This window comes from Pyrus communis, chromosome 5 (genome assembly GCF_963583255.1).
Source record: "Pyrus communis chromosome 5, drPyrComm1.1, whole genome shotgun sequence".
NCBI lineage: Eukaryota > Viridiplantae > Streptophyta > Magnoliopsida > Rosales > Rosaceae > Pyrus > Pyrus communis.
Genome location: NC_084807.1, coordinates 1,293,180 through 1,365,268, shown reverse-complemented (window position 1 = coordinate 1,365,268; position 72,089 = coordinate 1,293,180). Strand labels below are relative to the sequence as shown.

Here is a 72,089-nt window from a genome sequence, read left to right as displayed (position 1 = left end):
AATTACCACTCGTAGTGAAACCGTTGCGACGATATCAGACACAGCTAAACCATACACCTTAAGGGGTTTGAATGAAGAGCATAGTTTGTCTTTATTTAAGAAAATGGCTTTTAAAGATGGAAAAGAGCCAGAGAATTCAACAATTAAGGCAATTGGGATGGAGGTTGCAAGAAAATGTCAGGGAGTTCCACTCGCTATAAGAACGATGGGTGGGATGTTGCGCACCAAAGATCACGAAACAGATTGGTTGAATTTCAGAGAAAAGAAACTTTCAAAAATAAGCCAGAAAGAAAATGAAATTTTACCAACACTTAAACTAAGTTATGATGTGCTCCCATCACAGTTGAAGCATTGTTTTGCTTATTGTAGCATGTTCCCACCTGATTATGAGATCTCTGTACAAAGATTGATTAAACTTTGGGTGGCGCAAGGGTTCATTAAGTCATCCAACAAAAACGAGTGCTTAGAGGATGTTGCGTATGAATATTTCAGGGAGTTGTTTTGGAGATCATTTTTTCAAGAAGAAACATATGAGTTTGGTATGATAAAAAGTTGTAAAATGCACGATCTCATGAATGAACTTGCAAACTTTGTGTCGGGAGACAGAAGTGCCCTAGTTGAACTGAACCAAAAGAATTTTCATGAAAAGCTTCATCACGTATCTTTCAATTTTAATATTGATTTGTTGAAATGGGAAGTACCAACTTCCTTGCTAAAAGCAAATAAGATACGAACTTTTCTTTTTCCTCGCCAAGTGTCTCACAGATATAGAGATTCGTCATTATGTGATTCATTTTGTGCTACAATTGTTTCAAATTTTAAGTCATTGCGTATGTTGAGTCTTAATGAATTGGGAATTACAACATTACCTAATTGTCTTAGAAAAATGAAACATTTGAGATATCTTGATCTTAGTTGTAATCGTTACATGAAGAGACTTCCAGATTGGATAGTTGGACTTTCGAATTTGGAAACACTAGATCTCTCTGATTGTCGGGAGCTTGTGGAATTGCCTAGAGACATTAAAAAAATGATCAACTTAAGGCATCTCATCTTGGAAGGCTGTACGGGGTTGAGTGGAATGCCGCGTGGAATTGGTGAATTGAATGGTGTTCGTACATTGAATAGATTTGTTTTGAACGAAAGCAATTGTTTGGGGAAGGGCGGTAGTGCTGGTCTTGCTGAGCTGGGGACCCTTAACGAATTAAGTGGACACTTATATATTTATTATTTGAGGCATGTGGTGTCAGAATCAAATGTTGGTACACCTCTCAAGGACAAACAGCATCTTTGTTCGTTGCATTTAACCTGGATACTTCGAGAAGATAAAAGCGTGGTTGATGAGGAGGATATTATAAAGTCAATGGAAGTATTGCAACCCCATTCTAATCTAAAGCAGTTGGAAGTGTATGGCTATAGAGGTGTGAGGTTTGCGAGTTGGTTTTCTTCTCTCACAAATATTGTTAATCTCACATTTCGTGATTGTAACACATGCCAACGTCTTCCGCCCTTGGATCATTTGCCTTCCCTTAAGTCTCTTACATTGGCTGCGTTTGAGAAGTTGGAGTACATATCAGAGAATGAGAGCAGTAATAGTATGAGTGATGAGATGATGAGGATCTCATTCTTTCCCTCCCTGAAGGAGCTCTGGATACTTCATTGCCCTGTTCTGAAGGGATGGTGGAGGGCCCACATTCACAACAGTGCTTCTTCATCAACGGAAAATCTGTCGTTGCCTTCTTTTCCTCGTCTTTCTACATTGAGGATCAAGGATTGTCCTAATCTAACTTCCATGCCTCTGTATCCAAATGTGGAGAGAATACATCTTGAGAAGAGCAGCTGGAAGGTTGTTGATTCCTTGTTTGTTAGAGTAGCATCTGATATTACACATGATGTTGGTGTTGATGTTGATGTTTCTGCCTCTTCTTCTTCCCCTCCTCTCTCCAAATTAACACATTTGTCACTCCATGGAATTGAGGATTTGGAATTTATACCGTCGGAAGGGATGGGCAATCTCACGTCACTTCAGGGGCTTGCAATTAACCATTGCCCAAATTTGACAGCACTACCAGAAGGGATCGCCAACCTCACATCACTCCAATCGCTTTCCATTGGAAATTTTCCAAATTTGGCAGCACTACCAGAATGGATCGCCAACCTCACATCACTCCAATCGCTTTCCATTGGAAATTTCCCAAATGTGGCAGCACTACCAGAAGAAATAAGCAATCTCACATCATTGCGGCATCTTCGAATTACTCATTGCTCTAATTTGGCGTCACTGCCAGAAGGGATTCGTGGATTCCCCTGTTTAAATGCATTGTACATTTCTGATTGCCCCATGTTACTCCAAAGATACAAGAAAGAAACTGGTGAGGACTGGCATAAGATTGCTCGTATCCCATACGTTAGTATTGATTCAGGTGCATTTTCTAACTGTGAAATATTGAAATGCGAATCTTGTTTCTTAATTTTATTCTTCATTCATCACTACCAACATTTTATTTTCGTTTTCAGATGACATACCATATGGATCAAAGATTTCGTCCACACTTCTGCTTTCTCAATGAGCAACACCAGTTCCACAGCAAAGCGGTATGCATTCCTTATCCACTAACTTCCAATTTTTTCCCCAATTTTGACCCCATAAGAAAATGAATCATAATTTTGACCCAATAATATGCTCTTCATCGGCATCTTTTTATCTATTTTCTGTTTCATCACATCTAAATTAATAATTTTGGTCCAAAAAAGGAATCTAAATTAATCAACTTATGTGGATGATTTGATGAAATTGGTTGTTCTTTTATGGTGGTATAAATAGGGTGTTCATCTAGCACTTTTTGTGATAGTGTTGTGAAGATTGTGACGGAGCAAATACTGTCATGGCCCAGGGCAGGTAAATGGACCTCAGAACAGTCTTCAACAGTTCTCTTTATTTTTACGTTTTTTTTTCTTTCACTGTTTTCTAAATACCCATCTAACTTTCTCTAATTGTCTTTTTCAGGTGCTAAACTTGATACTTGTGGATAGTGGCCCGAATACAATGAATTTGGGTATGGAAATTTGATATATATTGGATATTGAAAATACAGTGAATATTATTCGGTTATGGTTTTGAATATCGTTATAAGGATTTCTGATTTGTATCCGTCCCCGAATTCAACCTGAGTAATATATATACATTATTCGCCAAATCCATTACCTTGAGAATACAAAAGTTGCGTTGTGTGAGTTGCATTTTGTGAGAATGTTCAAAAGTTTTGAATCAATATCAATGAGAATTCAATGGTACTAAACCAACATCATCAATATTTTGAGTTCAACACTTTAGCTTTTATATTCCATAAGATCTGTTCATTGAATCATTTCAAAATTTGAATGTATAGCTCACTATTTGGTGCTCTCTGATCTGAAGTTTTCAGGTTCTGTTGAAATTTCCTCTCTTGAAACTAACTATTGGGTAAAGTGATGAACATCCATGGGATACATTTTAAATTACGCTCTAATGTTCTTCAAACTCAATTGAACTTGGTTACCGGCTTTTCTTGATCTTAACCAGGTGATGCATGGTTCTTAAATTCTCCAGAAGAATCGCTGGGATTTGTCCTTGCAGATGAAGGTTTCAATGTATTGTTAGGGAATGCGCATGGAACACGTTGGAGTCATGAACACACATCTTCATCAGAAGAGAATAATGTTTATGCTTTATTGTAGGATTTTTAGGATTGGAGTTGGCAGGAATTGGCTCCATTTCATCTATCAGAAATGGTGCGCTGCATATATTTGACTTGACAACAAGCTCCAAAGTCTTTGTTGTTGGACGTTCACAGGTCTTGCACCTCTTCATCTACTTCACATCTCCTTCCCTAGCTGCTACTTTTGGTGTTTACTCAATTTATTCATGTTGTTAGGGAACAATCATGTCTTTAACTGCTCTCACCCAGCCAGATATAGCAGAACTAGTTGAAGTTGCCGCTCTTTTCTATCCAATATCGTACTTGGAGCATCACTTCTAAATTTGCACCTAGAATAGTCAACATATATATGTTGATCAGGTATTTTTTATCTTCTTCAAAGTATACAGCATGAATAGCTTCTGTAATAAAATTGATGTATATGTTCATCTTTTCAGATGATTCTGTTTACTCAATGTTATTAGATTCTATTAGTAGTAATCTTGTTATCTTCTGTACATTATATGCAGTGAATGGGGCATCAACCTTTTGGATTCAATATGTGATGGTCATGTTGACTGCTTGGTGTGGTTGTATATGATTTTGCTTTTGATTGTCGGGGTTTAGGTACTATGTCCCCCCCGTTGTATGTTTTTTATTCAAGTAATATAATATGGGCGTGAGGGCCTAGCCCCCCAGCTTCGACTGGGTTCCAGCCCTCGTTAAATATTTTTTTTTATTATATGTTAATGTATTGAAAAAAGCACATTTTAAGCGTTCGGCCCGAGCACCAGAAAACTCAAGGCCGGCCCTCATTTAAAGGGCGGGGAAGCATCCACCCACGCAACCTTTTTGTTTTGCAGAATATAGCTTTAGCAATTTCAGTCAATAAGGGTGTAAAATGTTAAAGATAGAACCCCACGGGAAGTGTAAAAGTGTGCAAGGTGCATAACCTTGTACGCTAACTTGCTCTTTCAATTTTGAAAGCTGAGAAACTGTGTTAAAAAAACAATGGGGCAGAAACAATTGAAGAATATGCTTCTACCGTGGCCACTTCTTTTCTATTGAATCAACTGAACGGTTCATATTACCAAAGGGTCTTAGATCTTAAAGCTTTCCCGATCATTGAATTGCTGCTTCCGAAAGACATAAGGAAAAACTTCGTACATCAGAAACAGAGCTTGCAAGTTAAACTCTAAACCATTCCCCTCGACTGACCGAATGTGGTGATCATAGAAATGAATGCTTGGAGTTGAAGCAACTGCCTCGTGGAGTCGAACATTTTACATGTCTTCGAGAATTGCACTTACTAATTTCTCATAAGCGGATTGAATGAAATTATACGTGCACGGAAAAGGATGCTTGGATCGTTCCAAGGTTATATGGTTTTTACTGTGTCATAATACTTGCACAAGGAAAGTATTTCTTGTAGAATGTAGTTGCAGGATTGTGTTGGAGATCAAGTGAATTGAAAACACCACCCCAAAGTAAAGCGAAGCAAAGGCCAACAGAGATCAAACAGCATAGTAAAGCAAAGCATCGATCCAAATAGGCACCGCGCATCCAAGACGGGGATTTCTCTAGTGAACAATGAAACAAAAACAGTTAGATCAATTGGTCCATAATAGTTGTGTCATCCAAAACCAGGACAAGCAAAGGGTTTTTCCATTCAGAAATAACAACATTAGAATATTCCAAGTCTATAAAGAAACACAACTACCATTAGAATGACAGCGGACCGAACGTGCGTGTTCAAAGACATCCATGACATACGTACATACAGACCGACTACAGAGTGCTAAAACCCAAAGAATATAAAGAGGACAGCAACATTCCAAGTCAAGACTAGATATAAACCATCCAACAGCAGCAGGGTCCCAATCCTCAGTATCAGCAAGATCCTGTGGTCAGCGGACGTGCAGGAGGGCGAGCGGCTTTCAGAATAGAGTTCATTATTGCAGTCATCTCGCTCTTATTCGGGCAGTCCTTGATCTTGTGGTCTCGGAGCATTTTACAACAACCACAAAACATGATCCTAACAGCACGCTAACTATTTCATAGCCCTTGGGAGCCTCAGTTATGTTGTCTGGGAGGCCTACTTTGATGTAGGGGCATCTATCATTATAGTGGCCAACCACTCCGCAAACTTCACAAGGGACTGTGAATTTGAAAGGTCTAGCAAACTTTACAAGGGGTTGTGATTTTGGAGTAGTAGTATTCTCCTCGTCAAGTTGGAGTCGAGCCATAGCCTCTTCGACCACCTTTTCTTTTTTGAGTTGAGTCCGAGTCTTTAACACCCGTTTTCTTCATATCTCTCTGTGTGTGTATGTATGTGTAGATGGAGATACATATACATATAAACATACATACATATATATATATATATATATATATATCTGTGTGTGTGTGTGTGTGTGTGTGTGTGTAAGCTAAGTAAGCCATTTGGATTCAGGCCGGGCACTATATTACTCTGTATTCTCCATCTCATCAAATCGTTCAAATACTTACTACCAAATGCTTCATGCTAATTTACGTTATACTGTGTCTGGGCCGGCTAATTTATTAGGATAACCTAAATATGTATCAATAGCTACTTTCCTACGTAAACTAGGAAATTTGTTGAGAATTATTTCTACACAAGTAAAGTAACCGGGCATATCAAACAGAATAGTGAATATACTTAATTGATTCTGAAATCAAAATCTTGCTTAGCTACAAAATTTGGTTTAAAATTCTACTCGGTAAACAGGCAAATTAAACAAACTTGCGATAACTAATTGATTGTGATATGAATCCCTAGAGCTATTAATAATTAAATGAAACAAAACAATAATTCATGCGAAATAATAATGAACACAAAAAAATAGGCATCTAGTTAATCAAATTCAAGCACCGTAACCCTAAAAACATATGGATCGAGTTAATTGAGCTGCAAATTTCGAAATTTCAGATAATCTTCTTCGTCCTCACAAACCCTAAAAACAAAAACAAACAAAATTGAAAAGCATACCAAGAGAAAAGGGAGCGGTCCGGATCTCACCTCGGAGCTTCTTCGGTCCGGCAAGGGACTTGAAATTGGACCTGTGGTGTCTTCGAGTCGGCGGTCCTCCATGGTTTGTTTGAGAGAGAGAGAGAGAGAGAGAGAGAATTTGGGGCTTCTGGGCAGGATGGCGCTAATTAACCGTTCACATTTAACCGATTGGATTTTACTTTAGCTCCTCCGGAAGGAGTACTTGCTAAAAGGAGAACTCTGGAACTTTCTGCACGCACAAAAATTATAATCGGTTTATTTTATTTACCATCATCATCTTCTAAATATCTGCACGCACAAAAATTATAATCGAAACCGTTTATTTTATTTACATCCATCATCATCATCTAAACATCCACGTTATAAAAATAAATTTTAATCAAAGAAGCAACACTCAGTCATAGAAAATGTATTTACTCTAGTTGGGAAATTATGTTCTTAATAGAGATGGCTAGTGAAGAGAGAAGATGGTTCTTTTTGTTCCTTTTTACTATTTATCTTAAATTGGAAAGTTTGAATTATTACCAATTATAAATTTTTAATGGATGAATTTATTCTAAAAAATAGAAACAAGACAATGTAAAGTGAATTTTGAGTTTCAAAGAGTAAAGTGGCGATTTTTTAGTTTCGGTGAGCAATGTGGGATCAAAATCGAGTTTTAGGGAGTAAAGTTATGACTTTAAGAACATAAGAAATGACAAAATCAATAGAACTAACGTAAGGCGGCGGGAGGTGGAGAGAGAAGGAATGAATGTAATACAATGTTGTTAGATATGTTAGCTTTATACATGTATCACGTCAATCATAAGTGTGCCCTAATTATGCCACAAAGTAAACGTAATATTTATTTAACGAAATACATAGAAACAAGCCAAAGTGGAGTAAATATTGAGTTTTAGGAAGTAAAGTGACGACTTTTGAGCTTCAAGTGGCAAAATAGGATAGAAATCGAGTTTCAGGGAGCAAAGTGGTGGACTTTTGAGTTTCAGAGGGCAAAGTAGGGTCAAAATCGAGTTCCAGATAACAAAGTGGCGACTTTTTAGTTGTTTTGCATTTTAGTTGAGATTCTTTGGGACAGTGTTGTGGTTGCTTATCTTATGGCTTGATTTGCCAAGGAAATATGCATAAAGTTCCTGCTCTATTAGAAAAGTATGTGATTGCTATGAGAACGGAGTATTTTAATTTGAGAAATGAATACATCATAAGAAGACCATTTCTTTTTTTGACAAGTTGGCACTCTAATCTATAACTCCGCATGTGTAAGTTTATCTTACGATGTCGGTTTCAGATTCGGATAAAGGATGGGGAGTGCGTCAGGTATTGTAAAACCTAGTGATATAAGGCTTGGTTTTTGTTACTAGTATTCTAAACTACGTAGCAAAGCTCACTTCTTGTTCTTGATGCCATGCAAAATGTTGTTAAGAGAGAACGCCACGGAAGGGTAAAAGTGTGCAAGATGCATGACCTTGTACGCGAACGAGTTGGAAGGCTGAGAAATTGTGTTAAAAAAAACAATGGGGCAGAAGCAATTAAACAATATGCTTCTACCATGGCCACTCCTTTTTCAATGAATCAAGTGCCATAGGGTTCGTAATACTAAAGGGTCTTAGATCTTGAAGCTTTCCCGATCGTTGAATTGCCAAATAAAATAGTCGAGCTTTATCATTTGAAGTATTTGCATTGAAAAGAACAAAAGTGAAAAGTTGCTTCCGAAAGACATTGTTGATTAGAAACAGAGCTCGCAAGTTAAACTCTAAACCATTCCGCTAGACTGACCGAATGTGGTGATCATAGAGACGAATGCTCGGAGTCAAAGCAACTGCCTCGTGGAGTCGAACATCTTACGTGTCTTCGAGAATTGCACTTATTATGTGGTTCTGATAAGCAGATTATGTGGTGCATGAATTAAAAACACGCCGAAACGAACACCGTACCAGCAAAGCAAAGGCCAACAGAACAGAGAGATGAAACAGCGATATCGATTAGGCAGGCAAAGCTAAGGAACAGCTGCAAACCACAGCATCAATCCAGCGAATCCAAGACGGGGCCCTTCTCTAGAGCACAAGGAATTGAATTTGCAGAACGGAAGAAAAACAGTTGGTTCATTAATGTTTCATTAATGTCCAAGTTAATGTCCAATTTGCAGAACGGAACAAAAACAGGATCCATCCCTTCTTGTTTCATTAATGTCCAAGTTAGTTGTGTGCCATCCAAAACCAGGACAAGCATGGGGTTTTTCCACTCAGAAATAACAAGATTAGAATATTCCAAGCATATAGTGAATAAAACTAACATTAGAATGACGGCAGACGGAACGTGCTTGTTCAAAGACATACATGACATACGTACATACAGACCGACTACAGAGTGCTCAAACCCAACAAAAATACGGAGGACAACAACATTCCAAAACAAGACTAGATATAATCATCCAACAGCAGCAGCATCCCAATCCTGAGCATCAGCAAGATCAGGAGGTGAGAGGACCTGCAGGAGGGGCCTTCCGAAGGGAGTTTCTTCGTGCAATGATTTTGCTCTTATGCGGGCAGTCATTGTTCTGATGGTCAGCACCGGTATGACAATAACCACATAGCATACTTTCAGCATGCCTCTTACCACGGAAGGTAACTATTTCATAGCCCTTGCCAACCTCAGTTACATTGTTTGGAACACGTATCATGTAGGGGCAATCATCATTAAAGTGGCCAACCACTCCGCAAACTTTACAAGGGATTGTGAATTTGAAAGGTCTAGTAAATACGACTGCGCTGTGCATTTTCCTCTCTTCTGGTTTTGGTGTAGTAGTATTCTCCTCGTTAAGTTGGAGTTGAGCCATACCCTCTTGAACAACATTTTCATTTTTGAGTTGAGTTGGAGAGTCTTTAACAGCCGTTTTCTTCATATCTGTGTGTTTGAGGAAATGTAGATAGAGATACATTTTTCAGAAGATGTAGATAGAGATATTAATACATATATACAAGTATTGTGTGTGAATCAGCTAAGTAAGCCATCTGTACTCAGGCCGGGCACTATACTGCTCTGTATTCTCCATCTCATTAGATCATCAAATACGTACTACTAATGCTTCATGCTAAATTACGTTCTACTGTATCTGGGCCGTATAATTTGTTAGGATAACCTAAAAATATGTGTATATATATATAGCTACTTGAAAGTCCTACGTAAAGTAGGATAACCTTAATTCTACACAGGTAAAGTAACGGGGCAAATCAAACAGAATTGCGAATGTACTTAATTGATTGTGAAACCAAAATCTTGTCTAGCTACAAAATTTGGTTTAAAATTCTACTCAGTAACAGGAAAATTAAACAAAATTGAGATACCTAATTGATCCTGACATGAATCCCGAGAGCTATTAATAATTAAATGAAACAAAAAAAATAATGCATGGGAATTATTATGGACACAAAAAATTAGGCATCACGTCAATTAAATTCAAGGACCGTAAACTAAAAACATATGCAGATGGAAAACAGAGCCCAATTAATTAAGCTGCAAATTCGGAATTACAGATAGTCTTCTTCTTCCTCAGAGACCCTAAAAACAAACACAAACAAAATTGAAAAGCATAGCAAGAGATAGGAGTCCGGATCTCACCTCGGAGTTTCTTCGGTCCGGCGAGGGACTTGAAATTGGACCTGGTGACTTCGAGTCGGCGGTCCTCCATGGTTTTGATTGAGAGAGAACGAGAGAGGCGAGCGAATTTGGGGCTTCCGGATTCTGATCCTGGTCCGGCTACTCGGCGGCTCATGGTTTTGTCTGAGAGAGAGAGAGAGATTTTATTGGGACGAAAAGAGAGAGATTGCATGAATTAAGTTTGAGGATTTTCCGATTTTGGCGGGGGCTAGTTTAGTTTAGGTGGTATATATATACACCATATTTTCCTGCGATTTGACCATAATATCCTTCACGTTCAACCCGTCGTATCGTGGGTTAAAGTTGGCGCACTCGATGCGTCCTAAAAACAGTTTGATTTGATTTCAATCAACAAACTAATCCAACAAGATATGTTTTGCTCAGTTCTTAAACGTCTCAACTCTCAGTTCTAATCATTTCTGCCATCCAACGACTTGATCTTTACGTTTCTGCTTCGATACGAAGTAGTATACGACACCACTCCAACTTTGCTCGAAAAGCTTTTAAAGAACACGATCTTAGGCGAGCAATGCTTAGCAAAAATTCTCTCTTATTTTTCTAGTACAAAATTGTCCTACTCTATGATGTGTCACACCACGTGACGTGAGTGGACAATTGATTCACACAACGTTCAAAATATGCATGGGGTGAATCTAAAAGGCACATGTGGCATACAACATGCAACCAATTGATTCACGCTACGTGCATAATATTTTTGTATTAAAAATAAGGAGTTTTAATGAAAAGAGTTTGAGCTAACTTTAATTTAACCAAAAACCACCATAAATTATTATTTAACTAAAATGGCTTAAAATTTAATCATAAAGACACAACTATTTATATATTAGGCCTTGCAAACATAACAACTTCCTGAATGAATTTAAAGCCCAACCAACAGTAAAAGAAATTTCCTAACTTGCCCCGGACGGAACCCAACCGAGCCGTTATCGTATTCAAATCTAACTGTGATTGAAATTTAAAATTCCATTTGCTTTTGTCTGCCATTCTACTTCCGATGTCCTCCTGTGCTTTCCTGTTTGTGTGGTCACAGTTAAGTCACGTCAACATTTTAAATTACTATTCATTTTTGTCTTATTATCTCTATAAAAAAAAACAATATAAAATGTTGACTTGACTTAACCGTGACCACACAAAACAGAAGGAAACGGGGGGGCAGACAATCCTTGTCCAAAAAACATAACACTAGAAATATTTGTGTTTTCTATTTTAACCCTACCACAGTTGACAAGACATTAATGTCTATCTTCATTTTTACGGCCTCTCTCACATTTTTTGGATTGGGATGTGTTATTCACACATCCCATTTTACTTCTCACACACCTTTGATAATTTTTGTCTGTTGATCTTCTTCAATTCATCCAATCCAACGGTCGAAAATTAAAAAGGTATGTGAGAAATAAAATGGGATATGTGGATATACATCCCTTCTGGATTTTCTTCTCCAACCCTCTCTTCTCATATTTTGTCACCAATTTATTTATTTTTAAAAATTGTTACCAAATTGGCAACACCGCCCCTCCGCGTTCTCCCTAATCTACAAAACTAGAGTCTTCATCCCCAATTATTAGTCTATTATTATTATTTTAATTATTAATTTATTAGCACTATAAATAGGGCTATAAAGATAAGTTCATCTACTTCAAAATACCATATCAGAATTAGTGTGCTACTTTCATGGGCAATGAATTAGTTTGTTTTGAGGATCCTCCTAATTTCATTCAGGACCTTCCCGTCCAAGATATAATGTAACTATTATGAGTTTCAATAATATATCGGTGTAACTATTATGAGTTTCAATAATATATCGGTTTTTTGTATAATTATATATAAGAGACTAACAATTATAACGATGAATAATTAATTACCTTCAAAATCCTTAATGTGTTGCATTCTTATGTTAGATATCTAAGTTATTGATCTCAATTGAACTACCTAAATTGTAGTACTACAAAGTAACATGTGACATGGTTTATGAAGAAAATTTTTCTCATATCGTAACTGATATAAAAGGGAGGTATTAATTTATTTCTCCTCTGAACTTGTACCGACCCTCAACTTTTATTTTAGTCAATTATCCAGATCTCAGCTGTTCAGTGAGCTGCCCAGTTCGGAAATGTCAAACTCACCAAGAATGAAGATGCTACAGCAAGTAGCTGCCAGCAACTTAGAGAAAGTTGGCAAACATTGCAAGACATTGACCTAACATCCCCAACACATTGAACGGTAAGCTTCATGCTTCAACTGGTAACCCAAACTACTATCGTTACATGCAACGCTAAAATCACCAGGGACCAATATCTAGACTTATCAAATACAACGCAAGTAATTCGGGTTTCACTGCCGACTAGTTTTGGGAAATTTCATTCCCAGTTCAATATTACTTCACACAAACAGTTTGGACCAAGAATACCTCCATTGTTATTATTTGGGCGATTTGCACCAAAATTGCGATTCTGATTGAAACGATTGCAATTCTGAGAGTAATTGCGATTCTTATTCTAGTATCTACCTTTAAAATTACCTCGGAATGTGTTGGAATTAGAAGATCCGTGCTGAGCAACATAAGCATGAAATGGAGCAGATGTAGAGGAGGAAGATGCTCGAGTTTTGCGTTTCTGAAGAGAAATCTCTTTACTGAGGAGAAGTCCATGGAGTTCATCGCCATTAACAAACTCAGTCCGGGAGTCCAGCAAGAATATAAGCCACAAGATTAGAATAAGAGATTGGTTCTCCGGCAGTAGTAAGTTTATCAGAAATCTCCTTAATAGAGTTAAGATAATCGGTTATGGAAGCATCACCTTTCTGGATGGTCTGGATTTTAGAGCGGAGACTGTGAACATGAGAGCGCGAAGCTCCGGCGAAGCGGCGTTCAAGAGATTGCCACAAAGAACGAGAATCTTCCAATCCAATAGTCAGAGGAAGAAGATCTTCAGCCAGAGTGGAGTTGATCCAGATCGTCAAGATTTGATCTCGTTCACACCACAGTTCATATGCAGGATTGAGAATTTGAGATCCAGAGGACTCATGAACAAATTGAGGAGGACAGAGATCGTCGCCATTGATAAGCCCTAAAAGCTTGAACCGTTTCAGAACAGGAAGAAACAAGTTGCGCCAAGTGATGTAGTTCTGACGATTGAGTTTTGTCGGAACCATTCCAGCAATATTTTGTACGATGATCATCGCAATCGATAGAGGTACAGTATTAGAGATCTCGCCAAGAGGAGTGGGACCAGAAGATGTAGCAGGATAAGTAGAATCAGAGGAATTCAGATTAGTCGCCATAGAAATTGCAAACAAATTGCACAAGAGAGAGAAGATAAATTAGGTAAGATCTGTTTGGGAGATGAGAAAATGGTAGAAATCAAGAAACGGGAAGTGGAGGATCGACGTTGGTGGACTCCGGCGAAGATACCATGTAGAAGTGCTGGGAGAGAGAGAGGGAGAGAGAGGGAGAGAGAGAGATTGCCAAAGATTGTGGTTGAAGAAAAATGATTCTCATTAACTGTAATTGCAGATTACAAGGGATATATATGTATCCATAAATATCTATTCCAATGCTAAGTCAGCATCAACACAAAACTAACTGTAACAACCTTAGCTTGACAGCTAAGCTAAGTACTAATCTAGTGCCTAATGCTCATGATAATCTAGTGGTCCTTCACCATCCTTAATAAGCTTTCCCGATCGTTGAATTGCCAAATAAAATAGTCGAGCGTAATCATTTGAAGTATTTGCATTTGAAAAGAACAAAAGTGAAAAGCTGCTTCCCAAAGACATGGGAAAGCTTTGTAGATTAGAAACAGAGCTCGCAAGTTAAACTCTAAACCATTCCGCTCGACTGACCGAATGTGGTGATCATAGAGATGAATGCTCGGAGTCGAAGCAACTGCCTCGTGGAGTCGAACATCTTACATGTCTTGGAGAATTGCACTTATTATGTGGTTCTGATAAGCAGATTATGTGGTGCATGCATTAAAAACACGCCGAAACGAACACCGTACCAGCAAAGCAAAGGCCAACAGAACAGAGAGATGAAACAGCGATATCGATTAGGCAGGCAAAGCTAAGGAAAGGCCAGACAGCTGCAAACCACAGCATCTAATCCGATTTAGAGCAGAAAACATTACAATCAAACTCAAGGAAACTAGAAATAAAGTGCATAAGGAGAATCATCATACCAGATTCCACTGATTCCATAGCTAGAGCAAAAGGTACAACGCTGGATCAAAAATTACGAAGCTAGAGCAAAAAATACGAATTTTATTTTTGAAGGGGTAGAGGCGGAAAGACTGAGCGGCTTCAAATAAATAAGAAGCATTTTGAGGGCAGATTATTTCAAACGGGCCAGAATCCAAAAAAGTTTTAAATAAACTATTTCAAACGGGCCAAAATCTTGAGTATTGGGCCGGACCAAACAGCTGCAATAGCCACTTAAAAATTAGAGAAAATAAAATTTCAAAACGAAAGAAAAAAAGAATTTAAATATTCAAAAAAAAAAAAAAACAAAAAGAGTGAATCTAATATTTATAGCTGGGAAAATTTGAAGGTGGCCGGAATTGATTGAAAATTACGCATTGGCCACCCCAAATAGCATCAATAGTCACCATAACAAAGAAAGGTGAAATGTTAAGATTAAGGAGGGTATTCAATTGAAATTTTTTCATTCAATTCTCGCGAAATTCTGGAGAGGAGACTTTAGAATACTTAAATTGCATTATGAAATCTCTTAAATTCTTTCAAGGTCCTTACTTTTTAAGGAGAATAGAGAATGGAAAAGGTGAATAGTATTTTGGTGTCACCAAGCTTCAACAAAAATATTTGGACAAAAATATAGACCGACTAAGAGTGCTCAAACCCAACGAAAATACGGAGGACAGCAACATTCCAAGACAAGAGTAGATATAATCCTCCAACAGCGGCAGCGTCCCAATCCTGAGCATCAGCAAGATCAGGAGGTGAGAGGACCTAGAGGAGGGGCCTTCCGAAGGGAGTTTCTTCGTGCAATGATTTTGCTCTTATGCGGGCAGTCATCGTTCTGATGGTCAGCACCAATATGACAATAACCACATACCATACTTTCAGCATGCCTCTTACCACGGAAGGTAACTATTTCATAGCCCTTGCCAACCTCAGTTACATTGTCTGGAACACGTATCATGTAGGGGCAATCATCATTCAAGTGGCCAACCACTCCGCAAACTTTACAAGGGATTGTGAATTTGAAAGGTCTAGTAAATACGACTGCGCTGTGCATTTTCCTCTCTTCTGGTTTTGGTGTAGTAGTATTTTCCTCGTTAAGTTGGAGTTGAGCCATACCCTCTTGAACAACATTTTCATTTTTGAGTTGAGTTGGAGAGTCTTTAACAGCCGTTTTCTTCATATCTGTGTGTTTGAGGAAATGTAGATAGAGATACATTTTTCAGAAGATGTAGATAGAGATATGAATACATATATACAAGTATTGTGTGTGAATCAGCTAAGTAAGCCATCTGTACTCAGGCCGGGCACTATATTACTCTGTATTTTCCTTCTCATTAGATCATCAAATACTTACTGCTAATGGTTCGTGCTAAATTACGTTCTATTGTATCTAATTTGTTAGGATAACCTAAGTATGTATATATATAGCCACTTGAAAGTCCTGCGTACAGTAGGAAATTTGTTGAGTTAATTCGACACAAGTAAAGTAACGGGGCAAATCAAACAGAATTGCGAACGTACTTAATTGATTGTGAAACCAAAATCTTGTCTGGCTACAAAATTTGGTTTAATATTCTACTCAGTAACCAGGAAAATTAAACAAAATTGAGATACCTAATTGATCCTGACATGAATCCCGAGAGCTATTAATAATTAAATGAAACAAAAAAAAATAATACATGGGAATTATTATGAACACAAAAAATTAGGCATCACGTCAATTAAATTCAAGGACCGTAACCCTAAAAACATATGCAGATTGAAAACAGAGCCCAATTAATTAAGCTGCAAATTCGGAATTACAGATAGTCTTCTTCTTCCTCAGAGACCCTAAAAACAAACAGAAAAAAAATTGAAAAGCATAGCAAGATATAGGAGTCCGGATCTCACCTCGGAGTTTCTTCGGTCCGGCGAGGGACTTGAAATTGGACCTGGTGACTTCGAGTCGGCGGTCCTCCATGGTTTTGATTGAGAGAGAACGAGAGAGGCGAGCGAATTTGGGGCTTCCGGATTCTGATCCTGGTCCGACTACTCGGCGGCTCATGGTTTTGTCTGAGAGAGAGAGAGATTTTATTGGGACGAAAAGAGAGAGATTGGATGAATTAAGTTTGAGGATTTTGCGATTTTGGCGGGGGCTAGTTTAGTTTGGGTGGTATATATATACTATATTTTTCCCGCGATTTGACCATAATACCCTTCATGTTCAACCAATTTACCGTCGTGGGTTAAAGTCGGCGCACTCGATATGTCCTAAAAACGGTTTTATTTGATTTCAATCAACAAACTAATCCAACAAGATCTGTTTTGCTCAGTTCTTAAACGTCTCAACTCTCAGTTTTATTCATTTCTGCCATCCAACGACTTGATCTTTACATTTCTGCTTCGATACGAAGCAGTATACCACACCACTCCAGCTTTGTTCAGAAAGCTTTTAAGGAACACGATCTTAGGTGAGCAATGCTTAGCGAAAATTCTCTCTTATTTTTCTAGTACAAAATTGTCTTGCTCCATGATGTGTCACACTGCATGACATGAATGGACAATTGATTCACACGACGTTCACTAGCCACCTCTATTAAGAACATAAGAACAAAAGAAATGTCAATGGAACTAATGTAAGGCAGCGTGGAGAGAGAAGGAATGAATGTAATACAATGTTGTTAGATATGTTAGCTTTATACCTGTATCATGTCAATCATAAGTGCGCCCTAATTATGCTACAAAGTAAACTTAATGTTTATTTAACGAAATACATATAAACAAGTCAAAGTGGAGTAAATATTGAGTTTCAGAAAGTAAAGTGACAACTTTTGAGCTTTAGATGGCAAAATGGTGACTTTTGAGTTTCAGGGAGCAAAGTATGATCAAAATTGAGTTCCAGATAACAGGGTGGCGACTTTGTAGTTGTTTTGCATTTTAGTTGAGATTCTTTGGGATAGTGTTGTGGTTGTTTATCTTATGGCTTGATTTGCCAAGGAAATATTTTCATATAAGACGTAAAGTTCCTGCTCTATTGGAAAAGTACGTGATTGCTATGAGAACGGAGTATTTTAATTTGAGAAATGAATACATCATAAGAAGATCATTTCTTTTTTTGACAAGTTGGCATTCTAATCTATAACTCTGCATGTGTAAGTTTATCTTACGATGTCGGTTCTAGATTCAGATAAAGGATGGGGAGTGCGTCAAGTATTGCAAAGCCCTAGTGATATAAGGCTTGGTTGTTGTGGTTGGTATTCTAAACTACGTAGCAAAGCTCACTCCTTGATGCCATGCAAAAAGTTGTTAAGAGAGAACGCCACGGAAGGGTAGAAGTGTGCAAGATGCATGACCTTGTACGCGAACGAGTTGGAAGGCTGATAAATTGTGTTAAAAAAAACAATGGGGCAGAAGTAATTAAGCAATATGCTTCTACCATGGCCACTCCTTTTTCAATGAATCAAGTGCCATTAGGGTTCGTATTACTAAAGGGTCTTAGATCTTGAAGCTTTCCCGATCGTTGAATTGCCAAATAAAATAGTCGAGCGTTATCATTTGAAGTATTTGCATTTGAAAGCATTTGAAAAGAACAAAAGTGAAAAGCTGCTTCGGAAAGACATAGGAAAGCTTTATAGATTAGAAACAGAGCTCGCAAGTTAAACTCTAAACTAGGGGTGGTTTGGTATGGGATACCATACCGAATGACACGCCCCGACCCCGATATTCCTCGAATACCAAGATAGGCACGTGCTGGCCGACACCCGAGGGTGACGAAAGCCATTTATTGAGTGCAAATGCTGAAAACAAGGGATAAATAAGGTTTATAAATATAAAAGAATAATTAATATGCAAATACGGACCGTATTCAGAGCACACCTCTAATCTAGAATACTAAAAGAAAATAATATAAAATTGAATGAAACAAAGGAGTGGGTCCTACACCGAGAGGACTAGAAGATGCCGATGCGGAAGTGCCTGGACGTCGGGATTGTATGCCTCGATTCTAAGTCCTGAAGGGGGCGCAAAACAAACATGAGTGGACCAAGTTGATATATATATAATAAAATAGTTATCAACGTACTAACCCCCAGGTTTTATGAAAACACATATATATAATGAGAAACATAGGTTTTCCGAAACCTAGCATGTCGTGCAATGTCTCAAATCATCATTCGCATAAAATAATAATCACTAGTGAATGTCCAATATAACACTTCAGGCCCCATGCCGGCTCCCCGTCTCTGAGCACACAGTCAGAGGAAAATGCACTTCAGGCCCCTTGCCGGCTCCCCGTCTCTGAGCAGACAGTCAGAGGAAAACACACTCCAGGCCCTATGCCAACACCAAACCGTCGCCCGGGACGGACCGGATCTATCCCTACGTCCCGTAGCGGAAAGGACAACTAGGTAAGTACAAAATCAGTGAACATACATATATTGAAAATCAACTTCATAGTATAAAGTCATCCATCATCTATACTATAAAGAGGTGTTCTAAACATGTTCTAAATATCATATCGTCATCCATCAGATATGCTATAAGAACATGGGTTATAGGAAAAATAGTAATAATTCAAACTAGCCTCAGTAAGCATGTTATCTCGTAAAACGTTCATAAAACATAATCATAAAGTCATGCTTTTCTGTGTATGCAATTCTACCATTAAAACATGCATTTTTAGAAGGGGTCCACTCACAGTACTTCGCCGTCGAAAAGCCACGCCACCTAGCGAAGAAGGAACGCCACAGATAAACGCCCCTAAGCACATAAAGGGTACATTTAGTCAAACTCTACTCAAACGATTGAATTTGGGAAAACGGACATCGGAAACGGGTTCAGAACGTCGAAATTAGCCTAGGATGGGTCCCGCACGAAAACCCAAAAAGTCAACGGTCAAAGTCAACGCTGACCGTTGACCGGTCAAAGTCAAAGTCAACGCTGACCGTTGACCGGGTCAACGGTCAGACCGGGTCAGGGTCAACGGGTCAAACGGGTCAGGGTCACGGGTCAACGGGTCAGGGTCACGGGTCACGGGTCAACGGGTTTTGGGTTAGGGTTTTGGGCTTTGGGTTTTGGGCTTGGGTTTTAAATGGGTTGGGTTTGGGTAAAAACAGAAAATGGGTTTGGGCTTGAACCTCACGGCCCAAAGGCCTAATTAAAAGGGTAATGGGTTTGGGCTTGGCAGGAAAGGCCCAAAGGCCTTGGGTTTGGTGGTCGCCGGATTCCAAGGAGGGAGAAGGCCGGTTTTCGGCCGGAGAATTCCCAAGCTCCGATGGAGCTCAAAACTCAACCAAAACATGTCATTCAATATACCAAAATGAAGCCCCGAAGGTAAGGAATCGAAATATACCCTTGGTTCCCGTCATTGTGGTCGGAGTTGGCCGGAAAACAGCCTAGAAGCCACGGGTGTCCGCCGGAACTGGGTAAGATTCAAATGAGCATAACTTCTTCAATACTCAATGAAAGTGGGTGAAACAAAAAGGAAAGTTGTAGTACTCAGCGAGACGAAGAGATTGATACCTCGCACGCCGGCCAACTCGCCGTGGTTTGGCCGGAAATTGCCTCGAAAGGGGCGGTGCTCGCCGGAAAACTGGGAAATGTCTCCGAGGTGGTTTCTTCATGGTTTGACGTCCAAAACACAACCATGGGGTTAGAAAAGAGTTATAGGTGTGGGCATGGGTGTGTGTGTGTGTGTTCTTGTCGGAGGAAGAAGCACCGAGAGGGGGAGAAAGGAGAGAGAGCACGGGAAGAAAGAGAGAAGAGAGAAGAGAAGACTTTTCAGAAAAAGAAAAGAAAAGAAGGGAAAGGGAAAGAACCGGGGGACAAAACAGGGGGTGGGCCCCTTGGGCTCACCAATTAAGGTTCAAAAACAATTTTAAAAAGAAAGGTATCCCCCAAATTTAGTGAAAATACAAAAATACCCATTTTCTTCCGTATATCCCGGGACGGGTTATTACAATCTACCCTCCTTAAAAGAATTTCGTCCCGAAATTTAAAATCACAACTTAAACCGAAAAGCTTGAAAATAGGAAGAAGAATATATGTATAAAGAGAATTCAAGTCAGAGTGGGTGCCTCAAAGAGAATATGCCACACCGTCGCGAACGGTTTGCCAAGTCCTCTATCATGCCTCCAAGCTCTTACTTTCTTCCCCATCAGTGTAAAAGTAGAAACATACTTTAATAAGATATAAAGTTGAAAACATATATAGACGTAAGGTCAAAAATAAGTACGCAAAATACTATAGCGTCAAAATAGTCAAAATAGATATGTACTAATATATAGGTCGAAAACTCGCGCTTAACTTAAAACTGAAAATGGAAAAACTTCCCCCAAAACATTTGTAACGACAAAAACAAATAATTAAAGAAAAGGAAGTTAAAATACTTACACTGAAAAATCAAAACTGGAACTCAAAACTGAAAAATGAGAGTAGGTCTCGCCTAAGCATACGAACGTCACGTACTCCGAGAAAAGATGCGTCTCTAGGTCAAGTCCTAACAATAGCAAATCCGTACCAACTGCTGAAGACGAATCTTCTTGCCCACTTGCTTAACGAACCCAACAGATAAGTTTTCAATACCACAGTCGGCCGCCCGTGATATCGATCACACATTTGTTGTCTCGATAAGCAAGCAGTAATTTGCCGTGGTTGCACAATTTCACGCGTCGTAAATTCAACCTTTTGAATACCAGTTCACAATACTCTTCTGCTAACCAGTATTCCCTGTAGAACTCTCGTACCATGTCGCAAAAATGGCGTACTCAAACCGAACTAAACAGAAACTGTCGTCATAAAACTCTATCCAGTATCAAGCATACTAATCTCCTCAATTCTTCCAAATGTGACCAACTACTCCAGTGTTTTGCCAACAAAGAACCCATTTGAAAACTGTACCTTGGAATTCAAAGGAAGTGGCTACCATGTTGCTAGTAGACCCAAAAGCTCAAGCCAAGCAAGCAGAAAACGAGAAGTCACCTTTCCCAACAAGCAGTATCTCTTGGGAATCATTGTAGTGCTCAAACCACCTCTCCAATTTTGCTTAGTTGTAGATTTCTAGTAAAACAAGGTCAACGTTGATGGAAAGAAGGGCTCTCAAGTGGTCAACCTAAAACAAATGAAAGTACACACCTTTCGAGAAAAGTGTAAAGATTTTCCGATTCTCGCCTCAACCGCGCTGGGGTGCCAACCCAGAGTGCACTAACCAGATCTGCTAGAAGTGTTTCAATAACTATGTACTCACAACAAAAGAGTCTTGAAGTGAAACAGTGCAAAGATGAGTTGAGACGACACATAACATTGGAAAATAACCGATGTGATGCCTATGAATTATAGTAAGATGGTGATACAATCCGCTGACCTTCTGTACTCAAACCTTCATCCAACTCTTACTAAAAGATCGCACAAACATCACGCCCACGTGCTCACAAACCGAAGGATCCTGGTGTCAAGGTAGTGGAAAGCTACGTTGAGGCGAACACATCACATCATCGAAAAGGTCTACCAAAGTACGATATGATGGTTATGAATTGTAGCAAGATAATGAGTGGTGACCATTCAATTCAGCGTGAAGATAATGATGCAATCTGCTGCTCACCTGCACCACAATCTTCACCAGCCTCTCACCACAAGACGACTCCAACCTCACACCCACGTGGAACTCTTTCTGGTAAGTAGGGTAAGCTTGTGAAAAGATTATGATCCCAACATTTCTGTCTGAAAAGATAAGAATTGGGCGCATACTTCCGCTGAATTGATCGATCGTGAATTCTTCACTGATTGAGTGAGAAACCATGTAGATCAGGCTAGAAGAATACTCAAGAATTTGAGGATCAAAACAAGTTTATTAAAACTAGAGCACAAGATATCTGGATGAGTGAGAAATCATGCCAAGAACAAATAAGCGAAAGAAGGTAAAGATGCAGAAATAGAAATCACTGTTTATGATTATTTGGTTAATCAACACGGTAAGGTTGACTGGTTTCTTAGCCAAAAAGGAAATAGGTATAAGCTCAAAAATAGTCAAGAACTGTTAATAAAATTTGATGAGGCCAAAGACATTTCGAAATTCACAATACGTTGCGAGAGCTGTTTCAAAGTTCAAAAATTAAACATAGAACCTCTGAACCAACAGAATGACGAAGAAGAAAGATACAAAGCAATCTGCATATGCATGCAGTCACACGATTGGCTACTTCAAAGTGATGCCCTTGAGCAAACCAAAGCTCAATGAGTCCAGAGAAGTTCAAAGTAAAGCTCGATCTTCGTACAAAGATGAATATGGTAGTCTCAAGCCATTACATTGAAAAGTTACAAAGCTGAACAGTTAGTGGATAAGAACACTGGTCAGTTGGGCTACACGCAAGAGGCTAAGTTCACTTCTACTGAAAGTATGTGGACAAGGTGCTAGGATTTACCGCCTAGTGCCAAACCCAGGTGAAGTTCAAGAAGTCTGTTTATCCAAACAAGTATGGATCTTCATCAACCAAATCCAACTACAACAACAAAAAGAATTGCAACTCCTTTTGGAAAATTGGTGGGAATAGCGTCTGCTACCGAAGAGTCACTTAAGAAATTATCTAATTTAAATGAAGTCAACGCCCGAAGAATTTGGTGTAGAGCTAACGATCAAAGGTTAAGGAACTTGACTTCACCGTTGAGGTAAGCAAGGTTACTGATAGAACAATCATCGAAGATTCATTCTACCGATTCACACGAGTTTCTTCAATGGTAATGAGCCTGAGAACATTGATTTGCTCCCGTCAACTACCACTTACTAATCGTCGTCACCACTAGCGCTTACTTGTTTTCTCAAACACGCATCTCGAATATTTCAAGTAGTTGCCACTGCAATATGACTCTGCTCGCCATTCTTAGGGAACGCATGTCGCAGAGTGATGTCATCGTTTCAGGGTTCTAGTTGATCTCTACTAACTCGTACCGTCAAGATTTTTCTGTTTCCCAAGATTCCGATGCAGAGCCGACTCTGCCCGCAATTCCTAGGGAACACATGTTGCAGAGTGGCATCGCCATTTCGTATCTACAGCTGGTCTCGACCAGACTCCCTCAAACTAAGATTTCTAGAACACGTCACTTCCAAGTAACGCTTCCAAGTAACACTAACTGTGCCCGCCATTCCTTGAGAATGCACGTCGTAGAGTACAAAACCGCTTCATAACTTCCAAATTCAACTCACTTAGGGTTTTTCCGTTTCCCAACGCTCCTAGGTAAATCCAATTATGTCCGAAATTCCCAAGGAATGCACGATGTAGAGTATCGATCCGATGTCGAAAATCATTCAACAATCCACTTCATCGCTACTGAGGCACAATCCCGACACGAATTCTTGTATTTCAACCAGAAGGCGAAAATTCAAACAGAGAAAGGTTTGCACAACTATGTCGAATGACACCAAAACCGGAAGTCGTGACATCCAAATGATGTCATGACAAACACACTACTACAATAACAGAGGGTCCTAAGTATGCTCTGAACAAAACCACGCTCTGATACCAATCTGACACGCCCCGACCCCGATATTCCTCGAATACCAAGATAGGCACGTGCTGGCCGACACCCGAGGGTGACGAAAGCCATTTATTGAGTGCAAATGCTGAAAACAAGGGATAAATAAGGTTTATAAATATAAAAGAATAATTAATATGCAAATACGGACCGTATTCAGAGCACACCTCTAATCTAGAATACTAAAAGAAAATAATATAAAATTGAATGAAACAAAGGAGTGGGTCCTACACCGAGAGGACTAGAAGATGCCGATGCGGAAGTGCCTGGACGTCGGGATTGTATGCCTCGATTCTAAGTCCTGAAGGGGGCGCAAAACAAACATGAGTGGACCAAGTTGATATATATATAATAAAATAGTTATCAACGTACTAACCCCCAGGTTTTATGAAAACACATATATATAATGAGAAACATAGGTTTTCCGAAACCTAGCATGTCGTGCAATGTCTCAAATCATCATTCGCATAAAATAATAATCACTAGTGAATGTCCAATATAACACTTCAGGCCCCATGCCGGCTCCCCGTCTCTGAGCACACAGTCAGAGGAAAATGCACTTCAGGCCCCTTGCCGGCTCCCCGTCTCTGAGCAGACAGTCAGAGGAAAACACACTCCAGGCCCTATGCCAACACCAAACCGTCGCCCGGGACGGACCGGATCTATCCCTACGTCCCGTAGCGGAAAGGACAACTAGGTAAGTACAAAATCAGTGAACATACATATATTGAAAATCAACTTCATAGTATAAAGTCATCCATCATCTATACTATAAAGAGGTGTTCTAAACATGTTCTAAATATCATATCGTCATCCATCAGATATGCTATAAGAACATGGGTTATAGGAAAAATAGTAATAATTCAAACTAGCCTCAGTAAGCATGTTATCTCGTAAAACGTTCATAAAACATAATCATAAAGTCATGCTTTTCTGTGTATGCAATTCTACCATTAAAACATGCATTTTTAGAAGGGGTCCACTCACAGTACTTCGCCGTCGAAAAGCCACGCCACCTAGCGAAGAAGGAACGCCACAGATAAACGCCCCTAAGCACATAAAGGGTACATTTAGTCAAACTCTACTCAAACGATTGAATTTGGGAAAACGGACATCGGAAACGGGTTCAGAACGTCGAAATTAGCCTAGGATGGGTCCCGCACGAAAACCCAAAAAGTCAACGGTCAAAGTCAACGCTGACCGTTGACCGGTCAAAGTCAAAGTCAACGCTGACCGTTGACCGGGTCAACGGTCAGACCGGGTCAGGGTCAACGGGTCAAACGGGTCAGGGTCACGGGTCAACGGGTCAGGGTCACGGGTCACGGGTCAACGGGTTTTGGGTTAGGGTTTTGGGCTTTGGGTTTTGGGCTTGGGTTTTAAATGGGTTGGGTTTGGGTAAAAACAGAAAATGGGTTTGGGCTTGAACCTCACGGCCCAAAGGCCTAATTAAAAGGGTAATGGGTTTGGGCTTGGCAGGAAAGGCCCAAAGGCCTTGGGTTTGGTGGTCGCCGGATTCCAAGGAGGGAGAAGGCCGGTTTTCGGCCGGAGAATTCCCAAGCTCCGATGGAGCTCAAAACTCAACCAAAACATGTCATTCAATATACCAAAATGAAGCCCCGAAGGTAAGGAATCGAAATATACCCTTGGTTCCCGTCATTGTGGTCGGAGTTGGCCGGAAAACAGCCTAGAAGCCACGGGTGTCCGCCGGAACTGGGTAAGATTCAAATGAGCATAACTTCTTCAATACTCAATGAAAGTGGGTGAAACAAAAAGGAAAGTTGTAGTACTCAGCGAGACGAAGAGATTGATACCTCGCACGCCGGCCAACTCGCCGTGGTTTGGCCGGAAATTGCCTCGAAAGGGGCGGTGCTCGCCGGAAAACTGGGAAATGTCTCCGAGGTGGTTTCTTCATGGTTTGACGTCCAAAACACAACCATGGGGTTAGAAAAGAGTTATAGGTGTGGGCATGGGTGTGTGTGTGTGTGTTCTTGTCGGAGGAAGAAGCACCGAGAGGGGGAGAAAGGAGAGAGAGCACGGGAAGAAAGAGAGAAGAGAGAAGAGAAGACTTTTCAGAAAAAGAAAAGAAAAGAAGGGAAAGGGAAAGAACCGGGGGACAAAACAGGGGGTGGGCTCCTTGGGCTCACCAATTAAGGTTCAAAAACAATTTTAAAAAGAAAGGTATCCCCCAAATTTAGTGAAAATACAAAAATACCCATTTTCTTCCGTATATCCCGGGACGGGTTATTACACCGAAACTAGTATCCCGAATCCCAAACCGAAATTTTTCGGGACGGGAATTTGAAGACCAATCCTAAACCAAATTTTCGGGAATCCCAAATTTCGGGAATCCCGAAATATTTTCGGGATTTTGGGACAAATCGGGAATCCCAAATTGAAATATGAAATTATGAATTGTTCTTCAAATATATAATTCAAGAACACATTCATGAACTAGGAATTTCATTTCATTCACACTACCATTTAATTGAACACTGACATGCTTGACTCTTTTTATCATAGTCAAAATTCAAATTAATTAAACTCTTTTTGCAATCTGTTGAGAGACAAAAGAATCAAGCCTTCTGAAATCATCAGCCATGGCAGCAGCAATAATAAAATCCACATGAATATCAAACAGAACATAAAAAATATGCAAGGTGTAAGGCATTCTAGGTTGCTAAGCATGAATTAGAAACTACTAGCATCAATTATAAAAGAATAATATATATATGTATAAATATATATATAATAATTAATATTATATATTTTCGGTTTGGTATGGGATTCCCGAAATATCGAGACGCCAATCCCGAATCCCATACCGAAATTTTGGGATTGGTTTCGGATAGCATCCCGAAATTTTCAGGAATTTCAGTTTGGGAAATTTTTGGTTTGGGATCGGGATTTTTTCGGTTCGGTTCGGGATTTTCGGGAATTTTTTCCACCCCTACTCTAAACCATTCTGCTCGACTGACCGAATGTGGTGATCATAGAGACGAATGCTCGGAGTCGAAGCAACTGCCTCGTGGAGTCGAACATCTAACTGAAATTTACGGCTTAAATTTTTATGTACCCCATATTCTGAATAAATAGTACATACAATCCTTGTTACAAAAGGAAACAAAGTAAAGGACACAATATCCTTCCTAAAACATGACTATAATAATTACAAGATATTTACATTCCTTTTCTTCTAAATATTGACTTATTCCAATACTCCCCCTCAAGTTGGAGCATAGATATTACTTATGTCCAACTTGACAAGTGAATTACCAAATCTTCTACTACACACGACATGGGTAAGGATATCTGCAAGTTGTTCTTCTGAGTTCACAAATGGTATTGACATAATCTTTTTCTCCAACTTTTCTTTGATAAAATGTCTATCAACCTCAACATGCTTAGTCATGTCATGCTGTACTGGATTCTCGGCTATTTCCCTAGCGGACTTATTATCACAATACAACTTCATTGCCTCATTCTGCTTAAAACCAAGACTCCAAAGTAACCTTCGTAGCCAAAGAATCTCACACACACCATGTGCCATACCCCTATACTCGGCTTCGGCAGAAGACCGTGATCCGTGATACCACATTCTGCTTCTTGCTTCGCCACGTAACCAAATTACCTCCAACAAAAGTAAAATACCTAGATGTAAACCGTCTATCAGTCACATCACGTGCCCAATTAGCATCAGTAAATCCCTCAATCCTCATATGTCCATGACATTCATACAAAATTCCTTTACCAGGGGCAGACTTCAAATATGCCAAGATTTTCATTACTGCCGCCATATGATCCACACTTGGTGACTGCATAAACTGACTAACCACACTTACGACATAGGCAATATTTGGACGAGTGTGAGAAAGATAAATTAGCCTCCTCACTAGTCTTTGATATCTACCTCTGTCAACCGGTTCCTGATATGGATAAATCCCCACATAATGATTCTCTACGATAGGAATGTCCACAGGCTTACATCCCAGCATTTATGTTTCCTCTAATAAATCCAAAACATATTTACGTTGAGACAAGAAAATACCTCTAGATGACCGAGCAACTTTCACGCCAAGAAAATATTTCAAATCTCCCAAATTCTTCATCTCGAACTCGGCGGCAAGGTTTTGTTCTAGCTTCATCATCTCTTCTAAGTCATCACATGTTATTATCATGTCATCCACATAAATAATTAAGGCTATCACTTTACCACTTCCCCGTTTCACAAATAATGTATGATCCGAGTGACTTTGATAATACCCAATCCACCTCATAACTTAGGTAAATCTACCAAACCACACACAAGGTGATTGCTTAAGTCCGTAGAGTCACTTTCGCAACCTACATACTTCAGTTTTCCCTCCAACATTGTACCCCAGAGGAAAATCCATATATACTTCTTCTTCCAAGTGCCCATGAAGAAAAGCATTTTTCACATCAAACTGTTTTAGTGGCCAATTCAAAATTGCAGTTAAAGAAATCAGAACTCGTACTGTATTCATCTTCGCAATTGGAGAAAAAGTCTCTTAATAATCAACACCATAAGTTTGAGCATAGAATTTTGCTACTAACCTTGCTTTATACCTGTCACATCCCGGCTCGGGGGGGACCACTTCCGGGGTCCGCTCCACCATTGTAGCACGATATTGTCTGCTTTGGGCCCCGACCAAGCCCTCACGGTTTTGTTTTTGGGAACTTACACGAGAACTTCCCAATGGGTCACCCATCCTGGGAGTGCTCTCGTGCGATACTCGCTTAACTTCGGAGTTCCCATGGAACCCGAAGCCAGTGAGCTCCTAAAAGGCCTCGTACTAGGTAGGGATGAGAATATACATATAAGGATCACTCCCCTAGGCGATATGGGATGTCACAATCCACCCCCTTAAGGGCCCGATGTCCTCGTCGGCACACCCCGGCCAGGGTTAGGCTTTGATACCAAATTGTCACATCCCCGCCTGGAGGAACAACCTCCCGAGCCCGACTCCACCGTAGCACGATATTGTCCGCTTTGGGCCCTCAGTAAACCCTCACGGTTTTGTTTCTGGGAACTCACACGAGAACTTCCCAATGGGTCACCCATCCTGGGAATGCTCTCACGCGCTACTCGCTTAACTTTAGAGTTCCTACGAAACCCGAAGCCAGTGAGCTCCCAAAAGGCCTCGTGCTAGGTAGAGATGTGAATATACATATAAGGATCACTCCCTTGGGCAATGTGAGATGTCACAATACCTGTCTACCGATCCGTCTGCCTTGTATTTGATCGTAAAGACCCATCTACACCCAACTGGTTTCTTCCCTTTAGGTAGCTCGGTTATCTCCCATGTATCATTCTTATGTAGTGTCATCATTTCCTCATTCATTGCAGCAGCCCATTTAGGATCCTTCAAGGCCTCCTCAACTAGGGTTGGTGCCTGGATTACTTCCACATTGTTTACCCAAGCTTGACGTTCTGGTGCAAGGTTTGAGCATGACACATAATTAGTTATTGGATACTTCACTTTTCCTTCAGGAGAAAACCTGTCAGGAGGAACACCACGATTTTGCCTGGGCGGCAACTTATACATACTCATAACATTATCTGGATTAGTTACATGAGCATCAGTAATACTTACCTCAGGAATATTTAGAGAAGGCATATTGGGTGGCACTATTAAGCTTGAGAGAGAGGGGGTTGCGGGTTCGGTAGCTAATGGTTGCTAGAGTGGTGAAACTCGTTCGGCAGCTCCTTGCTGACACTCTACATCACACTCGGCAGCACATTGCCAAGAAGACTCAACTGGTTCGGTGCTACTTGGCTGAATGATACTCACATTCTCGTCAGTGTCTTGCTAAGATTCATTGTCTCCATTCTCGGCAGTGTCTTGCCGAGAGCTTTCACAACTTTTTTTGTCAATAGATACTCCCTTTGAGCCACATATTTTCAACCACCCAAGATCACCACTCATATTCTCCCCTGGATGATCGGAAGGTGACGGAGTCGAAGCATAAAAGAATTTGGATTCAGAAAAGGTAACATTCATAGTTACATACATATGACGAGTTTCAGGGTGGTATCACTTATACCCTTTCTGTTGAGGAGCAAATCCCAGAAAAACACACCGGTGAGCACATGGATCGAGCTTATTACGATGAATCTTGTGAATATGAAGATAGGCTACACACCCAAATACATGAGGAAAAAGAGTATTAGTTGACACTACTGGAACAAACTCTGTCAATAATTGGAGAGGTGTATGAAAATCCACAACCTGGGATGGAATATGGTTAATCACATACACGACATAGGTGACAGCTTCAGGCCAGAACCGTTTAGGTACAAATGCACCAATGAGCAAAGCACGGACAGTTTCTAGGATATGACGGTTCTTTCTTTTAGCAACCCTATTTTGTTGTGGGGTATGAGGACAAGTAGCCTCATGTAGAATTCCTTGATCCCGAAGAAAGCCGAACAACTCGGAACCAGTATACTCACCTCTATTATTAGAGAGGAGAACCTTAATAACAGAGGAATATTTTGTTGCAACCATTTGTGAGAATGATCGAAACACCATACCCACATCACTTTTATTCTTCATCACATAAATCCAAGTTATACGAGTGCACTCATCAACGAAGGTAAAAAACCATTTAATTCCAGACAAAGTACTAACAGGAGAGGGACCCCAAACATCAGAGTTCACAAGTTCAAAAGGAAACAATCTTTTATTCATACTAGGAGGAAACGAAATGCGATGACTCTTCGCGAGAATACATACCTCACAATGTATGTCTAATTCTTTTATTTCATGAAATAAACTAGGCAACATACGCCTCAAATAACCAAACGAAGCATGTCCTAACGGAAGATGCAATAACCAAACTTCCTGTAAATTATTGGTACGGGATGCTCGAACTGCATTAGCTTTGCCAGGAACGACGTCATCCACATAATATAACCCCTCTCTCTTAGTGCCACGCCCAATTATCTCCTTGGTCTGAATATCCTGAAGCAAACAAAACATTGGATACATAAGTACAACACAATCTAATTGCTCAGTAACTTGAGGAATAGATAACAAATTATGAGACAACGAGGGAACAAGCAAGCGGTGATGAAGGGGAAGGGCCGGCGTGAGGTTCACAGTGCCGGCCCCCAAAACCGGTGTTGTTGTTCCATTAGCAGTTGCAATACACTTCTGTGAACTGGTTGTCATACTAGTAAATAAATTCTTATCAAAAGTCATATGATCGGTTGCACCTGAGTCTAGAATTCATCATATATGATGTTCCATATCAGAGGTTAAAAGAACACGTCCCATACTATCTGGAGTGGCCAAAGGATCACTTTGAATAACCACTAGATTGACGACTGACCCATGGGTGGAGCCAGACGCCACACCTTCCAACTTCAAACCAATCTCTCCTTGGTTACCTTCCATTGATCACGACCACACAATACACACACGCACGCAGCAAGTAGTCAGTTTCTCTGCAATGATGCAACGAAGAACCAGAAAAACCTGCTGTTTTTTTTCCCCTTACGTCAGCAACAGCACACACACAGATGCAGTAGCATGACACACTCACAGAGGCAGCAGCATGGCAGTCTAGACTTGCTGCAGAAACGCAGCAGAGATCACAGACGTGCGAGGGGTTTTCTCGGGGTTTTCTTGCTTTCACTGTAGCAACAGCACGTTGGGAATTTTTTTAGGGTTATGCTTGGCTTTGATGCCAAATTGAAATTTACGGCTCAAATTTTCATGTATCCCATATTCTGAATAAATAGTACATATAATCCTTGTCACTAAAGGAAACAAAGTAAAGGACACAATATCCTTCCTAAAATATGACTCTAATAATTATAAGATATTTACATTCTTTTTCTTCTAAATATTGACTTATTCCGATACATCTTACATGTCTTCGAGAATTGCACTTATTATGTGGTTCTGATAAGCAGATTATGTGGTGCATGCATTAAAAACACGCCGAAACGAACACCATACCAGCAAAGCAAAGGCCAACAGAACAGAGAGATGAAACAGCGATATCGATTAGGCAGGCAAAGCTAAGGAACAGCTGCAAACCACAGCATCAATCCAGCGAATCCAAGACGGGGCCTTTCTCTAGTGCACAAGGAATTGAATTTGCACAACGGAACAAAAACAGTTAGATCAATTGGTGTCTAAAACAGGATCCATCCCTTCTTGTTTCATTAATGTCCAAGCTAGTTGTGTGTCATCCAAAACCAGGACAAGCATGGGGTTTTTCCACTCAGAAATAACAAGATTAGAATATTCCAAGTATATAGTGAATACAACTAACATTAGAATGACGGCAGATTGAACGTTCTTGTTCAAAGACATACATGACATACGTACATACAGACCGACTACAGAGTGCTCAAACCCAACGAAACTACGGAGGACTGCAACATTCCAAGACAAGACTAGATATAATCATCCAACAGCAGCAGCATCCCAATCCTGAGCATCAGCAAGATCAGGAGGTGAGAGGCCTTCCGAAGGGAGTTTCTTTGTGCAATGATTTTGCTCTTATGCGGGCAGTCATCGTTCTGATGGTCAGCATTGATATGACAATAACCACATACCATCCTAACAGCATGCCTCTCACCACGGAAGGTAACTATTTCATAGCCCTTGCCAACCTCAGTTACATTGTTTGGAACACGTGTCATGTAGGGGCAACTATCATTCAAGTGGCCAACCACTCCGCAAACTTTACAAGGGATTGTGAATTTGAAAGGTCTAGTAAATACTGCGCTGTGCATTTTCCTCTCTTCTGGTTTTGGTGTAGTAGTATTCTCCTCGTTAAGTTGGAGTTGAGCCATACCCTCTTGAACAACATTTTCATTTTTGAGTTGAGTTGGAGAGTCTTTAACAGCCGTTTTCTTCATATCTGTGTGTTTGAGGAAATGTAGATAGAGATACATTTTTCAGAAGATGTAGATAGAGATATTAATACATATATACAAGTATTGTGTGTGAATCAGCTAAGTAAGCCATCTGTACTCAGGCCGGGCACTATACTGCTCTGTATTCTCCATCTCATTAGATCATCAAATACTTACTACTAATGCTTCATTCTAAATTACGTTCTACTGTATCTGGGCCGTATAATTTGTTAGGATAACCTAAAAATATGTATATATATATATATATAGCTACTTGAAAGTCCTACGTAAAGTAGGATAACCTTAATTCTACACAGGTAAAGTAACGGGGCAAATCAAACAGAATTGCGAATATACTTAATTGATTGTGAAACCAAAATCTTGTCTAGCTACAAAATTTGGTTTAAAATTCTACTCAGTAACCGGAAAATTAAACAAAATTGAGATACCTAATTGATCCTGACATGAATCCCGAGAGCTATTAATAATTAAATGAAACAAAAAAAATAATACATGGGAATTATTATGAACACAAAAAATTAGGCATCACGTCAATTAAATTCAAGGACCGTAAACTAAAAACATATGCAGATGGAAAACAGAGCCCAATTAATTAAGCTGCAAATTCGGAATTACAGATAGTCTTCTTCTTCCTCAGAGACCCTAAAAACAAACAGAAACAAAATTGAAAAGCATAGCAAGAGATAGGAGTCCGGATCTCACCTCGGAGTTTCTTCGGTCCGGCGAGGGACTTGAAATTGGACCTGGTGACTTCGAGTCGGCGGTCCTCCATGGTTTTGATTGAGAGAGAACGAGAGAGGCGAGCGAATTTGGGGCTTCCGGATTCTGATCCTGGTCCGGCGACTCGGCGGCTCATGGTTTTGTCTGAGAGAGAGAGATTTTATTGGGACGAAAAGAGAGATTGCATGAATTAAGTTTGAGGATTTTCCGATTTTGGCGGGGGCTAGTTTAGTTTTGGTGGTATATATATACACCATATTTTCCTGCGATTTGACCATAATACCCTTCACGTTCAACCAATTACCGTCGTGTCGTGGGTTAAAGTTGGCGCACTCGATACGTCCTAAAAACAGTTTGATTTGATTTCAATCAACAAACTAATCCAACAAGATATGTTTTGCTCAGTTCTTAAACGTCTCAACTCTCAGTTCTATTCATTTCTGCCATCCAACGACTTGATCTTTACGTTTCTGCTTCGATACGAAGTAGTATACGACACCATTCCAACTTTGCTCGAAAAGCTTTTAAAGAACACGATCTTAGGCGAGCAATGCTTAGCAAAAATTCTCTCTTATTTTTCTAGTACAAAATTGTCCTACTCTATGATGTGTCACATCACGTGACGTGAGTGGACAATTGATTCACACAACGTTCAAAATATGCATAGGGTGAATATAAAAGGCACATGTGGCATACAACATGCAACCAATTAATTCACGCTACGTGCATAATATTTTTGTATTAAAAATAAGGAGTTTTAATGAAAAGAGCTTGAGCTAACTTTAATTTAACCAAAAATCACCATAAATTATTATTTAACTAAAATGGCTTAAAATTTAATCATAAGGACACAACTATTTATATATTAGGCCTTGCAAACATAACAACTTCCTGAATGAATTTAAAGCCCAACCAATAGTAAAATAAATTTCCTAACTTGCCCCGGACGGAACCCAACCGAGCCGTTATCGTATTCAAATCCAATTGTGATTGAAATTTAAAATTCCATTTGCTTTTTCTTTGCATAAGACAAGGATTGTCTGCCATCCTACTTCTGATGCCCTCTTGTGCTTTCCTATTTGTGTGGTCACAGTTAAGTCACGTCAACATTTTAAATTACTATTCATTTTTGTCTTATTATCTCTATAAAAAAAACAATATAAAATGTTGACTTGACTTAACCGTGACCACACAAAACAGAATGGAACCGGGGGGGGGGGGCAGACAATCCTTGTCCAAAAAAACATAACACTAGAAATATTTGTGTTTTCTATTTTAACCCTATCACAGTTGACAAGACATTAATGTCTATCTTCATTTTTACGGCCTCTCTCACATTTTTTGGATTGGGATGTGCTATTCACACATCTCATTTTACTTCTCACACACCTTTGATAATTTATGTATGTTGATATTCTTCTATTCATCCGATCCAACGGTCGAAAATTAAAAAGGTATGTGAGAAATAAAATGGGATATGTGGATATCACATCCCTTCTGGATTTTCTTCTCCAACCCTCTCTTCTCATATTTTGTCACCAATTTATTTATTTTTAAAAATTGTTACCAAATTGGCAACACCGCCCCTCCGCGTTCTCCCTAATCTACAAAACTAGAGTCTTCATCCCCAATTATTGGTCTATTATTATTATTTTAATTATTAATTTATTAGCACTATAAATAGGGCTATAAAGATAAGTTCATCTACTTCAAAATACCATATTAGAATTAGTGTGCTACTTTCATGGGCAATGAATTAGTTTGTTTTAAGGATCCTCCTAATTTTATTCAGGACCTTCCCGTCCAAGATATAATGTAACTATTATGAGTTTCAATAATATATCGGTGTTTCTTGAAAAAAAAAATTGTGATGAAATGCATATTGAAATATTTATAGAATCAAAATATGATTAATATAAATTTCATATAAAGTATTTATAGAGTTAGTTTGAGATTGTTGTGGGTTTAAAAAAGTTGCCATCATTATTTTTAAAACTAAACACGAGTACTTCGTTGTTTTTTAAATTAAACACTAACTATTTGTGAAACTGAATACAGGTACCACACTATTTATGAAACTGAACAATAGTACTATCACTATTTCTTAAATCAAACGCCGACTATTTCTGAAACTGAACATGGGTACTCCATTATGAAATTGAACACGGTATTACAATATTTATAAAACTGGACACGAATACTACACTATTTATAAAACTAAACACTGGTATATCACTATTTCTTAAACCGAATACTGACTATTTCTGAAACTGAGCACGAGTGTTACACTATTTCTGAAACTGAACATGAGTGTTACATTACTTCTAAAACTGAACATGGGTGTTACACTATTTATGAAAATGAATACTGGTACTATCACTATTTCTTAAACTGAAAGCTAACTCCTGAACTAAATATGAATACTACACTGTTTCTAAAACAAACAAAGACATGAACAGACACCTAGCTAGCGATTCGAATACAAATTTCCACATACTTCCAAGATGGCTTGGGTAGACTCAATATATAATTAATTACTAATTATAATAGCATCAGCAAAACCTTGTTTATAAGTTGTCATAACACTCATCAAATAAACTCATACTTTTCAACTTGTTTTTCTCAAAAGACTAAATGATAATTAGTTTCAAGTGTGGACCATCTCCATATGGGTTTTGGTTAAAAAGATGTGCTAACTAATTACTAATTACTAATTACTAATTTGTTAGGATAACCTAAATATTTATAAATAGCTACATGAAAGTCGTACATAAAGTAGGAAATTTGTTGAGAATTAATTCTACACAAGTAATCGGGCAAATCAAACAGAATTGCGAACAGGGGCTGACGCACATTGGGACCAAGATGGTCCTAGGATCACCCGGCGTCTAGGGAAATATAAATGTGAAGGTCATCCGAGAAGACTTCGAATGTTTTGTAGATGTGCCCACCAAGTGTTTGATGTAATGCTGGTATACATATCTCAACAGTTTGCGTCGACAATACCTGACAAATTCTCTCGATATCACTAGTCAGTGACTAAACTAAATTTTGTTTGCCCGTTTCGCATTGCTTTTATCTAAAAACCTTTGACGTTAAACTTTGTGAACCCCAAAAGTTCGAATATTGGATCCGCCACCAATTGCTAATATACTTAATTGATTGTGAAAAGACAATCTTGCTTAGCTACAAAATTTGGTATAAAATTCTACTCAGTAGCCAGGCAAATTAAACAAAATTGCGATACCTAATTGAATGTGATATGAATCCCTAGAGCTATTAATAATTAAATGAAACAAAAATAATAATACATGCGAATTATTATGTACACACAAAATTTGGCATCACGTTAATCAAATTCAAGCACAGTAACCCTAAAAACATATGCATCGAATTAACTGAGCTGCAAATTCGAAATTAGAGATGATCTTCTTCCTCCTCACAAAACCAACATGCAAAAAAGTATACCAAGAAAAGATGGAGGAGTCCGGATCTCACCTCGGAGTGAGGAGTCCGGATCTCACCTCGGAGTGAGGAGTCCGGATCTCACCTCGGAGTTTCATCGGTTTTGGTGGATTCTTCCTTCGCCCGGATTCTGATCCTGGTCCGGCTGCTCGGCGGCTCATGGTTTTGCCTAACAGATTTTTTTGGGACGAAGAGAGAGAAATTGCACGAGTTGGCTTTGGGGATTTTGGCGGGGACTGTGTCGTTAAAATGAAAATTAAAGAAAAATATTTGAAAATTTTGAATTTTAACGATAAAATAAAGGGTAAAGTGAATAGTATCAGAATTAACATTTTAGTGTAAAAATGTGATTTTTCGTTAAAGTGAAGAGTACCGTGAATTTTCGTTAAAACTTTGTTAGTTAAATTAGTTTAGGTCTTATATACAGTACACTGTTCCTATGATTTGACCATAATACCCTTCACATTTAACCTATTTACTGCCGTCTTGTTGGTTAGAGACGGCGTACTCGATGTGTCCTAAAAACTGCATGATTTGATTTCAATCAACAAACTAAAATTCAACAAGATATATTTTGTTCAGTTCTTAAACGTCTCAACTCTGTCCTATAAATTTCAAGCCCTTCGTTTCTGCCATCAAACAACTTGATTTTTACAGTTCCGCTTCAATACGAGGCAGCATAGGACGCCACTCCTCGTCCTCACGCTTCAAAACCACGGCGTTCCTTCAGAAATGGAGAAAAACTAAAGAAAATACTTTTTCATCATTATCGATATCAAAACACAGTACCAGATACGCACGCACACACTACTAATTATAATTATTATCTTGAACAAGTTTTCTAACACCGGAAAGGCATACAACCTAGCCTTCCACAGTAAGTTATAGCCCTCTGTTATGCGGGCAATCAATTCGTCTTCGGTTTACAACATACAAATCCGGGAGGGAGCTTCTAGAATTAGTAGATATAGTTTGTCATCGTCATTCAAAACTCCAAAGCCGCTTCTCCATGTTCAAGTAGTCACCAGGTGAGGACCAGATCGAGGGAGCACGCATGAGTATGTGACATATTTCACGCTGTCTAACAGCACTACAACGAAAATTCGAGAAAGTGACTTCGGCTTGATCATGCCATCCACGTCAATATCACCAGCCTCTCGAGGATCAACGAGAACAGAGACAACCATGGGAGAAACCGATCTATTACCAGGAAGGGTGTTGTTCTGTTGATTTCCCGTCACATTTTCTTCAGTTACGTTATGACCGGATCCAGGAAGGGGAATTGGGAGACCACGGAGGATCCTTCTATTCCTTCCCCTGTTCAGCTCTGTAGTATTCTGATGGTGTTCAGAAGCATTGGAAACTGAAGATGCAGGTACTATACCTCCTGAAGAGGTAGCAGCTGAGACGTCGAACTGGAACACTTCAGTGCACATTCCAGAGCTCAACATTGGTCCTGCAGAATATTTAAGAAATCAATAACGAAGTTCGCAACGAAGTGTTTGATGTGAGCACCAACAAATGAAGTACAATGACAGAAGGAATTAGAACAAACATACTAGGAAACGAGAAAAGACACGGATACAAGGTCATACATAAAAGCATCCTGCAGTTTACCATATAAAATCTTCCAGACCATCTGTAAAAAAACACGCAGTACACACTCCAAGCTATGAAACTACGATATTATTCATTTAATATACTTTACTTAACCATTGACCCGAAAAATAAAAACTTTTGCAACTTCAAAATTATTGTTCTGAGACCGACCGTGTGATCTCAAAACCGGGAAAAAAGATCATACGAGAAGATGTGATCCCAATACAAGCACATGTATCGTGAAATATTAAAGAGAAGGAAAACAAAATAGTTGGAGAAAAATGTAATTTTATTATAATCATACCACCATGTAGAATATGAATAATAAAACAAATACTTTTTTCTTAAGGAAGATAAAACAAATAATTTAAGTCTTCTTTTGAGGACAAACTGGAACTTGTCAAACTGTCATGCTGGACAACTTCACTTCAAAGCTAAGATGGCCAAAGCAGCCACCCACGACAACTAATCATTCAAATCAAACAGAAAGATTAAATTAATTGACGATATTTTTTTAATTTAAAAAATCTAAAAGCTTACGGAACTGAATTTGAATTCAACAACAAAATTTTGAGGCTGTATGGAAAAGGCTACCATGCCTCAAATCTTTTTTTTTTTTTTTTTTTGGGTCAAAACTACACCTCAATCTAATTGACAAGATCCCTTTGTATGACAAAAACCAAAGAAGAAAAAGACATGATGCAAATGAAATTTATTACTAGGTGTCGGCTAGGGAACTTATTACCTATCTGTGACATCTCAATCTCGGTTGTACGTAGTTTTATTCTAGAGCCTTACTGTAGATATGGACCTTACCAGATGATGGCTAGGGAGCGAATCACCTATCTGTAAGATATCAATCTGAGAGTGTAAGTAGGCTTGTGTCTGGAGTACTACTAATAATATACACATTGACCTTACTCTATTTTCGACATCCACATTTTCTAAGATTCAGAATAGAGGCAAGGATGAATAACCTGTCAGACATACCTCCAAGTATAGTTAAAGCTCAAATCTAAGTTACTAAATGTTGACCTACAACCCAAACAAGGATACTATTATTGCTCCACAAACCAACTTCTTGAAAAGTAGCTGTAACTGGAAAATGGATCCAGACCTCATCACATATGTACAAATAAAACACTAACCCTGGCTCATAGCAACTTTTTCAAAACAGCCAGGCACAAGATGTAAGCTTACCTATGTTATCGATCATAGCAACAAGCTCATAGCCTCACACACTTTTTATACATATTGCAAACAAAGTCAGCTTTACTAATACAAAATAAAAGGTTCATTTTACGAATTATCAACCCAAAGTAATATTTCCTTGCTAGCATGATTGCAAACTCAGCTACACAACTATTAGCCCTCATCACTGATGAAAAAAAAACCGACTTAACTTCTTGATATAATAAAAATGCACGTCAACTAGACATGAAAGCAAACCAACCATAAAAGTGTTAGGCATGCACTTAGTGTACACATATAAAGAGGTTAATGTACATGAGAAACCAGATGAAATGTTATTACCTGCAAGACCTTCACGGAACCACTGTTGCAGTTTACCATCAGCTGTAGTTGACTTCATATGATCTTTTGGAACATCAGTTGATCCAGCTGTAAGAGCCTTGTGTGGTCCAGCAGAATTTCTGTATAAGGGAGCATGAATCCCTCTGTTCCCTCCCGGTTTAGGAATAGCTAATGCTGAAACCAAATCTTTAGCCACAGCCAAACCAGGCTCTTTACTATTCTTCCTTTCAAAAGGCCCACGAGAAGCCATAGCTTTCTCACTGGCCAGGACCGAATGTATAATCAAGTTTCCATCAATCTTGACAAGCTTATCATTTCTTGGAACATACAAAGAAGCAACAAGTGGCTCACTACTAGTATTTTGCAGACGAGCAAATTCATCAGAACCCGGTGTAGGTCGTGACCCTTGCTCTTTCGGCCCATTCCTTGTATGATGACCCTTCTCATGACGAATTTTGTTAGAGATATCGAATTTCCCATCAGATATTCCCGAACCTATAATTTCTTCAGATCCGTTAAAATAACCATGAACATTCAAAAGCCTCCCTCTGTTTTGACCATTAAACCTATCACTAACATAAGAAGACCCACCAAAACCTCTGTCCATTACACCACTAAAGTTAACATTCACCATAGGAACAAGCCCACCAAAAAGCAAGATAAAAAACAACAGACCCAGAAAACTAATGCTAGCAACCTTCTTAGTTCTACCCTCACTCTTCTTACTGTCCGACTTTTTGGACTTGGGCGCAGCCGCTGGCTGCTGGGATTTCAATCTAGGAATGGGTACCAAAAGGGACTGGGACCCTTGTGGGTTCACAACATAGGGCGAATATGGCATCCATGGATAAGCCATCGGTGGCATGGGAGGATGCGGGTGCATCCCTAAATGTGATGGCGGTGGCGGAGTGCTCAATTGCTGCTTCAAAGTAGCATTCTCGGCCATAACATAAGAAATCCTATTGTTCAAATCAGCAATAGTTGAATGCATAGCCCTCACCTTGTCCTCAAGCTCCTCCACATAATGCTTTTTCCTCTGCCTAGAAAGCTGAGCACTTTCTCTGTTCCGTATCAATCTCGCCTTCCTCTTCTCGTCCTCGTCATTCGCACTCGCACTCACATTCACAGAGGCGGCATTGTTGTTGTTGTTGTTGTTTTCCGACCTCCGATACTTGGCACTTCGCGACTCGGCGTTGCCTTCGTCGATCTCTTTCTTCCTTTTCACAAGGTAATTTTTCGCCAATTCGTCCTCCACCTTAACCTTCTCATCATCCGAATTGCCCGAATGTGAATTCGAGTCCACCGCCTCGGAAATCCCAGAGCCCTGAGACGACGCAGGCCCACCGGAATTCTCCGAACACTCATTTGACGAGGCCGGACAATTCAGAAACCTGGAAATGTCCAAAGCCCCCTTATCATCGCCGGAAACCGAAATCGCGGAGCTACCCGATTCAGGAGACCCCGAATCCAACGCAGCCGGGCCGGGATCTAAGCCGTCGGGGACGAGGAAGTCCTCGGCCTCCGACGGGAGGTAGAGGTCGTCCAAGTCGTCGAAGGTGAGCTCGAACTCGCAATTTCCATCATCACCGAACCCAAAGCCGAGATCGGACATGAATGGATCGTCGGAGGGCACAGCGGCGGCGGCCATGCCGTTGTCCGATGAGAAAAATTCAGGGTCAAGAGGAGGGATCCCGAGGGACTCCATCTCGGAATTGAATTTGAAATCGGTATGATCCGGATGATTAGTCGAATTGTGGCCGGAGTGCGGTTCCGCCGGCAGTGCCATGTTAGGGTTTTCAGAGAGGTTTCTCTGAAAATTTAGAGAGAGAAATAGAGAGAGGTGGGAGACGAGGACGAAGACTAATTCTAAAAATTTAGGACGACGAAGAGTCTTTTGATTTGGCTTAAACCATTTCGGACGAAAAGCGGAAAGAAATGAGGGGGTTTTAATTTTTAGAATTAAACCCCAACGACTTTAAGTTTTTATTATTTAATGGAATTTTTCAGATTTGGCTACCAATTTACTTTTCAGATATGCATATCAAATTACTTTTCAGATTTCGTTACTAAATTAAACGGTTTTTTTTTTTTTAACAAAAGATATTATCTACATTACGAAAAAAGAGTAAAATTAATCTCACAATGGATTAGCAATAATATGGTTTAAATTTGCATTTGACATGAATTGAATTCTAAAACATCTTACTTACAAGTAAAAAAAAAAATCACTAGAAAGGGTATATTTTGATTCGCCTCTTTCTCAAGTAGTGTAATATATATTGTTGAGTAATAATATTCATACCATGTTTTTATATCACATTTCTATACCACCTTAGGTGGCATTTAATGTAGAAAGCCACATCATTTAAATTAATCGGATTTTTAAATTTAGTTCATTATTTAATAAACTAATAATTAAAAAAAACTAGTTAATTAAATGATGATTGTGGTATACGAAGAGTCTTTCTTCTTCCTTTTCTTGGTTTTTGCAAATTTTTTAAATGATGTGGATGTCCACATCAATGTTACCTAAGATGGTATAGAAATGTGGTATAAAAACATAGTATGCATAGCATTACTCTATATTATTTCATTTATTATTATTTGGTGAATTTAAGTTATAAATTTTTTGTTTATCTGTTATATAAATTTTAAAATTGGACTCATAACGTGTTTAGCGGGTGTGAGAAAAATATATTCCATATTAAAAGAAAATTAAGATTTTAATCCAAAAAGAGTTGCCACGTGTATCGGGGTGTCGTGTCTGGAAACTTCCCTTTCCTTTTTACTTCGTTGACGCGGGAGGGTCTTTTGATCTTTTGCTTTTAGCTTTTGTTTCTTCAACAGTCTTTTGCCTTGCCTTTTGAGTCAAGCTATTGGATCCATACGTTTGTATATATGGGTTAGTGGTCCATCATCCAATAAAAAGCTTACTAAGTTAAATAACTCTTTATTTTATTTTTTGAGATTTAAAATGATTAGAACAAGTTCTTAAGTTTGTCCGTTATTAATCTTTTTGATCTTTTAGTAAAAAATATTCATTTGCCTATTTTGTTTTTGTCATTTACTTGCAAGTTATTAGTGTAAATATTAATAAAAATACTTATGAGGTGAGTGGGAAGTATATAAAAGGAAACTTTAATGAAAAGTTCATAGTAATGTTCACTTTAATGAAAAACCACATTTTTACACCAAAAAGTCAATCATGGTACTATTCACTTTACCCTTTATTTTGTCATTATCGTTAAAACTCAAAATTTTTAAGATTTTTTCATTAATTTTCCTTATATAAAATGCATGAACTTAGGTCATCGGCAACCGAAGGGTCTAGAGGGTTAGAAGACTGAAAATAGCTTTAAAACCATCTCCAACTGAGGGCTAGGCCAAAGGGCTTGTGGGCCCCACCAAGCCTAAACCAGCCAATCAAGCCAGTGGGCTGGCCATCTCCAGCCAGCCTTTTTTTTTTTTTTTTCCATTTGCCCAGCCCACTTTAGGGTTTAGGGTTTAGGATTTTTTTTCTTTTTTTAATTTCTAATTTTTTTCCTACACCATTTCTCACATATTTTTCATCATTTCATACTATCTTACCTCATTTTATTTCAATTCTTCACATTCCATACTATAGCCCTTTGGCCCTTAGTTGGATATGGTTTTTTTGTCACATTGCAATGTTTGGCCTATGGCCCTCTGACCCCTCGGTTGGAGATAGTAAGAAATATGGTTCTACATTGTTCATTAAAATATTAATTTCTTGGAGGGACAAAGGGCTAAAACGAGCCCTCTGACCCTCCTTCAGTTGGAGATGGCCTTAGGCCTTTCACAAGTGTCTGAAAGTGATTTTAATACTATTATCTTCTTTTGAAGATTATTCTTTTTTTTTTTTTAGGATTTTAGAAGGTGCATTAGTTTTAAGAGGATAAAGTTTTATAAAGTCCATCAAAGTATGAGGTTGATCATTTTGAGTTTAGAGTTTTAAAATGTTCATAAAAGTATGAGGTTGATTGTTATGGGTGTAGGATCTTAGGCCATCTCTAATCGAAGGCTGGCCAGAGGGCTCATTTTAGCTCCCTGGCCTTCCAATAAATTAATATTTTAATGAACAGTGCAAAGCCATATTTCTTAAGCCATCTCCAACCGAAGGCTGGCCAGAGGCTTGTTTTAGCCTTCTGGCCCTCCAAGATATTAATATTTTAATGAACAGTACATGACCATATTTGTCTTCGTCTCCAACCCCAAAGGGCCATATGACTTGTTTTAGCCCTGTCACAAAAAATCATCTCCAACGGAGAGCCAAACATAATTTATTATTTAAATTTAACAACTACAACAACTTAAATTTAAAAACTACAACTTATATTTAAAAACTACAGCTTATATTTAAAAACTACAACAATAACTAGCCCAAAAAACAAAACAAAAAATAGAACTTAAATTTAATGAATGGTTTAGATATTTATAGGAAAAAAAATTAGAATTTTTAAGAATTAAAAAAAAAAAAAAAAAAAAAAAAAAGAATCCAATGGTAACTGGCGTCAGCTAGCTGTTGGATTCGAAAATTTGTTTAAGTATTCTTGTTGGTTATATCCAATAGGAATACTCAGCCCTCTGGCCAACCCCGGGCTGGCTGGATTGGGTCAACCCTTTGGCCCTTTCAGATTTCGTGGGGCCTACGAGCCCTCTGGCCTAGCCCTCGGTTGGAGATGCTTCTCGAGCTATTTTCGCTCTAGACCCTTCAGTTGGAGATGACCTTACCATCTCCAACCGAGGGCTATATGGCTCGTTTTAGCCCTGTCACAAAAAATCATCTCCAACCGAGGGCCAAAGGGTCATAGGGCCAAACATAATTTATTATTTAAATTTAAAAACTACAACCACAACAAATTAAATGTAATATAATTAAATATTTAAAATAAATTGTGCAGGGAACATGCTTATGAAAGGAACTACAACTACAACTACACCCATTATAATTATCCCACATCGGCCTTGGGAGATGAATGAGAAAGGAAACACGCTTATAATATGAACATCCCAACTTTGACCAAATCACCTTCATGGCCCAAAAAATCTAAACCCATAATTAAATATGTTTTAGAAAATTTTGGCCCAAAAAACAAACAAAAAAAAACTGTAATTTTTTTTTTTTTAATATGACGTCAGCATGTGGCCCTGCCCGGGACTAGCTGGGTTGGGCCAGCCGGTTGGCCCTTTGGCCCTTTTTTGTCCAATGGGGCCCACGAGCCCTTTGGCCTACCCTTGGTTGGAGACTGTTTTCGGGCTATTTTCGGCCCTCTGGACCCTTCGGTTAGAGATGGCCTAAGAAATATGGCCTGGCATGGTTCATTAAAATATTAATTTCTTGGAGGGCTATAGGCCTAAAACAAGCCATTTGGTCCTCCTTCGGTTGGAGATGACCTTAGATTGTTCTTTAGGGGACCTTAGAGCTTAGGGTTAAGGGGTTGGGTTTTAGAATTCTTAACAAATATGTCAATAATATAGCATTGATACTCAATACCAATATTGCTGTTCATGTTGTATGCAATCAATATTTGAGTGGATAGGATGTTAGGTTTCTACCCATAAGTCCCGGGTTCAAAACTCCCTTTCTTCTAAATTATTGTATTAGTATATGGCCTTTCTCATATTACCCTTTTCTTTTGGTCAAAATAACACCGAAATAGCCACTTAGTTATACGGTTTAGTGGTATTCCTCTTTATTTGTAAATGAGAGGTTTTAGGTTTGATTCTTACCAAAAGCGAATTTGAACCACATTATGGCTAGCCTATTATGAGGTTTAGCCTACTCAATGGAAGTTCTTGATGAAGTTTGGTTTGCACATAACATTAACAACTGCTTCTCCAGAAGGTGCTTTTACTAACAGAAGAGCCTTTAAGTATTTCCGCTTAATGTAGTTATAAGCACTTTTGGTTGTTCATAAAGCACTTTTAACACTTCAATGCCCAATTTAATTTTTTTGGTTAAGTTTGGGTTGGAGCTTGTTTTCTGCTTAATTATTGCCTCTTTTCGACCCGTATCATTTCTTTCAAATCTTATGTTCTGTTTGCTTGTCCAGTTTTGGTTGTTCATAAAGCACTTTTAACTTCCTCTTCCTTTTTTCTTCGTTGAAGCGGGAGGGTCTTTTGATCTTTTGCTTTACCTTTTGTTTCTTCAACAACCTTTTGCTTTGCCTTTTGAGTCAAGCTACTAGATCCATACGTTGGTATATATACGGGGTAGTGGTCCGTCGGAAAGGGATTCACACAATCTACCAATCCGAATATTAGAAATTTAGTCCAACGACCAAAGTTAATATAATTTTTAAAAGAGCCTCATATTTGTAGTCGTTTAATCAAATTTCAAGAGTTCAGATGGGTAAATTTGGTGGAAGGAATCCGGAAATGATCCCTTTATGTGGTCCATCATCCAATAAAAAGCTTACTAAGTTAAATAACTCTTTATTTTAATTTTTGAGATTGAACTGGTTCTTGAATTTGTCCACTGCTAATTATTTTGGTTTTTTAATAAAAAATATTAATTTACCTATTTTATTTTTGTCATTTACTTTCAAGTTATTAGTGTAAATATTCATAAAAATACTTATGAGGTGAGTGAGAAGTAAATGAGGTGCATGAACTTAGGTCCTTTCACAAGGAACTAGATCCCCTCCGGACCCAAAAAAACTGAGCTTCCTAAGCAAAGGATCTGGGCCGTTGAAATTTGATCCAACGGCTACAAACAGGGGACCCTTTAAAAGTTATATTAATTATAACTGTTTGATCAAATTTCAATGGTCCGGATCCTTTGATCCTTAGGTTCAGTTTATTTGAATCCGGATGGGATCCGGTTCCTTTTACAAGTGTCTGAAAAGTGATTTTAAAACTATTATCTTCTTCTGAAGATTATTCTTCGTTTTAGGATTTTAGAAGGTCTATTAGATTTAATAGGGTAAAGTTTTATAAGGTCCGTCAAAGTATGAGGTTGGTCATTTTGAGTTTAGAATTTTAAAATGTCCGTAAAAGTATGAGGTTGATCGTTATGGGTGTAGGATCTTAGATTGTTCTTAAGAGGACCTTAGAGCTTAGGGTTAAGGGCTTGGATTTAGAATTCTTAACAAATACGTCAATAATATAGCATTGATATTCAATAACAATATTGTTGTTCATGTTGTATGTGATCAATATTTTAGTGGATAGGATGTTAGGTTTCTACCTATGAGTTCTGGGTTTGAAACTCTCCATTTTCTAAATTATTGTAATAGTTTCGATCTCTTTCCCCTCCTCTTATAATAAATAATAATTTAGAAAAAAAATCGTTGACATGTTGTCCCATGTATCGTATCAGGTTACTTTCGACACGGTCGCACCGTACATTTATTTTACAATGACAAGCATATGAGCTTCATATAAGGGAACATCGAACAATACATTGAAATATAATTTAATGATTTAAAAAGAAATTCAGCCATCGCCTGCCACATTATGTGGTTACAAAATATAATTTAAGTAGATTGTCTTTCTCGTAGTACTTTTTGCTTTTGGTCAAAATATCACCAAAATAGTCAATTAGTTATATGGTTTAGTGATATTCCTTTTTATTTGTAAATAAGAGGTTTTAGGTTCAATTCTCGTCAAAGACGAATTTGAACCACATTATTGCTAGCTTATTATAAGGTTTAGCCTAATCCTCCACCTTTTTAGTGTAGATAAATATCGTTTATTAAAATAAAATAAAAAAACCAAAGTATGAAGGGAAAAAAAAAAAAAATCAGATTTGGAGAAGTAATAAGAGCCTGCAAATACATCTCCTCCAAATCTGACGAAGTGAAATTGTTAGTGTTTTGCCTAATACTAATACACTCCTAAGGTGATTTGCGTGTCACATGGTGCGTTTAGACCGAATTGCTAAGGGAGTTGACCAAAAACAGTAATTTTGTACCTTCTATTACCCGCTTACCTTCACAGCGATTTCTCGCGGCTATAGCGCAAAATTTCGCGATTCTTTGGGATTCTCTCGAAAGGTGCGTAGCGATCCGGTATGACACCTCCTTCTCTTGATATGCTCTTGATGGCCCTGTTATTAGTGGGTTTCTTCTTAACTTGCTTCTTTCATTGTGCGGTGGCGAACGATGTCGTATTTGTTGGAGGAGTTTGAAGTCTTTCCACTTTCATTTTTTGGGCTCAGTATGACTTGAATTCGGATATTTGCTGGGAGCATTGGTTCTGACGGGTGGAAAGCGGCGTTCCGACCGCGGTGGTGGTAGGAGCTAGTTCTCAAGTTGTTGGCCTTTGTTTTTGTTTTGGGCTCAAAACTTTATTTTGGGTTTGCCTTGGTCCATATTTTGGTTGTCTGCGGATTGTATTTGGGGCTGCTCTTTTGTAATTATGTTAGGTTGGTAATGATTTTGTAATCTATTACGTATTACGATGTAATGATATTCTTTTTCATTCTGTAAATACGAAAGCTAAGTCCTATTTCCCGTCAAATTTGAATTTCAACTAGAGACTTAACTATTCCTCCACTTGTGTTGACAAATATAGTTTGTAAAAAAATTAAAAAAATAAAAAAAATAAATATAAAAAAGTACTATTGGAAGAAAGCATACTTTTACTTTTCCATGTTTCCTTCCATGTTTACTTTTCCATGTTTCCTTCCATGTTTTATGCTTCCATGTTTCATGCTTTGTGTTTTCTTTTTTTATGTTTTGCTTTTCCTTGTTTTCGGCTCCTCCCGTTTCTTTTCCTTGCTCATTTATATGAGCTTCCTTGTAATTGGTTTTATACAATTTCACACAATACAAATATAGACATTCAAAATTCAATATGGTATCAGAGCAGTGACCCTAACCGGCCTGTCTCTGTGGTGTTCTCTTGAGAGATTTGTGAGCTTCTTGTCCTTCAATCATGGCTGAAGAAAGCTTAGTAAATTTGGAAGGAGACGGCTTTCATGCTACTCCACCATCAACACACTCAGATATTGATATCAACCCAAATCAACGTCTTAGTTCTGTCTTGCTAAATGAGTTTAACTATCTTCCATGGGAGAGAGCAGTTTCTCTTGCTCTGGGAGGACGATCAAAGCTTGGTTATGTTAATGGTGCTATTCCAATGCCTGAGACTACCTCACCGAAGTATGATGCTTGGCTATGCAAAGACCAGTTGGTCATGTCGTGGCTACTCAATTCCATGGATCGTAAGATTGCAGAAATTTTTAGCTATGCTGAATCCTCCATGACTCTTTGGAAAAATCTCAAGGAAATGTATGGAAATTAGAACAATGCGGCTAGAGTGTTTCAGTTAAAGAAGGACATTGCTGGTTTGCAACAGGAAGGGAAGCCATTTGTGCAACATCTTGGAAAGCTGACCACTATGTGGAACGAGCTGAATGTGTATCGACCACACACCATCGACGCTGCTGTGCTAACTAAAAGAGCCGAGGAAGACAAAATATTCCAACTCCTAGCAAGCCTGAGCCCTGAATTCGAAGATCTTCGAAGCCATATCCTCATGAATCCCAACCTGCCTTCTTTTTCAAGTGTGTGTGCCACAATTCAAAGAGAAGAGGTTCGAAGGAAAGTCATGACCTTGGACATGAAGGCAAATATACCAGAAGCTAGGGCTTACTTCTCTAACCAAAAACTTGGTGAGGAGAGAGGCTACAAAGGAAAGAAAACTGGCTTAAAATGTAGCCATTGTGATGCTGGTGGGCACTCAAGAGACCGATGCTGGATTCTTCATCCAGAGTTAAAACCAAAGTTTCCTAGGGATAACAAAGGTGTCTCGAAAGGCTCGTACAACCCTTCTTACAAGGCAAATCATGTTGCCACAACTTCTTCTGATGGAGCACTGAAGTTCACCACTAATCCAGCTGCACTGATCAACGAGTTTGCTATGTTTCTTCACAAGAAACAAGGTCTTGGAGATAGTGAAGGACCACTAAATCAGTGTGACAACAATCAAACTGCACTACTAGGACAGTTTGCTGGCTTCCTGGCTGGAAATGAAGGCGTGGTACAAAGGGACATCCCAGGTATCTTACACTCCTTCTCAACTGCTCTCAACATTGGTAATGTGCATGATTATTGGATTATAGATTATGGAGCTACTGATCATATGACTAACAAGTCTACAAACTTGCATAAATTTGAAAAATTTTCTATTCCATCCCAAGTGTCAGTTGCCAATGGAAAAAATGCTATGGTTGTGGGAAAAGGAAAAATACATTTGATCTCAAGTGATGTCGAGTCTGAGGCTCTTTATGTTCCCTCATTCCCTTTTCAACTTTTATCTGTTAGCAAGATCACAAACTCATTAAATTGTCTTGCCATTTTCTCTCCCAAAAATGTGATCTTTCAGGATGTAGTCACCAAGAAGACGATTGGTGAAGGATTTTTCTTAAATGGTCTCTACTATCTTTCCAAGCATATTCAAGTTCCCAAGGTTTTTCAAGTCACTTCAAGCTTAGCTCAAGAACAACAACTTTGGCACCAACGTCTAGCACATCCTTCTGAAAAAGTTCTATCCACCTTGTTTCCAAATATGTGCAAAGTTACAAGTCCTTGTGATGTTTGTCATTTTTCTAAGTTTACTAGATTACCATTTACTTCCTCTTTGTCTAGGGCTAGTAACCCTTTTGAAATTGTGCATTCCGATGTTTGGGGACCAACTATAGAGTCTTTTGATGGATACAAATATTTTGTAACTTTTGTGGATGATTTCACAAGGATTACTTGGTTGTATCTTTTGAAATTTAAAAGTGAAGTGATGGAAGTTTTTCAAGATTTTCATAGACTTGTGGCCACCCAATTTGCTTCAAAAATTCATATTTTACGATCAGATAACGGCACAGAATATATGTCTCATAACATGTCACACTACTTGAGCACGCATGGTATATTACACCAAACAAGCTGTGTTGGAACACCTCAACAAAATGGGGTGGCCGAGAGGAAGAATAGAGATCTACTTGAGAAGACTAGAGCTCTTATGTTTCACATGAATGTGCCTAAGAAGTTTTGGTCTCAAGGAGTCCTTACTGCGGCATATCTCATCAATAGATTACCTAGTAAAGTGTTGAATTTTAAATCACCTTATGAGGTCTTGAAAAATAGAAAGATCAACTTTTCCCATTTGAGAGTCTTTGGGTGTACATGCTTTGTTCACATTCAAACTCAAAATCGTGACAAGCTAGACCCAAGGGCTGCCAAATGTGTCTTTCTAGGTTATTCATCTACCCAAAAAGGTTACAAGTGCTATAATTCAACAACTAGAAAAATGGTTGTTTCAAGGGATGTTAAATTTGAAGAACATGTTCCTTACTTTTCACAATCACTGGATTACTCTAGACAGGGGGAGCATTTGATGGACTTATTTCATTTTCCATATCCAAACGGAGAAGATGCAACATGCACTCCTAGTGATCATGTGCCGGATGATGTTAACCTTCACTCGGTGGAACATCTTGAAGATGAAAACCCTTCCTCATCAGAGATTCACACTGCACCCTCCAGTGATCCTTCCAACCATGATGTTGTTCAAATACCTGTAGTTCAATCTCCTATAGTTCGTCGCAATCCTGCACGAGAGAGGAAACTTCCATCCAAGTTGCATGATTATGTGACCTACACTGCCAGGTATCCCGTGACTGATGTTATTGATTATAGCAAAGTCTCATCTTCTTTTGCTACATTCCTAAGTGCCATTAATGAAGCTCGAGAACCTCAAAGTTTTCAAGAAGCCAATCTTTACAGTGAGTGGAGAAATGCTATGGCAGAGGAGCTTCAAGCCCTCCATGAAAATAACACATGGACTATAGTGAAACTTCCAAAAGGCAAGAAGGCAGTGGGGAGTCGTTGGGTGTACAAAACTAAGTTTCATTCAGATGGCACAATCGAAAGGAATAAGGCTCGCTTGGTTGCTCGAGGTTTTACACAAACCTATGGCGTCGATTATAAAGAGACATTTGCTCCGGTGGCAAAAATGAACACTGTTAGAGTATTGTTGTCGGTTGCAATTAACAATGCATGGCCTCTCTTTCAAATGGATGTTAAAAATGCTTTCCTGCATGGTGAACTTGAAGAAGAGGTTTACATGAAGCTACCCCCAGGTCATCCTCAATCAAACAATCCAGAAATGGTGTGCAAACTCCATAAATCCATTTATGGTCTCAAGCAAAGTCCACGTGCATGGTATGCCAAGCTCAGTCATGTTCTGGAAAGGGTTGGTTTTTGTCGAAGTATTGCGGATTCTTCCCTATTTGTTCGTTCCAGCTTAGTGGGTAAACTAGTTGTGCTCATTTATGTTGATGATCTAATTGTGACACGTGATAATATGTCAGAGATTAATGCTCTTAAACAGTATCTCAACAACAAGTTTGCTATCAAGGATCTTGGCACTCTCAAATACTTTTTGGGCATCGAGATGGCACACTCTCACAAGGGTTTCTTCCTCAACCAACGCAAGTATGTCATGGATCTTCTTCACGAAGCAAAAATGACAGATTGCAAGCCTGCTCGTACCCCCTTGGATAGCAACTTGAAGCTAAAAACTCACGGTGATCCAATTCCCAATTTAAGTTACTATCAAAGAATGGTTGGCAAACTCATTTATCTGACTATCACACGTCCTGATATATCATATGCTGTCAGCATTGTTAGCCAATTTATGCACTCTCCAAGCATGGATCATTTGAAGATTGTTCATCGTGTGCTACGTTATCTTAAGGGTTCCATTGGTAGAGGAATTCTTATGCGCAACAATAGTCACACTCAGATCTCAGGCTATACCGATGCTGACTGGGCAGGCAATTCTCTCGATCGCAAGTCTACCACTGGGTTTTGTACGTTTGTGGGAGGCAACCTAGTTACCTGGAAAAGCAAGAAACAAAGTGTTGTTGCACGCTCTAGTGCAGAGACAGAGTATCGTGCTATGGCGTCCACTGCTTGTGAACTTATTTGGCTCAAAAGCCTTCTGTTGACTTTAGGTTTTCCTCATCAACAACCCATGTCCCTACACTGTGATAATCAGGCCGCGATGCACATTGCATCGAATCCTGTATTCCATGAGCGAACTAAACATATTGAAGTTGATTGTCACTACGTCAGAAATCAAGTTCAGTCCAAGGTGATCGACACTCACTACACGCGCAGTCATGATCAACTTGCGGATATTTTCACAAAAGGATTACCCTCTGCTGATTTTCAACGTCTTTTGTTCAAGCTTGGATCAATTAATCCCTTTGATCCAGCTTGAGGGGGAGTATTGGAAGAAAGCATACTTTTACTTTTCCATGTTTCCTTCCATGTTTACTTTTCCATGTTTCCTTCCATGTTTTATGCTTCCATGTTTCATGCTTTGTTTTTTCTTTTTTTATGTTTTGCTTTTCCTTGTTTTCGGCTCCTCCCGTTTCTTTTCCTTGCTCATTTATATGAGCTTCCTTGTAATTGGTTTTATACAATTTCACACAATACAAATATAGACATTCAAAATTCAATAATTACGTATTACGATGTAATGATATTCTTTTTCATTCTGTAAATACGAAAGCTAAGTACCATTTCCCGTCAAATTTGAATTTCAACTAGAGACTTAACTATTCCTCCACTTGTGTTGACAAATATAGTTTGTAAAAAAATAAAAAAAATAAAAAAAATAAATATAAAAAATTACTACCAGTAACCTGCCAACAAAAGGCTTTGCAATCAGCGATGATTCTTCTTAAGACAAATTTCAAAAATTGAGCCGGTGATACCCACTCTATCATACCATCCGAAACCATGTCGAATTTCAAAATCCAGCTGCTGATTTTGATTGCTGTATTTATTGTACCAATCCTAGCTGTATCAGCAAAAGCAGAAGCAGTTGCGGCGTTGCTCCGCCGTCTGGACTCCAAACGGTCGTCGGCTTCGGTTCAAGAAGCTGCAGCTAAAGCTGTTCTCGAAAGATTGCTTCCAACCCATGTTCACAGTTTCGACTTCAAGATTGTCTCCCAAGTACTATTCTTTTTCCTTTTTTCGCTCAAAATTCTCACATTTGGATTCTGGGTTTGACTATTTGTGTTATTTTTTTTTACTGCTTTTTGTAGGAAGCACTTCTGCTCATGAAAGCGCTTTTGTTATAAACATGTAGAAAATTTTATTATAAATACAAGTGCTTCGTGGAAATGCCCTGGAAGTTACATTTTTTTTTTTTTTGTTCAACTCACTGCAAGTTATTTATGAAGTTTGGTTTTGCACATAACAACTGCTTCTCCAGAAAATGCTTCTACTAACAGAAGCGCCTTTAAGTATTTCCGCTCAACGTAGTTAGTTCATAAAGCACTTTTAACACTTCAATTGGGCATTTCAATTTAGGTTTTTTGGTTGAGTTTGGGTTGTAGTTTGTTTTCTGCTTAATTATTGCCTCTTTTCGACCGGTATCATTTCTTTTAAATATTTATGTTCTGTTTGCTTGTCCAGTTTCATGTTTTAAACTTAACTTCCTTGTGATACTCTGCTTGGTTACTGAGAAAAGGGAGGAAAAGAAAAACAGGAAGTAGGATCCAACATAATCTCAAAGGAATAAATATGTGTATCAGTGTTTGCATTATTCAGTTTCTGAGATCTATATCACTATATGGTTGTATGATATGTTTGCTTGTTGAGAAAACATAGGCAAGTATGAAACTTTAAACTATACCATTCATGATTGAAGTGACTGATACGTGATCGGCCACAAACATTTTTTGCTTTTGCTTTGGCATTCCCTGTAACTATCTCTGGCTTTAGTCAAACATTGATTTCATTGTAATTCATCATGCTAACTGCTTCAAATTCGATATCAGGATGCTTGTGGTGGACACAGTTGCTTTATGCTAAACAATTACAACCTGTCAAGCCGACATGGTCCTGAGATACAGTATGTTGAACTATGTCTTGCCAAATATAGTTACTTTTTTCTTCTTTTCCAGTTTTGAAACAAAAGTTCTGGCATATATTTATGTGCTTGCATGCAAAGTTTCAGCCTATAAAATATAACTAAAGCCTTTAGTATTGTTGCAGAATTTGTAAGAACGAAACTTCTGATCTTAAAAGAATTTAACATTCTAAATCATAGAAATTTGAGGACAGGGAATGATTGGCTACATTATGGAAACTTATTAAGTATTGATTCAGCACTGCTTGAAATTTGTTTGGGATATGTGTTTTAAGTAGCTTATTAAATAAATTTTCATCAAGAGTTAGTCCCAATGAAGAAGGTGTGATATACCAAAACCAGTTACTAATGGGATTAACGTTTTGTGACTAGATGTTTTCATTTTTTTATTCGCACCTGTGATATTCTCAATTGCTTGCTTTGGCAATATGGATATATTGTTTATCTCACAAGTATGCAAGGATAAATTGACCTGAAGAGCTAGATAGCTTAAAACTCAATGATTGTAAGAAATTAAGAAGGAACATCTGCAGTTGTAATTTTATGATTATCACGGTCCTCGTTCAGGGTTAAAGGCACCACAGCAGTTGAAATTGCATCTGGCCTCCACTGGTATTTGAAGTACTGGTGTGGGGCTCATGTTTCCTGGGACAAGACTGGTGGTGCTCAGCTAGCTTCCATCCCAAGTCCAGGATCACTGCCTCGTGTAAGAGATGAAGGGTTAAGGATACAACGACCAGTCCCGTGGAACTATTATCAAAATGTTGTTACATCCAGCTGTAAGTATTGACTCTTTGTATCTGCTTTTGCTTCAATCAGGTTGTCTATACATTGTTGTACTTTGTCTCACTGAGAGTAAAAAAGGCAGCTGAGTGCATGAGGGTCTGCTAATGTGAAGTCTAGTGGGGTGAGACGTAAACAACTGTGCCTGTGTTTTCACAGAGAGGGTTTTATGAATCAAACTCAATGTGTTTGACAGTACAACCATAAGAGAAATAAGAGGATGAAAAGTAAATTAAGAAATGAAGAAAGTATACTTAATTTGCATTAAAAAAAAACTTGTAATGTAATACTTTTACATTAGTTGATATGTTTATCGTGACAATGGAAAATTGATAAACTGTATGTGATATGACACATTTTTGCAGATTCATTTGTTTGGTGGGATTGGGAGAGATGGCAGAAAGAAATAGACTGGATGGCTCTTCAGGGGATTAACCTGCCTTTAGCATTCACAGGGCAAGAATCAATTTGGCAGAAAGTCTTCATGGTAAATTATAAAAGCTCTTACACATATGAAGGTGTTCATCAAATTCTAAGCTTCTACAGTATATGTCTTGTATATGTTGCTGCTTTTAACATGTATGCATAGCTTGCTTATAGGAACTGGAGTTTCTTAATTAGCACAAGGCTGCCATGCATTAAAAGGAGAACATAAAACCTTGAATGTTCAACATGAGAGAAATACAATTTTCTATTTTCTGATAAACTTTACGATGTATTGCATATATGCTTGTTTGGTCTGTGCTCATGTGTATCACAGTTAGAATACAATTTTACAATTTTACAACTGAATAGTCTCTGGTCTCTTCCTGTCGATGATATTCTTTTGTAATTTTATGTTTATTGAATGCCTTTTGAGTAGCCATATGAATAGGTTTGGATTTCATATATGGCTTAGTTATGAGGCAGATATTGATTCGGCTTTTTGTAGCTGAGGCCTTTTGAGGGGACTCCTTGTCTCTTTCTCATCAATTGTCCTCCAAGCAGTCTCACACATTCTCTAACTAACCATTTTCCCTCCCTTCTTCTTTCTTATTTTTTTGATTTTTTTTAAATCATTGCCCGTCAAATAACCAGAAGGCGAAAACAAATCCCACACCATTTGGTTTAAACTGGAGCACACAATGTTTGAAAGCTATTTGAGGGTGATGAACTCCATTTTTCATCCTTGGTTCATCTTTCAAAAATCAAAACTCTGCTTCGAATATTTCACTGCATTTAATTATTTTAATTTTAAAACTGAAGCGAACTCCCAATACAAATAAACGTTCCTGTTTCTAAGTTTCTAAACTTTGCCCTTGGATATTATTATTTTATTTCCCATCTGGCTGACACTTCTGCTGCTGCAACTTAGTTTCTTACCAGAGATGATTTTATTTTGTCATTGGAGCTTACAGTCAGGTCAATTTTCTATTTGTCATTCCAGTTCTAAATTCTAATATAGAGAAAACAAAAAGGACACTACAAGAAAATCTTGTTTCATTCTAGAAGTCAGCGTGACTGATACGCTACATAATGGAAAATGAATAATTATGATATTTCAGAGTTAGATTTATATTCTGTTAACGTTTTTGCCTTATCTAAAGTCTAGGCAATGCACATTTGCTAAGTACGTAAGCATAGTATTGGTGCCTGCATCATTCTTCTCATCAGACTTGACTAGAATATTCTTATTGTAGGATTTCAATATTAGTAAGGAAGATTTGAATGATTTCTTTGGTGGACCTGCCTTCCTTGCATGGGCTCGCATGGGAAACTTACATGCGTAAGTGGAGGTGATACAAGATTTTATTACCCTGTGCACAGGTCTTCTAAAACACAATAAGTCAACTGAAGAGGCTATACTTGATGTTTTTTGTGCACTTGATCACGTGCTTTTGCTGTAAAGAAACTGACAGTAGTCTTGTAACAGGTGGGGTGGGCCTTTATCACAGAATTGGTTAGATCAGCAGTTGGTTTTGCAGAAACAGATATTATCTAGGATGTTAGAGCTAGGCATGACTCCAGGTGATTGCCAGTTTTTTTTACTGCAAAATTAGAAAATTACCGAGATAATTTTTTGTCAAATGATGCTCCACCAATACTAGTGATACTCTTTTTTACACATATCTTCTAAACATGTATTATGTTTCAAGGGGTTATATAGTGACATAGTACAATGTCACTTGGATGATGTGGCTACTCATGTGTGATCTCTTCTTTGCTTCAGTGCTGCCATCATTCTCTGGAAATGTTCCAGCGACTTTGAAGAAGGTGTATCCTTCAGCAAATATAACCAGACTTGGAGAGTGGTATGTGATCTTTTATTTTACCATAAGTTTGTCACTATATATAGCTCCCATGTGACGTAGCTTTATGTGACCTAGACGGTCACTGAATTTCTACGGCTGAATTACGTTAAATCACTTTTGAACAAAAAATGTAAAGTAACCGCATTAGATTTACCACCCTCATTTTGACTTCCATGTTTGCAGTTGGAAAAGTGTCCCTTTCTGGATGTACAATATGTTGGAAATAGATGTGCTATATATTTTTTCTGAGATTTTCCATATTTGTTGTTATGATTAGGAACACTGTTGATGGTGATCCTCGTTGGTGCTGTACATATCTTCTTGATCCTTCTGATCCTTTATTTGTTGAACTTGGGATGGCTTTTGTTAGGCGACAAGTTGAAGGTTTGCTTCATGTCTCTTAGTTATCACTTCAACTTGCTACAATCGTCCATTTGTGCATAGATAGTGACCATGGATGATTTAACTGACAAGAACCTAACCATGATGTCTCCAGTTTCTTGTCATATTTTCTGGTTGTTTGACTAATTTTCATGGCTTACATTTTGTACAGAATATGGGGATGTGACTGACATCTATAACTGGTAACTTCTCACACTTATTCTTTCATGGTATAGTACGTTATTAAATCATGTTCTTTTCCAACTCAAACTACTTTTATATTTTTCTGTTGCAACTACTTTTATATTCTTAGTAATTCCCCTTTGGGCACCCCTTGGTGGTTAAGGGTTATGCATCTACGGTCAACCATTCAGACCTGTCTTAGGCAGGCCGTTTCTGTCGTCTTTGAACTTTATTAACTAGTTGAAACAGAACTCTTCTCTTACATCTTTCCCGACAACTGCAAGATATTCCTTGCATGTTATAGATTTCTTAATTTTGCCTACTAAGTTTATTTATGTAAATAATGCTGTATTTTATGCAGTGATACCTTCAATGAAAATACTCCACCTACAAATGATACAGCATATATCTCATCACTTGGAGCTGCTGTGTATAAAGCAATGTCTAAAGGTGATAAGGATGCTGTTTGGTTAATGCAAGTATGCTCCTAAGTTCTTCAAACCACTCCTTCCCCTCTCAATCTATTTCAATTTAATTTTTATGATATATTCAAGTATTTAATAGTTTCTGCCCTCAACACTCATGACTTAAATATACTGAATCTTAAATGGAAGGACCTTAAGGATTTCAGTGATTTACGAAGTTTGCAATGAGTGGTACTCATCATGTCGATCAGTTTCCCTGTCAATTTGCTATACATTGTATAATGAACACAATTAATCGCTACTCAAAATGCTTTTAGGGGGGGAATGGGGTCAGCCATATGACACCCTTTCTATGAATTCATTTTTATCTACTAATCTATAATTAAGGAAATACTTTGCATCAATAGTTACCAACCCTCAAAAATTTGCATTGAGACATAATACAAATCATTAACCACAGCTATAGTTCAAAATCAAGCAGCATATCGGTGTTATCTCCAATTGTTAATATGTATATATATTTATGGTATGATTTTACTTTTTAAGTTTTTAACCCTGCATGGCAGTACACTATGCGTCTTAATAAATAAACCAAAGTATCATCTGGCTCATATCATGATCAGTTGGAAATACACAAGGGTGTTTCTATTGGTTTTTAGGGTATCACATGTGACCAATTTATTTGTTATGGACCTTGACAATGCTAAGTTCGATAAATGTGGGAATTGAGTTGCTTGTATATGAGCAATTTGACTCAGTTATTCATATAATTACTCCTGACTGAAAGTTTTATCATTTTGCAGGGTTGGCTCTTCTACTCAGACTCTGCTTTTTGGAAACCACCTCAAATGAAAGTACGCATTTAGTTTGTAGATAATGATACAAATCTTAGCGTGCTATAAACATTGAATAATTCCTGTTGTTTATTGGAGCAGAAGGTAGCCTTGCTCATATGAAATATGCAGGGCTAAAAAATTTAATATTTGATGTGTGTGTGTGTGAATGTGAAAGGGATTTCTTCATAAATTAGTTATATTGTGATTCCCGGAATCCTGGTACAGCTTTTGGAATAAGTTGATTAGCAACTAATAACCATAGAATGGAAAACTTAAGCATTTTGGTAAACGCTGTAATAAGGAGAAAAAATCAGAACTAATTGCATCCAGAACACCTGGAGGCAGTTGAACAGAAAGACATCAGATCCAGCCATGTGCATGAAAAGTATATGGCAGTGCCATTGAAGTAGGGCTTTTGGTGGAAGATAATAGAGGAACAAGCTCCATCCTTCACCGTCAGGGTTCTGTAATCATACAACAACAACAACAAAGCCTTAGCCCACTAAGTGGGGTCGGCTATATGAATCCTAGAACGCCATTGTGCAATATTCAGTGGCTTGAAAAGTCATGTTTTCACTTTAAACTTATCATTTGTTAGTCTTATTCTTTAACAACTTAAATATATGTGCAGGCTCTTCTACATTCTGTTCCGTTTGGAAAAATGATAGTTCTTGATCTATTTGCGGATGTCAAACCAATATGGAAAACATCATCTCAATTTTATGGCACTCCTTATATTTGGTAATTAGCTCTTGAATTTGTTAACTTTTAGTTAATCTTGACTTCTTGAGTGAGAAGCTTAATCTTCAAGATACGCCTCTATTGATTTGTTAGTATTTACATTAAGTTTCAACACCTGTGATCAAAATGTTTTTTTTACTTGGCCAACTGTTTATCTACGTCAGGTGTCTCTTGCACAATTTTGGTGGAAACATTGAAATGTATGGCATATTGGATGCAATTTCTTCAGGTCCAGTTGACGCCCGAACTAGTGAAAATTCTACTATGGTATGCCAGATACCTTGCATGCATGTCTTATTACTGTAAAAGACTTATGTTTTTATGTTAGTCTATACTTTCTCATGTTCAAACAAAAGTGCCAATATCTTGCCATCACACTACAAAACGATATTCTGTGACCAATATTTATTTAGTTATTTATAAAATAACACTGGGAAATAGAAGTATATTTCATAATTTTATGTAATAAAAAATTACTTTTTTTAGGCACACTTAAAGTAACTTTTCGTTATTATGATAGGTTGGAGTTGGCATGTGCATGGAAGGTATTGAGCACAATCCAGTTGTTTATGAATTGACGTCTGAAATGGCATTTCGCAGTGAAAAGGTTCAAGTTCAGGTATTTATGAATTTTTAAATGTTTTGCAATAATTGGAATAGTTAGGGATGCTGTTAGTTCCTTTTTAAGTGTGTAAATATTTGTTTCTGTATTCTAATAAGAATAAATAGTTTATACATTGGTTATTTGCAACTATGACGTGGAGTTGTGGACATAGGTGAGCATGAGTAGTTACCGTGTGGACATCTAACAAGTGTTAAGGATTTATTCTCAAATATTCTGAACATCAATGTAAGTGTAACAAAGTTGATGCAGTTCCGCACATGGGAAAGTACCAAACTTTAGGCTTTAAACAAAAGAGATTTAGTACGATAAGTCTTGCTTCACTATGGTACTTACGGTACAGTATAAGCCCAATGCATGGCTGTGTGGAGATTTTATAATTTACTTTCAACAGTAAATGATTTTATTGGTCAACAATAGTTAAGCAAGTGATGTTTCAGTCTTTTTATTTAAGTTTTTGCCATATGTTGTGGTCTAGATAATTTCTATTATGTATTGATCCAAGAGATGCTCTGATCTTCCAAAACTTTACTATTATGTGTGATTGAGTGAAGGGATGCTCTGATCATTTAAAACACTTCAAGCTCTTTTGGGAAACCTCGCATTATTTACTTATAAGGAATGAAACAACTTTAATTTGGTTTTGGATCATGATACAGATATGTCAAAGTTTCATTATCTTCAATGGTTGTTGATATGATTACACCATTAACACATACGATTGTCAAGCATCACAAAATGGAAGCTCTAAACGTAGATGTTTGGAAGATGAGAATGCAGTTGCTTCTCAAAGAACAGGGTCTTTTTTTTTTTTTTTCATTCTACAAATAGCTGTTAAAGATGATAGACTTAACTCACTTGAAGTAATTAAGATGAGTACAGAAACAGCATTTTGTGTTGATTGTTGGTTGCTGACAATAATTTATGTACGCATGCGCTCTTTGCAGGATTGGCTAAAGATCTATTCCCGGAGACGCTATGGTAATGCAGTTCCTCAAGTTGAGGCAGCTTGGGACATCCTTCACCAGACAATTTACAACTGTACAGATGGGATTGCTGTACGTATCTCAATAAACTCCATTGATCCAATGCGTATGACTTTTTATTTCTTCAAAAACATAATTTTGGAATGATCATCAAACTATGAAGGGCATCATACATCACTGTGCTTCCTTATGCGAATGGTTATCTCAAGTCATTTGATGCATCTATGACATTATCCAGACTGAAAAAGGGGAAAAAGCATAACCATGCTTTATCAGTTAGTGGTATTGTTATCGGATGGACACTTTTTGATTCATCTATGGCTTTGATCATGTTTCATGTATTTCATTTGAATAGTTTTTGACGAGGCAAGATGTGATGTTTCCATAATCGATAAATTTTAACTACAATGCATTACTTATGTTAGTAACTTAGGCGTGATAGGTGGATGTAAATAAAATTTGATTCCTGTAGTTAATGATTTGTGTCTTTTCACCGTACCACGAATGATATGGATATTTAACTTGTCGCAGGACCATAACACAGATTTCATAGTCAAACTCCCTGACTGGGATCCATCACCAAATCACATATCAAACATTTCAAAACAAAACCAGATGCAATCATCCATCCTGCTCGATAAAAAGAGAAGAGTTTTGCTCCAAAAAACCAGCTCTAATTTGCCTCAGGCACATTTGTGGTATTCTACTCAAGAGGTGGTCAATGCTTTACGACTATTCCTTGACACTGGAAATGAATTCTCTGGAAGCCTGACATATAGGTAAAGGAAAAACCGCTTTCTTGTGTTATGAAATCTGAGATATATGATCCGACCTGTATTCACATGATAAATATAATTCTCCTGAATGAATCACTTGCTCCCTGCAGAGTATTTGTCTAGATTTTGTTTTCCTTGGTGTCATAGCATGCATAGTAACCACTCTTTAAGTTCACTTTCCTTCCAGAGGTTGTTAAATACAAGTTCTTTATCTGCTAGTTTCTTGACAAAGGAACTCAGCTGAATAAAACGCCTTAGACACAAAAATGGATCACGATAGGATTTTACGGTTATCTTCAAACATCCAGTTACTTCCAGTAAGCCGATTGTAGGAAAAGGGAAATAAAACATTTGATCATTCCTAATTATTCTTGGCACCGTGACAGATATGACTTGGTTGATTTGACACGGCAAGTACTTTCAAAGCTAGCGAATCAAGTATATCTGGATGCAGTGACAGCTTATCGGAGGAGGGATGTAAAAGCTTATAGTCACCATAGTCAAAAGTTTGTTCAACTCATAATGGATATTGATGAACTGCTCGCTTCTGATGATAATTTTTTACTTGGAACCTGGCTTGAAAGTGCAAAAAATCTGGCAGCTAATCCTACGGAAATGCAGCAGGTGAGAGCAAATATTTCCCTCTTTGGCCTATTTGCTTTTAGCTTTGAGAATTTTCTTGGGGATAACATTGCACAGTTAGTTTAGACATATCAGCATGACGCAACACCTTAGTTCGATTATTGGGGTTAGCTAAGCCACACATTTTTCCATTTCCTGATCTTAATTTATACATTATAGGCTTATGTTCTCTGTGCATCCAAGGGAAAAGAGCCATCTTGTCTTTTCTCCTGGGTTTTCTGCACTGTATTACCCTGCTAAACATCAGGAGTTCAGCCCAAATTTCACCTTACGAAATGTTATAAACTTTATTTTTTCAGTACGAGTGGAATGCAAGGACGCAGGTGACAATGTGGTTTGATAACACAAAAACCAACCAGAGCAGGCTTCATGATTATGGTAATCCTAACTTCGACCTCACTTAATGTAACTCAAGCGTTGTCGCTTATTTTTCTTTGTAACATTGAAATTCTTCTTGTCAGCAGCAAATAAGTTCTGGAGTGGGCTATTGAAAAGTTACTATCTACCTCGCGCTTCAACCTACTTTGGTCTTTTGTCGAAAAGCTTGAGAGACAATGAGGACTTCAAGTTGGAGGAATGGAGAAGAGAATGGATAGCGTTTTCAAACAATTGGCAAGCAGGTACCGAACTTTACCGGGTGAAGGCAAAAGGAGATGCTCTTGCTATTTCTAAAGCATTGTATGAAAAATATTTCGTTCGAGCAAAATAGGTTCTTATTGTTAGAAAAGAGAGAAGTGATTGTGTTGTAAAGTAGCAAAACATGTGCTAGGTCCATTCCTTACTCATAAGAGCCCTTTGCATGTTGCATGGCAATAACTTAGGGTCATTGTTGTATCTCGAGCAATGATGTAACAGAAGTAGGGGTGCAACTTGGATAAGATTAATCGATTTGGACTGGTTTCGAGCCAAAATATTCTAAAATATTCTGTCTGTTTCAAATCCAAAACCGAAATTCGAAATCCAAAAAAAAAAAAAAAGAAAAAAAAAAAGAGGGATAAGAATGAGAATGTATTTAATAATTCGAATCTGATCAGAAATTTCGAAATTTGTATAATTTTGTTACACTGAAATCTGGTCTAAAATTCCCGCTTAGGTGCTAGGTAATTAGCTACCGTTCTCGATTAATCCCCAGGCGTTTAAAAATTAAGAAAGGACGGCTAGGCGCTGACCTAGCCTGACTAGACCCATCTAGGCACCCGCTCTTCGATATAAATTAGATATATTTATTTTGCATTTTTTTAATAAATTGTAAGAAATTTGTTGAATATTTAGATGAAAACATATAATCATATGCTTGTTTCCCATGTTTTCATTATGTGACTTATTTTAACGGAAGTTCTAACAGAGTTGATGAAAGGGACTATAGCTGCACGTTTTGATAAGTTAAGGGACTAATGATCACAAATTTTTATTTGAGAAATCATAGCTATTAGTAATTAAATGAACAAAAAAAATATACCTATTTTGAGCATAGCAAGAGAATTTTTATGAGCAAAAAAAAAAATTGGGCATCATCGAGTACCCTACATAAATTAAAGCACCGTAACCCTAAAAACATATGCAGCTTACCAACGGAGCCCAATTAGTTAAGCTGCAAATTCGAAATCAGAGATAATCTTCTTCCTCCTCACAAACCCTAAAAACAAAACAAACGTGCAAGAAAGCATACCAAGATCTAGAGAGGATTGTCCGGATCTCACCTAGGAGCTTCGTCGTTTAACCATAACACCCCTCACATTTAACCGATTTTGTGGTGTCAATGGTCGTTAACCATTCGTCAATCCATAATCCCAGATGAATTTTGGCGGGAACGAGTACTTGCGACTACTGCTAATAACCGTTGCAAAATGATTGAATTTAGCCATAAACTCGACGAGTTCTAGTAATCATCGTCCAACAAGAAAAAGCATAATAAGGTTGAGAGAGGGGCGAGTGATGATGTGCTGCCAGTCTCCAGAGCAACCAAAGGAGGTTGTTCTCTTAGACCTACTCCAATCTTTGGAGTAAAATTTAAATTTTAGGTTATAAACTTACTCCAACTTACTCTAATCTTGGGGCAAATATAAGTTAAAACTTAAAACTCATTTCTGGGTCAAATTTAGCCTAGGATTCTCTCAGGATTAGTGGGGTTGGTCCATTATATATGTATATTTTTTTTAGTTTTATATTTATAAATTCATTGAATCCAACAATTAAGATCTAATTTAATGAAATCCAACGGTAAAAAAAAAAAAATATCTAGTGGTCCAAATTTAAATTCAACAACTAAAGTAATTAAAAAGAAATTCTTTTATGTGTTTCATATTTTTTTCATAGTGTTTCACGAGTTTCATGGTGTCGGTTAGTAAATTTTCAATATTTGTCTGAATCTAATTATTTTTAGGTTAAAATGTTCATAAAATTAAATTAAGATAGTCTACCCAATTTTTTTTCTTTTAAAAAAGTTGCTTTAAGAAAAAAAATTAGGCTAAATTCATTCTTTAAACTAAAATTTTAACCCAGAAGGGTTGGAGCAAAAAAATTATTTTTAGGTTAAAACTTAAATTTTCCGGATTAAAAATTTTAAATTTTAAAGGGGTTGAAGATGGTCTTAGAATAGCGCTTGGGTCCGAAAGAGGAGTTATTTGAAAGAGCGAGGGTGGTGGGAAGACGATGGAGAGGCCCAGAGATGACAAGGAAGGATTTATTTTGTGCATAAATAGTTTGAAGGCTTTATCAACTTGCAACGGTGCTCTATTTTTAGACAGACTCTTTAACACGGGAGTTATTTTGTGCTTAATGATCCTTAAGTCCCTTTACTTAATTTCCATTCATGTTTAGAAATTTAATATTAATTTAATATCAAATTTCCAACACAAACATATTTGAGATTTTATATATAATGTTATTAACAAGTACATCATCGCAGCCATGATGGCTGTTGTTCTTGCCCGGAATCTTAGTTTGAACCGGAATAATTGTATCTTCGAAGGAGATTCAGTCATCACCATCGCAGCCATGAATGGCCAAGGAGAAGATGCATCTCCTCTAGGTCCTGTAATTAATGATATCCGATCTTTCGTCAAAGATTTTTCTCATGCGAAGCCATGCCATGTTAAAAGGGAGGCAAATCAAGTTGCTCACAGACTTGCACGTGCTGGAATGGGGTGTGCTCAAGAGATTGTATGATGAACCTCCGGGGTTAATTTTGGATGCGTCATTTGAAGATTTTTCAAATTCAAATGTATTATTTGATTTGGTTTGAGGATAGTTAACTTTAGTTTGGTTGTGCGAGACGCTCTTTTTCCATTCGACTATGTTGAAGGCTCCGACAAATTTTTTATCGAGATCCATATATGCATCCTATCTTTAATTTGTACGGTTTTCGCATCTTAATGAATATCGTACTTTTCGTTCAAAAAAAATATGGACCGGTTACGTTTTGAAATAGTTGTGGCAAGAAGGTTTTGGGCTACTGAATTCTTGACCGTTTCAATCAGCCACTGTATTCATTCATATATAATTCCAAGAGTAGGCCAGAGAGTTCCATTTACTGAAAGTATATCAACACTATTAAAATGAATCGAATAATAAGGAAAGTAAATGAGCTAGATTCTTGTGAGGCTGGATTTTCTTGGGTGTATTTATAGATCAAAATTGTATCTAAACACTTTAAGGGCCTAAATAATTATTTCATTTGTACATACAAGTTATTCAATAATTAAATTCTAAGTGGATACGTTCGACAAATTGTAAGGTGTCAATATGAGAAAATGATTATTTCCGGATTCTTTTTGTCGGGATTCAGGGGATTAATTAATTACGTCCGTTCATCGTACATCGTGCAATCAGTTTTAATTAGATATTATTTATATTCAATTTAAAATTTAAAATTTAAAATGATTTCTGACCGTACGATATACGATGAACGGACGTGATTGATTGATTCCCGGATCACTACAAAGAGGATCCGGTGAGGATTCTTTTCCGTCAATATGAATCCTTATAATCACTAACTCAAAGACTTGCATTCACCATTTTTCCAATATGAATCCTTGCGATCACTAACGCAAAGACTTGCATTCAAAACTGAATTTTCCGGAAATATTCAATTAGAGGTGATTAGTCTAAAGGCAACATTATATTTTTTTGGAAACTTCTAAAGGCAACATTATTTGGCTCACGTATATCATCAATACGTCGGCAAGTTGGCTTCACCGCCCACATACAATATACAGTATATAATATACATTTAAATAGTTGTCCATGATGAAGAGGATGAATTGGATGTGGGGTTTAACTAGCGATTGTGGAGTGTATGTAGAGGGTGTGGGATGTGAGGGTAGTATTGGAATGTTCGTGGGATATATCAAGATAAATTATAATATAAAAAGTAAATGTGAGGTATATTAAATATGTGGGGAATTAGTTTCACTCTGGACCTTAGTATCTGGAGCCTGAGGGTCAACACGTTTACTTTGTGACACTTGTGGGGTGTCAATAAAGCAACCCTTCTCTATGATAATTACTTTGTGACACTTGGTGTCATTGACATCATTGGAAATGGAAAGAGATCCTCTTCGGAGCTCTTCCTTCAAAACCAACGGATCAAGTGATCCGGGCTATTAAATTTGATCCAACAGTAAAAAATTATTATAACTTTCAGGAGCCCTAATTTTAAAAGCCGTTGAATCAAATTTCAAAGGTCCGGATCACTTGCTCCGCGAACTTTGAAGGAAGAGATCTGGAAAGGATCACTTTCCATTGGAAATGCTCTCAAACAAAGGACTTTTTATTGGTATTCTTAAAAAATCATCTTGCACATTTTCAAGTCCTTCTAATAATGGTAGTATTGTAAATAAGTCTACTCAAGATAATTGAGTTTGTTATAATTTGGTTGTAACAGTTTTGATATTAGTTTGTAATTAGTTAGATGTGTTGTAATTAGTTGTTATTACAAGTGAACTAGTCACTTGTATATATACCAACATGTAGTTTTATTTTATCAAGTAATGAAATCATAACTTTCCTATTACCTTCTGTGTCCTTTATCTTAGAGGAGTGCATGGTGACTTATTTTAAAGTGGTGATATATAATAATTTTGCAAAAAGATAAATTGTTTTATAATTGTAAGTAACTATTGAGTTTAGAGTTTATTTGCGCAAGAGTTATGCACTAACAAAAGAAGGTAGTAAATTCACATTCTTTTCTCTTTACGCATTCCTCTCATTGGTTTTGTACCTTAATTCTCATGTGATTTACCTCGACCCTAAGGTTATAATATAGGCATATGTTCCAATATCATAGTAGCATGTGTTATGAGTTCGAAATTTTTCCATCTTCTAAATTAATGTAATAGTTTAGAACTCTTTCCTACCTTCCCTTAATAATTATAAAATTAAAAAAAAAAAGGGCTAGAATAAAGAGAGAAAAGTGATTAGGGATAAAAGGAGAATTCATGTGCGGGTGGTGGTCAATTCTATAGCACGAACTGGTAAGTGTCATTATCCTCTTTGAAATCTTAGTTCTATGCCCCCCAGAAAATGCAAGTTCCGGTGAATAATGTTGTCTTTGAATTCAATGCACAATGTTCTTAGCATTGTCAACTGTCAGGAATTATTGATGTAGGAAACCTAAAAACATGTGTGAATGGAATTACAAGTTCAAAAAAGATATATGAGTGGGGCTGGAGCAAGGGTCTCAAAGTGCATCATTCAAGTTGAGTCAATTGATGAAAAGACACAGTCAGCTGTTACTGGTCTAAGTTTTTTCTGTACACGTCTATTTATTTACGTAGTAAAATTATTTTTGTTTGTTTAATTCAAAGATTAAAAATAAAAAATGAATATGCTTGAGTATAAAAAATATGCGAAAACCAATTTTTTCAGTCCAAACTCAGAACCGTCGAAACAGATATTTTAACAACAGTAGCATGTTGACCCCAAACCCAAAGCAACCCAAAGCAAGAAAGAAGCTTCTAGTGGAGGTTGAGGAATTTGGGACTTTAACTTTTTAAAAATACATGTACAATATTTGAGTTTTCAAAAAGAACCAAGGCCAAACATCATTGCACATAAGAAAGGCAAACCCTTCGAACAATTATTTATTCAAATGTGACTAGAAGTGAGAGGTCACTTTCCATTTCGAGGATTTGGTTTGTTTTGGTAAACTGGCATATGATCTGATCACACCGACTTAAGTCGTTTGAAAGGCACGTCAAGTTGAACTCATCAGATTTTTGTCTTTCCGTCCCACTTTAACATAGAAAATGGAACAAGGCATCTCTATCTATTCATGTTGAAAAAAGTTACCTTGGCCAAAGATTGAAAAGGCTCAATCATTGAGTCATGATGGGTACACACTATAGTAATGTTTAAATATTTCATATATGTTGAGGTTCAATTTTTATTAGCCCAACTTAATTAGAAGAATAATGCTAAGAAGATTAAATATGTAAACTAAATTTTCTAAACAAATTGATATAGAAGTTGATGATTTGATTATTATTAAGTGTTGATTAACAAGCTTATTTCTTATTAGTTTGTAAATTTAGTCTTTCTAGTATTACCTAAGAGATATCGGCTTTAGTTATTGAGAAATATTGATGAATGTAACTAAATACTTAATTTTGTTGCTTCTAATGTTAAGGAGTTGGCGTCTGAGTTACAAGAGTGTAATATTTTGTATATTCTGCAAAACTGTAATGGAGTGGCTCATTGCCTTGCCAAGTCAAGTTTATATATAGTGGTGATTCTATAATTTGGCTTGAGGTATTCCCAGATGTTATAAGAGATGTACTCTACCAAGATCTAAACTCTAGTTGAATTTTCTTCATCAATAAAGCTATTGTTTCTCTTAAAAAAACTATAAACACATTGATCCTATTTTTCACTCAGCTAACTTCTCATTATGCCCTTTGAGTTAATGAGTTAACTCATATGTAACTCCTAATCTTTGTTAATGTGATTTATAGTCATTTTCATACTGAATATCAAACAAAAACGTAATTCAAACAAAGTGGCAAGGTCAATCTCCATATTGGTCCTATATGTCATCTTTATTTTCTCTCTTTTCTTAACTTGATTTATGCATACGCATTTGAGATACTTCTCTTTTTCTTTCCTCCTACTACTATGATATCTACCTTGACAAGAGATGTGTAGAAGGTCATTTTCTTCGTATTGACCTCTTTTCTAATTTGGTTCAAATGATGGATGGCTTATCTTCTATTAACATACTCAAGTCTTCGTCTTATATTTCTACCCATTGCAACCTATTTAGTAGGTACTCAATTCTTCTTCCTTTTATTTCATTGCAATAGATACAAAATTATGTTTATGTATAAATGTTATATGTAGATAATGATGTCAATCTTCTCCATAGGTAAATATATAATACTTTAATTTCCGCCATTGACATATAATTTTTTATTTCTTTTATCTCTTTGTCTTAGATAGATAATTAATCCCTTCGTCAGAGGTTGATAATTGTATCAGATATATATTTGTAATTACTTGACAGATATGCATTGGGGTGAATGCAGGTGCTTTATGATTACGAAGCAATTAAATAAGGACATTTGGTACGTAATAACAATATCTATAGCTATCTTTCTTTAATTTGCCATTTTAACACCACGTGAATAATTGATGTCAAACTGTGATAGACAACAAAAAGAAAATTAGGGACGCAAATCTTTTTTCCTAACTCCAGGGTATTTGGGGTCACTCTCAAGACTTTGCAAGATCTATCTGTGGATTATGATGAATAATATACACAGCAAGCGCAATGATAGATAGAGGATGAATGTACTGAAACAAATATGGTATTAGAGCGGAAACCCTAGGGGTTCCTCTGATCACTGCCTACTGCAATCCAAACCTACATACCCTTGCGTTGTTGCTGCCTGCCTTGCGTTGTTGTTGCCTGCCTTGAGTTGCTACAGCTTGCCTTGTGTTACTGAAGCGTACTCTGCGTCTCTAAATCACGCACCACTGCTATCTCTCCCACATCGATCCTTGCGTTTTCTTGTTGTTGTGCGTTGTACTCCTATGGATCGTTTCACCCTAACTCCCAATCCATGGACAATCTCCACCATGAAATCTCTACTACAGGCCCTTCTGTTTTCGGTGTTGCTGCTCAACCCCACAGATCTCTTGTGCAACATACCAAGGGGAATGTCCATTTCATCAAGTTTCAATATGAATTATGG

General features: G+C 37.9%; 4 protein-coding genes and 2 non-coding genes across 13 annotated transcripts in view; 5 read left to right on the top strand and 1 right to left on the bottom strand.

Annotated features, from left to right (window-relative positions):
* The window catches only part of LOC137735568 (putative disease resistance protein RGA4), a 7,116-nt gene extending 2,710 nt beyond the window's left edge, over positions 1-4,406 (top strand). For 3 of the 8 annotated variants that reach the window (XM_068474992.1, XM_068474998.1, XM_068474999.1), the window contains exons 2-8: positions 1-2,423; positions 2,518-2,595; positions 2,825-2,899; positions 3,008-3,056; positions 3,563-3,833; positions 3,915-4,058; positions 4,208-4,406. The exon at positions 1-2,423 is cut by the window's left edge. In XM_068474992.1, coding sequence (XP_068331093.1) covers positions 1-2,423; positions 2,518-2,570 — 2,476 coding nt within the window. In that variant the 3' untranslated portion in view covers positions 2,571-2,595; positions 2,825-2,899; positions 3,008-3,056; ... (1 more) ...; positions 3,915-4,058; positions 4,208-4,406. The remainder of the gene's footprint in view (positions 2,424-2,517; positions 2,596-2,824; positions 2,900-3,007; positions 3,057-3,562; positions 3,834-3,914; positions 4,059-4,207) is intronic. The other 5 variants (XM_068474997.1, XM_068474996.1, XM_068474995.1 and 2 more) reach the window with 5 other exon arrangements.
* Positions 4,407-37,922: 33,516 nt separating this feature from the next.
* Positions 37,923-42,246, bottom strand: LOC137734791 (bZIP transcription factor 17-like). The gene is made up of 2 exons (XM_068474074.1): positions 40,322-42,246; positions 37,923-38,645 (listed from the first exon to the last, which is right to left on the bottom strand). Exons 1-2 carry the CDS (start codon positions 42,105-42,107, stop codon positions 38,203-38,205), a joined length of 2,229 nt encoding a protein of 742 aa, XP_068330175.1. The 5' UTR covers positions 42,108-42,246; the 3' UTR covers positions 37,923-38,202.
* Positions 42,247-49,222: 6,976 nt separating this feature from the next.
* Positions 49,223-50,943, top strand: LOC137733511 (uncharacterized). Its single transcript, XM_068472658.1, has 4 exons — positions 49,223-49,480; positions 49,592-50,518; positions 50,675-50,758; positions 50,938-50,943. Exons 1-4 carry the CDS (start codon positions 49,223-49,225, stop codon positions 50,941-50,943), a joined length of 1,275 nt encoding a protein of 424 aa, XP_068328759.1.
* A 3,055-nt stretch (positions 50,944-53,998) lies between these two features.
* LOC137734883 (alpha-N-acetylglucosaminidase) lies at positions 53,999-64,820 on the top strand. The gene is made up of 19 exons (XM_068474196.1): positions 53,999-54,309; positions 55,140-55,213; positions 55,799-56,010; positions 56,380-56,501; positions 57,694-57,779; positions 57,927-58,021; positions 58,224-58,305; positions 58,583-58,689; positions 58,859-58,889; positions 59,231-59,348; positions 60,098-60,148; positions 60,762-60,871; positions 61,036-61,138; positions 61,392-61,490; positions 62,441-62,551; positions 63,011-63,258; positions 63,642-63,879; positions 64,197-64,275; positions 64,362-64,820. Exons 1-19 carry the CDS (start codon positions 54,094-54,096, stop codon positions 64,604-64,606), a joined length of 2,427 nt encoding a protein of 808 aa, XP_068330297.1. The 5' UTR covers positions 53,999-54,093; the 3' UTR covers positions 64,607-64,820.
* LOC137735832 (small nucleolar RNA U19) lies at positions 56,902-57,013 on the top strand. The gene has a single exon (XR_011068734.1). It is a non-coding gene; the product is annotated as a small nucleolar RNA U19 (small nucleolar RNA).
* LOC137735836 (small nucleolar RNA snoR138) lies at positions 57,072-57,224 on the top strand. The gene has a single exon (XR_011068738.1). It is a non-coding gene; the product is annotated as a small nucleolar RNA snoR138 (small nucleolar RNA).
* Positions 64,821-72,089: the final 7,269 nt, after the last annotated feature.

Coding starts and splice junctions, on each gene's coding strand:
- LOC137734791 (XM_068474074.1), bottom strand. CDS start 42,107: ATGGCACTGCCGGCGGAACCGCACTCCGGCCACAATTCGACTAATCAT. Junction 38,646..40,321: donor GTTCCGTGAAGGTCTTGCAG/GTAATAACATTT, acceptor AATATTCTGCAG/GACCAATGTTGAGCTCTGGA.
- LOC137733511 (XM_068472658.1), top strand. CDS start 49,223: ATGGCTGAAGAAAGCTTAGTAAATTTGGAAGGAGACGGCTTTCATGCT. Junction 49,481..49,591: donor GGCTATGCAAAGACCAGTTG/GTCATGTCGTGG, acceptor TATGGAAATTAG/AACAATGCGGCTAGAGTGTT. Junction 50,519..50,674: donor CCAATGGAAAAAATGCTATG/GTTGTGGGAAAA, acceptor GTGATCTTTCAG/GATGTAGTCACCAAGAAGAC.
- LOC137734883 (XM_068474196.1), top strand. CDS start 54,094: ATGTCGAATTTCAAAATCCAGCTGCTGATTTTGATTGCTGTATTTATT. Junction 58,022..58,223: donor AGAGCTAGGCATGACTCCAG/GTGATTGCCAGT, acceptor TCTTTGCTTCAG/TGCTGCCATCATTCTCTGGA. Junction 60,149..60,761: donor GGAAACCACCTCAAATGAAA/GTACGCATTTAG, acceptor ATATATGTGCAG/GCTCTTCTACATTCTGTTCC.